Genomic DNA, 60,948 nt, shown 5'->3' with positions numbered 1-60,948 from the left:
AAAATTTCTTATCCCAGTAATACACCTTGTTCAGATACATGTTTCTGAAGAGAGTGAGAGTCTGTCTCTTTGCCCATTCAGTACCTGGCAACTCTGCTGATATTGTCTGATAGTGTGCTAAATAGGCCATGGTTTTATTGATGTGGACACTTGGCTTCTGGCAATTGGATCGAGGTCACAAAATTCATTTCATGTAGTTCTTGAAATCTGAATTAATGATGTATGTGTACAAGAGTAATTTGTAAGTTGTTACTCTGCTAAAACTGCACTAAGTGAGAATAGTATTAAGATGATTTAATGTTACTTCCTATGTGCTAAACATTCTCTTAACCCATGTGTATTAACTCTTGAAATCTCGAGGAGTGCTCTGTCACTGTCTCACTCTGGAAGCAGAACCTTGAAAAAGTGTTTATTTCCAAGACTGACATCTTGGTGTCAGCAAAATCCTAGAGTTACATGCTATGTCATTTCCAAAAATATAGTCTTTAAATAAAGTTATTCCATGAAATTGATGGAAGGCCACAAGTGAAAACTTTGACATTATTTGTGTAGGCAAGTAACTACAGAGACAAGAATTTTCATCTGGTTGTACTGTCATTTTGTCCTGGTCTGATTTCTCTAACAGCTGCAGACTATGAAGTTTGTTATTCTACATATTTATACTGAGACCTATTTTGTTTTATTAATCACTTATTAATATATCCCACTTTATTTTTTATTTTCTATCCTTATTTTGAATTCTATTTAACTGAATCTTATTTAGTTCTTTCCTATGAATGATCTCATGCTTCGCTGTTTTTTGTTATTCACTTTTATCTAAGTATAGACAGTTCATTTCCCTCTCTAACAACATGAATAAGGGGCTATGCTCATAACTTTGCTAGGTTGGGGCACCTCTTCTTCCATATTTATATGGACAGCCTTCTCTGTTTTTTTCAGCTGCAGTTATGGCTCACTCTGCAACTGTTTTGCTGTGAGATGGTAGACCAGCTAGGATAGACTGGAAGAGGTCTGGCAACATTAGAACTTCCTGGAACAGGAAGTAGTTTCAGTGTAATCTCCGATGAGATTCACAAAATTAAGCTAAAAACTTAGCTCAACTCATATGAACTCAGCTGTGAGTAGAATTTGATGAGTATCTAGAATGCCCTTTTTTGGTTTTCATTTTTGTTGTCATAGAAATGAAGCATTCTCTGAATGCATGGAATCATGCTCTGTGTTCCCTTTGAAGTAATTCACGTATTTCTTTCTTTCTTGACATTTGTGAGATGTTCCAAGCTTCCAACAAGTACAGAACTGAATAGTATAAAAACTGAATAGTAAAACTTTCCATTAAATAGGTGGTTTCAAGGAAAAATATTTAGACCCAAGTTATAAAAAGAAATACTAAAAAAAATGTAGGTTTGCACATACAGCTTATGTAGTTCATGCATAAGAGAATAGGCCAACCATGCTTTTCATTAAAAAAGACAAGATTTATTTTTCTTGGAAAATTTGGCACATAAAATGGAGATTTAATTAATCTTTCTTTAAATGTTCACAATGACATTATAGATTGTTCACCTAGATTCTTGAATGGTCAGTGGAGAGAGGTATGTTTTGCATACAATTCATCTGTCTTGTGTTACCTGTTTTAGGATGAAGTTTATGGAACTACAGAAGTGACGGTTTTCCTCCCACTGACTATAAAGGCAGTCTAAATGAATCTCTAAGATGCAGATATTACATGTTTCTTCTTAAAATGAGGTGATATTCCTCCTCAGCCACTGGTGTTTATGGACAAAATAGGAAAACAAATCAGAATCCCCATCAATCTTTAATATTGGTGCCCTAAAATAGACACTTCTGATTATTCCCCCATGTACAGTGTTTTGATATTTACGACTGTAAGCCTGTAGATTTTGAAATCTTGAATATAGCTTAAATTCTTAAAAAGTCATAGTCACATAAGCAAACCTAGAATAAAAAGTGTTTCCATTGATTGTCCCAGCCTTGACTCATTGGAAGCCATAAATCTTCAGTTGCCACTCAGGAAATAAGCACTGTGTCTATTCCTTGGTGAAAGTTGATCACCCCTAAGATGCATTCACAGAATCAGTTTTGTCAGAAAGCTCCTGGAACATGTTACCCGTAAGGCACTGCTTTCCTTCTGCAGGCTGCCATTGAGCTGGCCCTGCATTAAAAGGCCTATGAAGAGAGACACCAAAGTGTGCAGCGCGCTGCTTTGTGCTGTGGAAATTATAAAAACCCACTATATCAGAGCTCATTAGTCACTTTTTAAAAGGCTGCAGAAATAACAAGAGTATATAAATAGCATAAGCTCTGGTGGACTTTGTGACACAGCACCTCCTGTACTCCTCAGGAGCATTCTGTAAAGATCTTCTGTAATGATACCATTCCATTATTACTCTATATTATTATAAAATATGTGGGGAAAAAAAACATTTGCATGAAAAAAAAAAAAAACAACCTTCCATCTTCTTCTTCTTTTAATTTATTGTGCAGAACTTCCCATCTTTTACTGAGATTAGTCTCAGTGATTCTATGATGAAGAATAGTGTATAACTGCTCTGCAAAAATTAGACACAAGCATAACAATTTTTGTTACGCAGCACGTTTGTTAAGTGGTTTAAACATACATGCTTATAAAGCAAATGGCAGCAGTAGCACTATCTTTACAACTTCCTTGCCTTGGCAAGAACAAAAATAAATTCCAGATGTTAGAATCCTCGTGCAGAGGGGAACAGCTCTTCTTTAAAAAATAAAACAAAGCAAAAACACCCTGCAATGTGTTATTTCTGGCCCTAAAACATCCAGCATGCACATTTGTAAACTATACCAAAAAGAGATTTCCACAATATTGTTCAAAGAAATTATTTTGCTAATTTAAAGTTGCACTTTTATCTACTTTATATTACATCACCACCAGAGTTAAAACATCATATATTAACTTGGCAAAATCATGAAGAGGACAGCCTAACTTTGTGAACAACTGAACTTGATGATGAAATATCTAATAACTGATAGTCAAACCCCCTATTATTTGCTTTTACAAACATTTCAAATCCAATTTATGAATGGCTTAAAAGGATAAATATTTTTATTACGACACTAGTAAAAAAATAACATGCTGATTCTTATGCTTATTTACATGATTATTTCCAAGAGCTTTACATGCTTATTTTCAAGGGCTTATGGGTCTCCTATGCCAAGTAATATGGTTATAAGGAAGCAACAAAATTTTAATCAGGGAACTGAAAATCTCAGTAAGTTTCATATTTTGACATTTCAAAAAACGTATTTCTAAGAGTTTTAATAAACAGTGCACAAAATAACATAATCAATAACCATCCCTACTAAAGGTGGTACTGAACCCTTTATTTCAATACTTTCTAACTTTATTAATAATGATATTGTAGTCCAGACGTTTATCCATATGCCTGACTTAAGTATATACAAAAACACCAAAATCAAGGTCAGAACTTACTGAATGAGCCTTTTCCTCAGTTATTTTTGGACCGCAAACACATTATGCGAGAGCTTGAATTGTGTCTGTATATTTGCTGATGGCTTCCAAGCCAAATTTTTGTAAATCTAGAAAACAGACTTAGGATGACCTTGTACATTTAGCTGGGAGAAAGTCTGAAATGGTTCTTAGTTTATCTGAAAAGACTGTCTGTTCCTAATGCAGGGATTAAAGTAACATGCTTTATTGCACAATTTGCAATATTGTGTTTGAAATCTCTGCAGGATCACCCAGCCTGCTGAGCATAATTTCAGAATCCAGTAGTACCATTAAAAATACTGTTCTGTCAACTGTTCTACCAAAATCGACATTACAAAAAAAAAATGATGAAGATCATCCCCCAGGGCTCACCTAAAATACCTGACCTCTGTTCCACCATATGTTGATGCTATGCTGAGATGCCTGATGTTTGAAGAATATAAAAAACAAACAAGCAAACAAACAAACAAAAAAAACCATTTCCTTCTGGATTTAAGCCTTTGAAAAGAAATCTCAGACAGTGAAAAGAAAGACAGTGAAAACCCCTATGCTTTGCTTTTGCAAGTCATAATATTTCTCCACTTCATAATTCTAATAAAACAATGCAACCATGACCTAGAGAGTACTCTTGTGTTAAATGGATGTGTGAGTCTTTCTTATTGTGTTATCTCTTGACCTTTTTCCTTGTCTCTCCTATATGGTGTGTCACTAATTATCTGCATCTTTTCCAACCTGTCTCTTTCACAGACTATCAAGTTAGTGAAGTGTTTATTTCTGTTCACTATATGAGGCATTGATATATGGGATTGGTAGAGAGAAATATAAGAGTGCCTGGAGTTCAAATCCATTCTTGTCTTTGACCTTCACAATGTGAATAAGTAGATATAGTTAAAGTTGATGAACTATACTGAATGAATTATATTTAGATAAGTTACTAGATCTAGGAAACACTTCAGTTTACTTGGATTTTATGACTACGGTTCTGTGCTCTTTACACTTATAATTCTCAGCAGTTTTAAGAATTAACTGTATGTACTGCCATATTTTTGAATTATATAGCTCATTGAACTGGGGATAGAAATACCTGAAGACCTAAGAGGCAGGAGAGATTTTTTTTTTTTTTCCTGCAGAAGTAGTATCATGATGATAACCCACTGCATTCTTCCTTACACTTTTCCCCCCCCCTCTTTCCTGTTATCGCTGCAGGAGCGCAGGAGTGCAGCTAAGCTGGGAGAAAAACTCCATAACATCGGCTTACTCTGGCCATTATCTCTAGGACCAATTGTGCCAAATTTACAGAAGATAGCCGTGACTCAGATTCTCAGAGAGACTTCAGAGAGATCTGTTCTAAGTGATTTCCACTTGGAAGAATACTACCTAAGAGGACAAGATATTTAAACTTAGGTAAATCAACAGTTTATAAGGAAAATTAAACATTGCAAATCCTTCCTTAATACAAATGAGGAAAACCTGTCACCAGTTCTACATTTTGCTTGACTACCATCATTCTCTCCTGTGACTTAGGTAGAATTTGGGAAGAATCTATGTGTTTGAATTCCAAATTTGGATTCTTAGCATTACCAATTTTTCATAACTTTCCTGAAATCCTGAATTTAGTTGATAAAGTTTCAGCATCTAAATTTCCCTTTTGGTGCATGTGAGGCCCCAGTGCTGAAATGGCTGAACAGTCCATTTCCCTCAGTCCCACATGACAGTGTTTTGGGATAAGCAAAGGGAAGGACATTCACCTGTCCTTCATGATAAATTTGCTGCACAAAGTGTAGTCCCAGTCAATGCTTGTGTCTTGTCAGAGGTTTTCTGGCTGTGTTCTTCCTTCCTGTCTCTGTACCTCCCATTACCTGTTCAGCTCTCCAGAAAGATGTGTGTGCATTCCTTTAAAGATTGCTTTCTGCGCATCTCATGGTCAAGCAGGGAGGGGGTGTGGTGGTGGGGAGAGGGCTGCAGAGTATGCTGTGAGGGACAACTAATAGTGATGCTAGGGACATGATGAAAATCATCACAATTCCTATATACGAGGTTGTTTCAGTGTGCACCTGAATGTGCTCCAGTGCCTTGCTGACAAGTTATGTGAGGTGTATCCAGGGTCAGTCCAGACAATAGCTAGGGAGGGTGACCAGTGCAGAAGAGCAACGAAATTTATTTCCTTCCCTGCTTTTACCTACATAATGAAAAAACATCTTTATTAATAGCATCAGGAGTACTTTCAATGGGGATACTGAGTGACTAAATTTATATAAGATCTAAGGCCTTTTTTAAAATGTTAATATCTATGTACTTACTCAAGTACAGGTACATTAGAAAGAAGGCAATCCAATTCTGTAAGGCAGAATCATTTGTCTCAACCAAGACTGCAAAAGGAGACAAGATATTTGAGGTAACATATCAATGTAACAATGAGGAGAAACTCGGAGGAACAAAGGTTTTTATCTTTGTCTGCACTTTGATGCAGATAATGCTGTACTTCGTCATATTTTCAACCTAATCGTGAGCTGCTCTTCATAACACAGGTGTATTTCACATTCTTAAAAATAAAACTATTTGACTTTCTGTCTTCAAAGGAAAGAGCAGCATGCTTGGGTGGGTTAACCCTGGTTGGCATTGAAACTAACCAAGTCCCTCCCTTCATCCTCCCACCACCCATGGGAATCAAGAAGGCAAACACTAAAACAACAACTTACCTCCCTGCTTTTCCCAGGCTCTTCTTCACTTCTTCATTTCTGATTCTTCAACCTTTTCCCACCCAAGCAGTGTAGGATGATGGGGAATGGGGGCTGTGGTCTGTCTATGACAGCTCCTCCCTATCACTCCTCCTTCCTCACACTTTTCCCCTACTCCAGCAAAGAGTACTTCCCATGGGCTGCAGTCCTTCAGGATAAACCTGCTCCAGCGTGGGGTCCTCTGCAGGTGGTAGTGGACATCTACTCTGCCATGCAGCACTAGGCTGCCCCCAAGGCACCGCCATCTTGGCTGCGGGGCCCGGCCGTGCCCTGCGGTGGGGCCGTTGGGGGCAGCTGGGGCTGGCACAGGGCAACCCTGGCATCGCCTCACGCAGCGGCCACACAGCACCCCACTGCCAGCACCTGGGGACCTAGTACAGGGCTCTTTTCCAGGACATATTTGTGATCAAATCAATGTGTTAAATTTATATTCTTAAGCTCATGGTCATGTACTAAATGCGAGGGTTGGCATAAAGTTCAGTGAAAAAATGTGTTTGATGGGTAATTGAGTGATTAATCAGAAAATGTTCTATTAATAATTGTCCTTCATTGTTTTCAGTATTTGTATGTGTACAATTGTAGAAGAGAGAATTCCCAATGTTCTATTGGTTTGTAACACTGAATTTTTCAACATGTTCAATGTTTTTATACTTACACAAAAATAATATTTCATAATTTTTAAGCCATACTGTTACTATACCAACTTTTACCTAGAGTCTGCATTGCTAGATTTGTCTCATGAAAGGAGACATGTTTTAAATGGGTAGAGAAATAGTACTGATATAAAACACAAATAGACCTAAATTATCAGTGATTTGTTTTGTTTAGCTGGTATACCTGCCCAAGCAGACACAAAAAGGGACCGTCTCTGTTGTGGGGCAAGCAGCAGTAATCACCCACTGTGCTCCATGTGAAGGGATCAAGGTGGTTACTGGTGACCTAAGCATGAAATCCACAGTGGAGAATGTGTGATGCAGTTGACACCATGTCATCCCTCTGCCCATATTGCTCTGCCCTCTGCTGCAGTCTTGGTAACTTCATACTTAATTGTTTTACTCCTTCTTTACACCAAGTTGCCTGTGGCTGCTTCGAGTGTCCAAAAATTAACTTGGCCTATTTTTCCATAAGGGATGGCTCAGCAGAAAAGTAGCTGAGTCATAGAATATTCTTGTTCAAATCCTGAAAATATCCACACCTTAACTGATTAACCTTAACTTAACTTAAACTTAACTTTCTCACCTCTAGCCTCATCAATGCCATGTTCTTTCATTCCACACTGTCTGATCTCCAGAGCCATTTTAGTAAGGATTTTTAGTAAGTCCTTTAGGACTTTGTATAAATGATGATTCATTGTTGTTATGATATCATTAACTTTCTTCAGATCACTAAAGTAGGTGTCTTCCTCCCTTGCAAACTGCAGGTGCTCTTGAATATGAATATACCTTTATTTATTTTTTCCCTTTTCTTAATTACATGTAGATAAAAGGGATGTATTTCATTACTAATGTAAGATGTAGAAGCACCTATGTGGTTATATTTCTTGGAGGCTTCTCATCTGATATACTGTCTTAATTCACTATCACACTTTCATCCAGAAGTATCTCTGTTATGCAAAAGCACAACCATCTCTTCAGTTATGCAGTAAAATTACCTGTTATTCTATCATTTTGTTGTATAACTGAAGAGTTGATTGTGATTTTAGAATTCTGGATTGTTTTTTTCCCTTGTAAACTCTTTTTAGTTTTCAGAACTCATATTAATCATTTTATCCTTGCCTGTGATAAATAAGTGCATATTTAATCTTCATGTATAAATAATGTGAACTTCTGAATGTGCCAAACAAACTGTGATGAATGGTAGGGCCATTTTCAGTCTCTACATTAGATTTCCTTGTGATGCTAGTAGACAGAAGGAGAATTGAGTCTCAGTCCCTAGGGATGTATTACTATTGTGATAGAATTAATAGAGCTGATAAAATGAATAATTCATGTTGCAGTATCTCTTGACAAAGCTTCTCAAAAGAGCCCAGTACAGACCAGCTAGCTTCTGGTTAGGAACTGGTAATCACTAGCTTTTTTTCCCCCTAGTTAATGCTGCTATTAATCATATAGCAATGAATAATACGTGTCTTTCTCTGTCCTCTCCTGTAATAAAATATCACTAAAGAGGGATTATAGAGTAAAAACAATCTTTAAAATAATAAAATGCTTAAGAAAAACTTCATGAAAAATCACATTTAAATAAAACACAAATACATATCATGTTTCTAGTTTAAGATATGGATTTTACTTTTTCCATTAAGCTGAAATATAGATACATATACTCAGCATCTAAGTGATATACTCTAAGAACTGCTCATCTGAAGACCAAAGTACCTACACATTTTTTAACCATTCCACCTGTATTGACTCCCAGCACTGTAAATATAATCTGTTTATCTATGATTCAGATGTGTTTCAGCCACATGATTAATTACCAGTGCAACTGGTTTCCTCTGGAATGTGGTTTCCTGGATGCTTCTTTGTGGGTGATAAATCTTGCTTGTTTCTCAGAAAACTTGTAGGTGCAATAAAACCAAATAAAGAGACTGTGGAGAGTGAAAAATAGACAATCCGTTGCTTTTTTTTTTTCTTTTTTTTTTTTTTTTTTAAGGTTGACGCATCTCCCTATCTCAGTTCAAGAATGTTTATTGTTTAATATTATCTACTAACATAGTACTCTTCTAAAGAACTCCTAAATCAGTCAGAGAAAACACAAAATAAGGAAAAGTTGTTCTATAAGAAGCGGTCATACAAGAGTATGGATATCAAACTGTCATAAGCAGGGTAGAGCATAACTCAGAATTACAATCTACTGTTAAAAAAAAAAAAAAGTCTCTATGCATTCCAATAATTGTATTGCTGATTTTACTTTGACTTCCTGTGGTAGCGCACTGGTCATCAGTCAAGGCAAAGATGATTGCCAGATACCGTGATAGATTAAATGACACTGAATGAGATAATTTTTTTTTTAAAGTTGATAGATATATTAAATTATTCTGAGCTGCATGATATCAGGCAATGTCTGAATGGGAGGACTGTACAATTCTGGACCACTTCATGTAATTAGGAAAATTGACATTATACAAAGTACAGCAAATGAGAGACATGAAGATAGAGTTACATTTCCCTTAAACCATCTGGTTAATCTACATTCATTCTTAATGTTGACCATTCTCTTAGTTTATCCAAAAGATGGTTTAAAAGGTAATTTAGTACAGTCACTAGTAATTGAGAAGATTTCTAATACAACTGGACACTTGAATTAACTAGACCCAAGAAGTACAAAGTCAGTGAAATTCAAACCTGTATAAATTAAGACTGGAAAAAAACTATACATTATTAACAGTGAAGATAAAAAACAACTGGACGAATATGTAAAGACTTGGTTATCACTTCTAGTCTTTAAATAAGGCTTTTGTGCTTTTCTACAATGTACTAGAAAAATTGCAGCTGTGATAAATTTGTTCATATAGAATTTACTTTTTTTTTTTTTAAATACACAAATAATTTGAAATACTGGTTGTAAGAAATAAAGTTATGCATAAATGAGAATTGAAAGAAGTGATACAAAGTATCATGCAGATGACATATATGCAGAGAGATCTGGACAGATTGGAGAGCTGGGCAATCACCAACCACATGAAGTTTAACAAAAGCAAGTGCCGGGTCCTGCACCTGGGACAGGGCAACCCTGGCTATACGTACAGACTGGGCGATGAGACGCTGGAAAGCAGTCCCACACAGAGGGACCTGGGGGTCATGGTTGACAGCAAGTTGAATACGAGCCAGCAGTGTGCCCTGGCAGCTAGGAGGGCCAACCGTAACCTGGGATGCATCAAGCACGGCATCGCTAGTCAGTCGAGGGAAGTGATTGTCCTGCTCTACTCTGCGCTGGTGCGGCCTCACCTCGAGTACTGTGTGCAGTTCCGGGCACCACAGTACAAAAAGGACATTAAACTGTTGGAGAGTGTCCAGAGGAGGGCAACGAAGATGGTGAAGGGCTTAGAGGGGAAGACATATGAGGAGCGGCTGAGGTCACTGGGCTTGTTCAGCCTGGAGAAGAGGAGGCTGAGGGGGGACCTCATTGCAGCCTACAACTTCCTCGTGAGGGGGAATGGAGAGGCAGGTGACCTATTCTCCGTTATCACCAGTGACAGGACCTGCAGGAACGGTGTTAAGCTGAGGCAGGGGAAGTTTAGGCTGGACATCAGGAAGAGGTTCTTCACTGAGGGGGTGGTCGCACACTGGAACAGGCTCCCCAGTGAAGTAGTCACTGCACCAAGCCTGTCTGAATTTAAGAAGAGGTTGGACTGTGCACTTAGTCACATGGTCTGAACTTTTGGGCAGACCTGTGGTGTGCCAGGAGTTGGACTTGATGATCCTTACGGGTCCCTTCCAACTCGGGATATTCTATGATTCTGTGATTCTATGATTCTATGATTCTAAAGTATTCTATCAATATCTAAAATATATTTAGTACCCACATCCTGCTATGTATCCTTCTACTTCTCCTGCTATGCTTGACAGAGTTAGTTGCTAGATCTGCTTCATTACCCTCCTGCTGTACACATTTGTGGAGTCACAGCTGGGACCGAGTTCCTGCAGTCTGATAATGAGGAAGTTATTCCCTTTGCCCACTCTCACAGGCATGTTTGATCTAATTTTTCTAACATTCACTTGTATTCTTAGGGATGATAGAGGTGATGCAGTTAATTAAAATTAATTTAGCCTAAGTACAATCACCCAAGTAGCTCTACTGGTTTATATGTTATTTCTGTATCTCTCCTGATACACAATGACCAAAAAACAGGATATGAGATGACATGGTTTTTTTGTTTGTTTGTTTGTTTGTTTTTCCCTTCAAGATTAGGTAACCATTAAAGAAATATAGAATTGCTGATATAAACTGTTAAAAAATGGAGAAAAAGATGAAACTAGTTCAATGGCTGTAGCACCCCAGCAATGATATTGAACAATTTCTGCCCGTACGTATGTTTGAGGCGGTATGATAAGCATAGTTTATTCCAGTTTATATCCTTTAAATGCAATTTTGTAACTGTTTTGAAACAGGATGTTATAGGTTTTCAAAAAAATTAAGTTCTTCAAGGGGTCAACTAGAGGAATAGTTTCAAAATACATATTTTTGTAAATATAATGCTTGGCAAGGACATTTTCTTAGTTTGGAAGCTTCAGCGTTCTATGTTGTTGGTTGTTAGAAGGATGCTTCTGACTGAAGAGCTTTGATGTTGTATTATTGTTCCATTGATAACAGTGGTAATACATAAATGAACATTGGCAGAAGGCATATATGGTTTAAAACTGACATTAAGGTCTCAATCCTGAAATTCCTGAGATAAATGCTCAGTGATGTTTGTTGACCAGTGTTTGCTGTTTTCAAGTACATAAAAACTCATGAGCAGTATGGAAAAGTTTAGTACATTTTTTTAAGCAATGTGATGTAGACTAATTACAGTTCTGTGGGAGTGCCACAGTTGAATTTAATTTAAAAAAATTGCTTTCTATTTACTTACATTTTCATTACAAACTTGCTTTAAGTTCATTATTACGTAGTAAGATCTATGGACTTAGGGCAGTTGTTGAATATGGTGTATCAGTTACAAATTTTTACAGTGCTTATCATTAAGTGATATCATCTACTTTTCATCTTCATATAATAATCCAGTATAATAATATTATTTGATCAACTTTGTTCTGTAAAATTTACACTGTTGGAAAAAAAAAGAAACTCTACAGCTTACAATGTAAACAAGTAGTAAAACGATACTGCTTATTAAGAGAAAATGCCCATGAAATTTTAGGATTATATAATATTTATCATGGCACGATAAACTGCACGTGTGCCCAGCAGCAATGAGTCTACCTTGCACTTGTAATGGATACATTTGATCCTGTCAGCTTGAAAATTTTTCTTTTTTTTCTTTTAATCACTTTTATAGTATTTGAATATTGTTTGTCTCTTCTCATCATCCTCTTCTGAAGGAATCCCATTTTGCTCAAAAAATCTAAATAGGTTTCTGTAATTTGCATGAAAATTCCAAGTAACAAACTGTCTTCCCACCTTTTGTGATACTTGCCAAGGAGCTTGTAACTGGCAAAAGAGATTATTTATTTATTCATTCATTCATTCATTCTCCGGTGGTGTATTATCTGTATTTAAGCCAGTTCTTGCAGCTTGGTTGAAAGCATGTACTCCAACTCTGATTCGTGAATCCTTGTTTTAGCCATTATAGGACTCATCATCATTCCTTTTGTAGAAACTGCATTGCTAGTCTTTCTCAAATCACTTAGGGACCAGACTAATTATTATATGGCTTTTAAAGCAAAGGGTAAGTTCAGTTCATTCTCTCAGAGTAAATATTTGATTAAGCATTTTGTAAACTGAAATACAAAAGGCAATAAAATGTATTGTCAGTAATATCCTGAAGCTTATCTCTGTCACCAGATGTTGGTAGAGAATCTACAATTGTTGCTGCCCCCACGCCCACGTTGAGCATCTCATAGATATCCTCCTGAGGGAGCAAAATCCGAGACTCTGCCACTTCTCTGCCTGTAGACTCTGCTTTATACTTGAGATACCTGGTGAATATAGCAGCACAGCTTTTTTTTGTTTGTTTGTTTGTTTGTTTGTTTTTTGGGCTATTCCACCTTTTTATGAGAAAAAAAAATAATTAAAATATATTGTATGTCAGGTTTATTTGCAAGGAGAACATGAAAAGAAATACTGGCATTTAGGACAGACTTATAGAGTACTCATTGTCAGAGTTATATGAAAATACAAAAGTAGAAAAAAGAAAGACATTTCAAAACTCAGATTTGCTTTTTAGTCTTCAGAATTCTGGTTCATTTAACACCAATATTAGCATAAATGGGGAGTGAGAGATTTTCTCTCATTCTCTGGGGCTGGCTGAGTCTCTCCACTTCAGTTGTGTGCATTGCTGCTCAGTCTCTCCAGGGCAGATAACTAACTGCATTTAAAATATTTCCCAAGCAGTATATCTCAGGAAACAGTTATACTTGTCTTCATAAAACTACAAACACCTGTTGGTGACTCACATTCACAGGAACTAAACAAAACACACAGATGTAACAAATAATGATGTTGGGAATGACATTATTTCCCTACCACAGTCTTCATAGGGACACACAATCATATTTGCTGGATTGCAGTCACTGTGCCTTAATGATTCATAATGGTTCTTGTGCAGTGTTGAGCCAAAACCTGACTTTCTGTAAGGACAGAAATTGTATTTACTTCTATTATAATGCATGGGATTAGAATTCCCAGCCTAGTGCCCTATAGTGTTGGATGTCTCCAGAAGTCTGGTTGTCTTGCTCTTTGGATGTTGATTCAGTAAAGCACACCTTTCACCATGCTTTCTCTTCATGACATAGCTGTGTCAGTTGCCATCTCTCCTCAAATGACACAAGTGAATCTCCTCATAGGGGATGTGAGATAGGAAATTATCCATCACCTTTCATGGCAGAACTGTGGGGCTCAGCAGGAAGTGAAGAACTAGAAGAGGAAGCAGTGAGAACTGTATTTGGGTGGGTGAGAAACAACACTGAGGAGTACAAAATGCATCAGCAGCTGTGAGACTCCCTGCAGGAGACCACCACTTTCTGTAACATGCAGATGCTGTGAGAGGTGCTGTCAGTCAAGTGATCTGAATATCTTACCCATGTTAGGTCTTGACCATTGCCAAAGATGTATTTTCTTAGCATAATCTATGTGACAGGGCAGCACCCAAAATGATGTAGTCATACCTGGCAGAGTATTCTAATGGGGACACAGCAGCGTCTGTGGGCATGGAAGAATTCAGCTTTTTTTTTTCTTTTTTTTTTTTTTTTCCTTTTTTTTTTTCCCTTAAGGCACCAGAGCAAGAGTGAATCAAATCTTTTCAGTTTATATTTAAGCTTTAAATTCCTATTTAAGTTGTAAGATACCCTAAACAAGATTAAAAGTCTCTTTGGGCGAGGTACAGAAATGCCCATCATCTGCTTTTTGGCACTGATAAATCAGCCTTTTCAATTATTTTTTTTTCCTCATGGTTTGTGCTGTGCCCTGGGGAACATGGAGGTATGACATATTTCCCTTGAGGAATCACACTAAAACATTTAAAAAGCTTTAGTTCCTCCCCACAGAAACTTATGCTATTGTACAAACATTTCCCATTACAGTGTTGCTTCAGGGTTTTGGATTTTTATTTTTATTTTATTATTCTTATTTTTATTAGGAAGACATTCTATGGCTATTACTCATTCTGTTTCTGATTTAGATGCAACCTAAAAGCCATGCATTTTTTAAAGTTCTTTTAGCTTTTGTTGATATGCAGGTCAAGGGCTATGAAAATAATGGCTATTTGTAATTTGTACTGATGATTGGCTGTGATCACAAAGACATTTGGCTGAAGAACAGCTGACTACTTTCAGAGGTAATTGTGGAGGTTTTACTTGGGTGGGTGGCCGAGCTCCACCACAACCGCTCTCTCACTCCCTCTCCTCAAAGAGAAATAGGGAGAAAATGCAATGAAAAGGGCTCAAGGGTTGAGATAAGGACGAGGAGATCACACAGTAAATATCGTGACGGGCAAAACAGACAGCATAGGGAGACAGTAAGATTTATTGCCTATTACTAACAAGCTAGAGAAGTGAGAAACAAAGGAAGGAAACCAAAAGCACCCTCCCACCCATACACCCTCTTCCACCTCCTCCCCACGAGAGGCGCAGGGGAATGGGGGAATGGGGGTTATGGTCAGTCTGTAGCGCTTCTTCTCTGCCGCTTCTTCTCGATCACTCTTGTCCCCTGTGCTGTGGGGTCCCTCCCACGGGATGCAGTCCTTGCTGAACTGATCCAGCATGGGCTACCCACAGGCAGCATCTCTTCAAGAACTGCTCCAGATATGGGACAGTACCACGGAGTCCATCCCTCAGGAGCGAACTGCTCCAACCTGGATCCCCCACGGGCAGCAGCTCCTGCCAGGTCACCTGCTCCTGCGTGGTCTCCTCTCCACGGGCTACAGGTCCGGCCTGGAGTCTGCTCTGGCAGGGGTCTTCCACAGGCCGCAGTCTCCATCGGTGCAGGTCCACCTGCTCCACCGTGGTCTCCTCCACGGGCTGCAGCGTGGAACCCTGCTCCACTGTGGTACTCCATGGGCTGCAGGGGGACAGCCTGCTTCACCATGGTCCTCACCACAGGCTGCAGGGGACTTCTGCTCCGGCGCCTGGAGCACCTCTCCCCGTCCTTCTTCACTGACCTTGGCGCCTGCAAGGCTGTTCCTCACTCCTCTCACTCTCCCAGTTGCTGTGTGGTGCAGCATTTTTTTTTTCCCCTGACTTAAATATGCTCTCACAGAGGTGCAAAAAACCATCACTTATTGGCTCAGCTCTGGTCAGCAGTGGGGCCCTTACCAAATATGGGGCAGCTTCTAGATCCTTCTCACAGAAGCCACGCCTGTGGCCCCCTACTACTAAAACCTTGCCACATAAGCCCATTACAGTAATCAAAAAAGAAACATCTGGACATTAGTTTAAGTTAGGCAACTGTTTCTGGATATCTAAATTTTAAGTTTTGCTTTTGCTTATCTCTTCATTATATGCAACTGTTAGAATCCTATGGTAGCACACAGCTAAGACAGTGGAAACAAGTATGTCTCGGTATGCCATTTCATATTTTCCTTCAAAAAGCTTTGAGTCACATTTTCTGAAAATCCCAGTTTTGGGAGCATGTGCACTCATCCCAAAACTGTCCTTGTGTGTCTGCAAGCGCAGTTGATGGTAAATAAAGTGATATTACTCTAAATTATTACTTTAAAATCATGTCTTTTTAAATGTCTACACAAGTAATTGTATCATACAATTGCTTAAAAGTCTAGTAAGTAAGTAACTAGCATTCCCACCATTAAACTTTACATTTTGAATCCTGTTATTTCTTTAATCTTGTTGTGACTCTTCTGAAGTGTCTTGTTTAAAAATTAAAAAAAAAAAAAATCTGTTTTCTTAACACTATAATTTCTTCAGCCTGATTCAAGCTCTGCAATCTTTACTCAGACTCCAGTAGCCCCTAAATTACATAATTTTTCCATGAAAGAAATGTTGCTTCCATGATATCTGTATGAGGAAAATGAAACTTTTTTTTTTTTCCTACAGTCCTTTCTGGTTAGAGGAATACATAAACATCTTTCAGTTCGATAATGGTTCAGCTTCAGTTAGCATCCTGTATACCATGATTCATGGAAAACAGTCATGGGATAACAGTTGAGGGTCCAAGTTATATAGCCAAATTACTTGTTTTATAAGGTGACAGTTCTCTTCTTCGCTAAATTACATGATATAGCAGGATGTCTTTGAATATTGTATTCATCATAGGAAATCTGTGTACTTACAGCCCGGAAAGCCAACTATATCCTGGGTTGCATTAAAATAAGCATGACCAGCAGGTTGAAGGAGGTGTTCCTCAGAGTAGGAGGGAGGTGATTCTCCAAGTAGAGAATCCCTCTACTCTGCTCTCATGAAACCTGGAGTACTGCATCCAGCTCTGTGGCCCCCAGCCCAAGAAGGACATGGATGTATTAGAAATGTATTAGAACAAGTCCAGAGGAGGACCATGAGAAGAGAAGGCTCTGGGTGGACCTTATAGCAGAATTCCAGTACCTAAAGGACAGAAAAGAAAGCTGAGGAGGGACCCTTTGCCAGAGAATGTAGTGACAGGACAAGGAATAATGGTTTTAAAGTAAAAGAGGGTACATTTAGATTAGATATTTGGAAGATATCCTTTACTCAGAGGGTGGTGAGGTACTGGAACAGGTTGCCCAGAGAACTTGTGGATGCGTCATCCCTGGAAACGTTCAAGACCAGATTGGGTGGGGCAACCTGAACTAGTGGAAGGTGTCCCTGCTCATGTCGGGAGTGGGGAGTGGAATTAGAAGATCTTTAAGGTCCTTTCCAATCCAAAGCATTCTATGATGCTGTGAAAAATTACTCTTGAACAGCAGATAGTCAAATTGCCCAAGCTATGCTTTGGTATAATATCAAGCAATTTAATTTTGAACTAACTCCAAACACAATTCCAATGAAAGTTTCTGAGGCAGTATTTTTGCCTTAAAAAAAAAAAAAAAAAAGCCTTTTTTGTAAGGCATGGCTCATCTCCACTGTTTTTTTCAAGACATTTTTTGAAAAATTAATGGACAAGGTCTTGGAGGAATCTGGGATTGTAATGATTTCTGTACATAGGTAATGGTAGTTTACAGAGAACACTGAAATCCCTTCAGGAGCCTGGTCTGATTCAACAAAGATAGAAACAAATAGGAATTACGGAATATTTACTACTAAAGGGAGACCATCATCTGTGGAGCCCTGTCAAAACTACTTTGGCACATTTGACATTCAACCCATGTTGTTTTGCTATTGTTCTTTTTTATTTTTTTTCTATATATGCATTATTTTGTGTTAGCAACCCAACAACTAAGCCTAGTTTCCATATCTGAATGTACCTATCTTGAAAAAAATAAGATTTATTGAAGACTGATTTATTTTAGAAGAACAAAAAAATGTGGGTTGTGAAGGGCAGGCCTTAAAGGAGAAGAAAACTCACTTGCTATTTTTGCCTTGAATAAAGATGGAGCCCTCTTGTTTGACCTTCTTACTCCGTAGCTGGAGCATCACTGAAGTTTATTCCAGAAACTACAATTTTTTCAGGAGGAACTACCAAAAGCCTCACAGTGTAAGCAAGCTCACAGATGATAATGGTGTACTTTTTTAAGATACACATTTAATCCTGGCCAAATATTCCTTTGAGAAAATAAACTATTGAATTTAGAAGAAAGAATGAGTTTGGCTTAGGTTGTTTTGTTAGCCAGGTTGTTTACTTTCTGGATCATCAGTTGCCCTTTGTGACTTAAGATTCACTTAAATGATCAGTGTTTGTATGTATCTGTCATCCAACATATGTCTCAGATGCCAAGGTCCCCCCTGAGTACAGTTTTTGTTTTTATGTGCATTCATTCACAATTGCAGAAATAAGCTTGTTCTGAAGTATCAGGCAAATTAATGTTATCTCGATCTTTGCATACTAAAACCCATTACACTTGGTCTCCATGAAACATTCAAGTAAGCCAGAAGACACAAGTGTGAAGATGAGTGTCATATAAGATTATTTTTCTGCTTAATATTTTAGAAGAAAACATCTTTAAGGAATAAGAAATTAAAAGTTTTTCTTGATCTTAAAATCATTTATGTTTTTGACTAAAAGAAATAGCCACCCATGAATGGAAAGGCCAACAGTGTGAACATGGGAGATCAGCCTTATGAGTATAGGCTTTATACAGTAAAGAATCTTAGTTCTTTGCTTCTGTAAGTCCCAAAGGGTAATTTGTACCATCTTGAAATCTCATTAAGAGATTTAACTTTGAGTTTCTTCAACATTTACCAGCCCACAGAAAGAAATTAATTATTTGAGAGATTTTTTTTCACATCCAAGTTAAAAGAAAATAACATATTTTTTCACACTAAATAAAAGAAATAAAGAACTACAACTAATTTGCTAGTCACAATTGATTTATGAGGTTCTAATTTCACCTAAGCACAAGACACGAAAAGGTGGGAAACCTGTATAGTTTTCCAACTGTTATTCATCCATTTAAACTAATTGATCATGAATTTGTTGGTAGTTGAGCTTTGAAGTGAGACAAAACCAGAGCACAGGTTCATGTTATTTTAATGAACAGTGATGTATGAAATGAATCATAACCTTGTCAACAAGATATTTGTGAATTATATCCCAGTCATGGCTGAAAGAGGGTATGGCACATTTTCTGAGTGTAGTTTGTAAATGCCACTAAAGGTTTGTGAATTTGATATTTTTATGTGAAAAGTGTAAAATCCAGAGTCTACAAGTGCTCATTAATAAGGCACAGCAGATGTAATTTCAACAGAGTATTCATGCACTTTTGAGTTTTTGTGAACGTAGGGCAAGCCTTGACTTGTTTGTCTTCAATAGTCATTGCAGTCAGTTCTTTCACTGATATGTGTTTAAGCTAATAGGATTTTCCTGAACATATGGAAACAGGATATCTAAATTAAAAATGTACAATACATTACATTGTTGGTGTGTTATTTGGAGATTAAAAATATATGTTAGTTCAGAATCTTGATAATTTCAGCAATGCTCAATATCAAAATAAAACTATTACTTTATCATTATTACAAATGTTACCTTATACAAGTTAAGATTTAGAAGAAAAGACCAGAGAGATTTGACTGACTTATTTTTGTAAGAGGTTTATTTCATTTTTCTCTCTGCTCAGTGGGGTGGTACCCTCAGTTTTTAAACCAGCAAATCCCACTCTTCAAAAATGATATTTCTGAAGATACTTCTGTTCATATTCATTTTGTAGTCTTTCATAAAACAACATAGATTTAGAAAAGCTTTTGAAAGTAGAAATGAAAAGAGCACTCCTCTTGTCTATTCACAAGAATAAGATGCATGCTCATCTATTGACATGCAGGAAAAACAAACACCCTCTTTCCCCTACAAACTGTTCTACATGCAGTTCTGTTTTATGCTTTAAAAACTAAATTATGGTAGATATTGAGTATGCTAAATTTTGAATAAAATATTAGGAACAAGATGCATATTGGAACACATTTTGTTACAAGTGGAATTTTATGACTGTTCAGAATTGATATAAATTAATTTCTTAGGCTTTCACACTCTCTTAAAATGATTATTCTGAGTCATTCACTGTTACATTAGCTATGACCTGCTTTCTATTAAGATGAGTACTTCAGATATAAATATCTGGCACCTATTTCACAAGTCTTATTCACATAGAATAATAGATGTTATCTAGATGCTTTCAGTAAAGCTTTTCCTCTTTGCTTCACTCTGCTTAGGTGATTAAAAGACTTATTTGTTTGTTTGTTTGTTTGTTCAGGGAGACAAGCGAGTAGCAGGAGAGGCTTTGTTTTGGAATTTATAATGTCCTTCTGAGATAATTAATCTCTAAAATTCTTCACTGTTTGTCTTGGCCTGATCACTACATATCTGCTGTACTGCAATGGAAGAAAAGCAAAATAAAAGAATCAGGAGAATTCTGCATGTAGGATGAACAAGGAAGTAAATAATAAAACGTTATCCACTGCTACTATCTGGATGGGAAACACATTTGGGGAGCTTGCAGTCACTCTTGTTAGTAATGGAATACAGAAATCTTGACTTTTGGAACAGAGACTATGTGTTTTATCCACATGTGCTTTGAGATGCAGACGTGCTAGGGTCAAGAAAGGGAAGGGTATAATCACTAACATGTTGGGCTAGTACCTTGTTTTGCCAATTGCTGCTCAAATACATAGTGTGTTCATTGTCTCAAAAACCTGCTGATCTGCTCTAATCTAGACAAATGTTTGCAGTAAAATAAGTTGAGAACAGGGTTCGATAGAACTTAGATGTGTGAAATTTGCAAATAAAGAGCTCAGGAGGTCTAATACAAAACAAACAGTCATTCTTTCAATTGAAAGTAAGACATTGCTTTAATTTCTGAATTTTCAGTTTTTTCTTTCCTCTTCCCATTGCTGAAATAAGACTCCTCATGGTCTGGCTTCTCTGCTACTTGGAGACTGTTCTAGCTATGTTTGTTCACATTCTGGCGCCACTTTCATTGAACTCTTCTGCTGAAAGTGCATTTCTACTCCTTGAGTATGCCTTATATCAACTAGAGATTCTCCTAATACTTTCATACACTGTCTCCTCTCACACTCATTTCCTGGACACTTTTGCTGTGCTTGGAGTATAGCCACAAATCAAGCCTAAGAAAGCAAGGCAGTAAGCATGAATAATAGAGGAAGTTGCAGCATGACCTAAAGCATATTGAATAATGTCCTTGGACCAGAAGTTTCTATGGGATTATGATTGCTGTAACAGTAGACTGCTTTTCTGGAAAAGCAGGACCTTTTCTTCAACAAGATCCAACGAGGAGTAAATAACAATTGCATTTTTTTCTGGATTTTTATCAGGTGAGTGTTAAATTTGTTTCATTAGCTTCAGGTTCTCAAAGCCTCAATCAATTATTATTTAAAAGCATTGAGGTGAATATAGAGGAACAAAAAATACAATAAGTCAATAATAAAAAAACAAATATAAACTGGTCCAATTCAACTTAGCTGAGTGTTTTGGTATATAGAGTCTGTTGGTTGCAGTGTTGTTTAGAGAAGTGTTTTTTTTTTGTTTTTTTTTTTTAGTTCATGGTAAAATGAGTTCTGTTAATGCTGTGACTTCTCCTGTAGGAAAGGAGATTTAAGAAACATACAAAGAGTGACTCATTTGATCTGTTTACCAAAGCTGCAAACACACAAATCTCTAGGTATGTGTTTTCCTGAGAGTTTTTGATTTGATAATTTCAAACAGAGATGGGAGAATTTATGCCCTGCAAGAAAGCTTTATTTCTGTATTATTTTAAATCCAAAGAAAAGCTGTCAGAATAAAAAGAAGAAATGTACTCTTTGAAAAAAATATCTATTTGGTGTATTTGGAATTGGATTTTTTTTTTTTTTGTAATACCCTTTGATATTATAGCAGAATAACCTCTCGATAATTTTTTTTTGTTATCTTAATTGATGACAGCTGTGACTTTTTGTTTATTTGAAATCAGGAATGGATCTGTGAAGCTACTGATCTTGGAACCTAATTTAGCTAGCAGTGCTTGTGTTAGTGAGATACTAAGCAAAGATCATAAGAAAACTTGTCCCTTTAAACAGTGGCACAAGAGGTTATAAAGGAATTACAAGCAACTATGAAGCTTTTTGACAGTGCTTCTTCTTTTCATGGTATTCTAGTACTAGATAGTACGTTGTCTTTTGTAATTTTTATATCCATGCTCACTGGATTTTGTCTCCTGATGACATAAGGCCTACTTTTATGCATTTTCTAGTGAAGACAACTAAAACACAAAGCAGAAATTTTTCTTACAGTTATTTCTGATCTCACAGTATCTGCATAGTGCTTTTTATTTCCTCCTTCCCTCTCTTTTGGACATACATGATTTTTGGAGTTAAAGAAAAATTCTTATAAGTGAAACCTCATTAACAATGGGTAATAGGTTTCCTTATTGACACCATGATAATAGGTAGACTGCATTAACTTAGATCAGAGCATGGACATGTGACAAATTTCTTGTCCTGTTTCAGGCAGGTAGAGATCAGAAGAGCACCCAAGAAAGGCCTTCAGAACATGGTGCGACTACGTCTTGACTCAGGGAGATGGATTTTAGCAGACTTACTACTACCCATTCTCACGTTCACACAGTATTACCTTGAAAAAGAAAGAACAGAAAATAAATGAGTGCTGGCTCACATGAAGTTAGCACTGATTGTATTGATCTAATACTAAAGATCTGAACTAGTTTTTACAGCCATAGCATAAACCCTAGATTTATGAAATATGTTTTGTCATAAAATGTTTCTTCCTGGGAGTTTAAGTAGGCCTGCTTAACTTTGTAGCCTTTCATGATAGAAAAGGACGTATGCATCTGAGCAAGAGAAAAATAAGTCCTACAGAGAGAGACATTTTAATAGGAGAGAAAATGCTTCAACAAAGAACTTCTGGAATAGCTGAAATGAAAATATCTTTTCCATCTAGGGGACAGAGTCTTTTAAGAAAGGATGATTGATTCACTAAAAAAACCAGAGAGTTTTCATACAACAACAGAAAAGAGAAGTTATGGGCCCGATCCCTGTCAATGCAGAGGCTAAACAGCTATTGATTTAAGGTTTAGAGTAAGACCCAGATGAGAGGAAGAATGTATTTTTGGTGAAAGTATGGTTTCTTATACTAGTAAAATCAGGGAAGGAAAGGAGGGAAAAGAGCTCTCCTTCATCATCTGATAGATTGCAATTGGTTACAATGATAAGAACAGATTGGTAATATTTGAACTCTGCTATATTGATGAACCTCTCAACAGCTACAGTAGGACCTGTTTAATAGCAGAAATGGACCTTGAATCAGCTGCAAGTTCAATTCTCATCAACTTTTTATAGAAAAAAATAGATATTTTTTAAAAAATCAAACAAAACGAGATTCAGGTAAACAAACATAATCTTCTAATAGTAAATTTGCTCTCAGTACTTGGGATTTCAAACAACCCACACTACAAAAATTTTTTTTGGTGTCTTCCACAGGTGCATTTATTTTGTGATGACAGAAATGCCTTGTCAGAAGCATGGAATCTAGAATTTATAAAATAAATAAATAAATAAATAAATAAATAAAATCCAGAAACATTTTGTCTTTAGATATTTTAAATACTTAGAATGGTGTCTGAGCGAAAAAAGATATAGAAATGAAAAAGTTCAACTATATAAATGTTGATTTAGCTTTATTTATAGCTATATTACAGCATAAGGACTATTGCTGGTCTTTGAGTAGCATTGTCACTAAATCGCTTAGCACATAACAAGCGAAGTGCAGTGTAATTTTATAACATACCTAAGTCTGCACAGTAACTGATGCAAACTATGTAGGACTCAACATTTGCCCAAATGCAAGGATCTTTTGAAATAATGTTAGAGAGCTCATTCTGCACAGCAGGGACTTTGCTTTTAATTATTATAAGACATTTTCAAGAACCCATCTGAAAATATTAAGGCAAGATTTTTGGACCTTATAGACAACTTTACTGAAAACAACTTGCAAATGAAGAGTTGGAACTGTCCAAAGTTTCCTTTTAACCTTTGTCTTGTTTCCATTTCTTTGTTTTTTTTTTTTTTTTTCTCTGATTCTTATTCTTTCTGCAACTCCATCATTCAAAGTATCTTCTCTTCCCTTACCATTTTTCTCATTCCACAATAAGATTGCTTCATCCTTCGTCTTTGTCATTTCCAGTTATTTCACTGTGCCTAGCTAATGTGACTGGGTATTTGCAGTATTTTACAGTACTACCCAGTGTACTGTACGGCTGACTCAATACTACTCAGTGCTGAACTACCTTCACTGTGAAAAAATTTCTATGTTTAATCAGAATTTTCCACATTGCAAGTTGTGTCCCTTGCCTTTCATCCTTCCACTATTTGCTTCTAAGAAGATTCTGGTGGCATCTTCTCCATATCCTCCCACTGCGTAGCTGAAGAGATATTTGATCAGAATTAACCAATGCCAGTAGGAATGGATATTTTCAAAGAATGGCTTGTAAGCAATTTGCAGAAGTGCTTTAGGGAATATACTTAGCAATAAAATGTATATAGAAGTAATTTTACCATTTCCTAAATGTATTTTTCCCCTAATGTTTGGAGAAATATATTTGAATGTTTTGTTTAAATGATTTGCTCTATGCATTTTGTAAGTGTTTCTGTAGGATTACTGCTTTTTCAGCAGGAAGGGATCATATGTTAACAACTTGCAGCTGCTGAATGTTAGTGCTCATCCTAAACACAATTTTAGAATTTTCCCATTGAAACAAAAACAAAGTTTAAGAATTGAAATGTGAGTAACAAGTAGTCCTCTGGATATGTGTATCATAATTTAAACAGCTTGCAATACTTAGCTTTGAAACAGAATGAATTGCCAATTTATTTTAGGTCATTTGTGATCTTATTCCTGTTACAGTACATATTTTCCCAGTTTCATCACAGTGAACACTACAGAAGAGCCTCGAGGAATTTTGCTCCCTAGGTCAGTTGTGAGATGGGTGGCTATGTGAAATGTAAGGCCTCACTATAAGGAATATATTTCTACTTAAAAGAAATGAAAGGATTGATCTATGAACAGCCAACATCATGTTACTTCAGTTAATTCATTAACTGCTGTGACTGAAGCTTACATGTTTCTCTCTCTCTCTCTTTTTCCAGAAGCACAGAAATGAATCTTGAAGCTTTCTTAATGGCCATTCACAGCTTTAGGTTAGGCTTGTGGGTGGATAGTAGAATATGTTCACATTTAGAAACTGAGTTAGGATGAGCGTTACCACAGTAGCACACAAAAATATTAAAATGCATTTTCAGTTATGAGGAAATGATAGTCATATTTCTTTTATCTATCACCACATGGAGAAATTATGTGTACAAAATGAATATAACAGTCTAGAAGATCAAACTAGGTTTGCTTTAATTTTGCTAAAGTTAAATGATAATTTCAGTTACAGATGAGCATATTTCTAAGAAGAAAATTTATTTGTAGATAGTAATCTTTTTTAGGTCCATAACATCATTATTGCTTGATATTTTCTATTTTCTATACTGTAATCACTAATTTCAGCACTGCTAATTTGTACAGAAATTGATTTTCAAAATTTTTTTTGCAAATACAAAGATTAGAATCACACTGTGCTCATATTGTGCAGTCATTTAAAAGTTGATAGGCTCTGTGATGTCACATTACAGTGAGACAGGTCTTTTTTTTTTTTTTTTTTTTCACAGTGTATTTTTGCATTTTAATGTCTATTTCCTTGGCTGTATCTCTCTCAAATCCTTATATGGCCTTTATCACCCGAATATGTGTGAATATATATAATACAAATATAAAAATATTCAGAAGTTCAAGAGTATCCTCACACTTTTGCAGTTACTTCAATGAGAACATAGATGAGGACACCTGGGAACAAATAATCTGGTTGCTATAAAGGTTGCTATAGCACAAAATAGTATTTTCCTACAGTAGAAAATGCAATACACTCTGAGGAAATTCTGGTGTGGGTAGGTAGACTATGTCAAGCAATAATTCATTTTGCTTTAGTATTTATTTTGTCATGGTCCAAAATTTAAACAGTATATAATCCGGGGGGTGATGGCATTTTCCTAGGGTGCAATAAGTATCATTGATGAAAGAAATGACCAGAAATGTCTCCTTTTATTTCATTTATTTATTTATTTATTTTTATTTTTTTTTAGCTAGCAAATACCTAAAAATTGGTTGCATTAACTGTAGTAGCTTTATTATCTTCCTTTTCTTGAAGTTCAGTTTAACAATTATTTGTGTTAGTCACTACATGACTTAAGACTGACAGGGGAAAGTGTAATACTTCTGAATGACTGTCAGATGACTGATGTCTATGTCTTCTGCTGTTTGCTTGAAAGTGCTAATGATGATTGAGCATTGTTGCCATGCTGAGTTTTGTACGTGAACTCCTGAATGCTCAGCAGCTAGGTGGTTTGGCATTTTTAGTATAAATATGTAATTATCAAATTAATGAAAAGTTGATTGAGAAAAATACTAGGCAACCTGGCTTTATGAGTTTCATTGATAACAGCAATAATACAATTTACCACTTCCATTTCTGCAAATTGTTTGGTTTGCTACAAGATATTTTGATTAAGAAGCCAGATGATAGAAAATCAATAGAACAGTTCATATTGATTAAACACTGCTTTCTTACTGATGTCTTTGAGGTCTTTAAGGATAAGTTCTTGACCTTTTGCTATTTAATATTGTTATCAATGACTCGGAGGAAAACAAAACTGTTATTGATTGAATTTATAGTTTATGTATGCCCACATGCCTAAAAAAATGTCAAAGAATAGTATTCAGAAGGGAAATGTGGGTTGTTTGGTAAGTATAGTATAAATACACAATTTGCAATTCCATGTAGCCAAGTCACTTTTCAGTCTAGCTAAGTGTGAACAGAAGCCACACTTCCATGGTGACAAATTCTGCTTTGAAAAGCAGCTGCTCTTAAAAAGGTGCAAGAAGTCACACTAAACGTGAACACAATACAATTCCACAGCAAATAAATAAATAAATAAAATTTTAAAAAAGCAAATGTGAGATATAGACATGAGAATCTTGGGGAGAAATGAATTATGAATTATGCTCTTTCTGCATTTCTCCTGGTGTGGCTGAGGCTTTCAGTTCTGAAATACACAATTCAGAAAAGACATTGATAAATTGGAGAGGATTAAAGGAAAGCCAGGAGAATTAGTAAAGGACTGTGAGGAACTCAGGGAGCTCAAGCTATAAATTTAACAAAGGAAAGGTTAAGAACTGTTTCTATACCTACCACTCATATCTCCTCCCAGCTGGTTGCCCATCACAGCATACCTTTCTGCTCACAAGCTATCCTTGCTCTGTGGAAGGATGTCCTGCCAATTCTTTGTTCTTTTTAAAATGCTTGGTACAAGAATTTGTGTCCCTTTTCAGACATGGCACATCAGAGCTGAGCTGCCCTTGGCTCCAGGTTCATCACTCACTACTAGTGGTATACCTTTCCCAGGAACCCATGGGTAATTTACATGCATTTGCAGTAACCGAAATATGTTGCCAACAGGCTTGCAGAGTTTTGGGGCAGAATTGTTTTACTTTAGGTACCATACAGAATGGCAGTTCTTGGCGAAATAAAAAATCAGTAATTTTTTTTTGTTTCCTTGCCTTTCTCGGAGTTCAATGGAAATTGGCCGGTGTACCTAGACTGTCTCTTGCACATAGGCCATCTCTTCCAAAGTGTGCTGTCTTGTTGTCCATGTCTTTTGTTTTTGTGTGGTGTCCTTCTGCTTACTCCATTCTATTTTAATACAGCAGAGCTTTCTACCTGTTCTTGCACAAGCCTGCTGCTATTTCTACAGTGACTGGTAGTGCAGCAGGGAGAGGAATATAATCCCTGGACATACCTTTAAAATTTTGATGGACACAGCCCTTAATTCCCTCTAGAAAAAGTAAACAAAGATAATGGAAGTACAGCAGGATTGCAGAGCAATGCAAGGGTTTACTCATGCTGTGTAGCCATGCCCTGGAGGCGGATGCACGTGGTTCTACACAAAATCTCACATACACATTTGTCTCTCCGAGGGTTGGGATTCCTCACTTTTGTATCAATGCCCACCGTTTTTCCCTGGGCTACTCTGGAATCCAGTGGAGCTGTGGGTTTCCTGTGGGACCCTTTGGAGATCTCCCACAGGAGATCCCTGCGCTAGCCAAATCAATGCTCTCATGTGCTGCAGCTGCTGCTCATCCTTCCTAGGGCCTCCCTGCTCATTTCTTTGTGGTGGTTCTGTGTATTGTTCCAGCTGATCAGGATAAATCTGGATAATTGTCAGGTCGTGTTTTTAGGCAGATGCTTGCCTGCTCATAGGCAGATATTTGGTGACTTTTCCTTGATGTCATGTATACACTGAAACAATTTTATCAGTCAGTCGTGTTATTGTCAAGCAAACCGTCTTTCTGATGGCATATGTGGGGATGGGACATCTCCACAATGAGAAACCTGCATTATAGAGGGTTACTTCCTGAAAGAGATTGATGTATAAGATCAACCAACATTTTAAACTAGTTGATCTATCGTTAATTTGATAGTTTGCATAGATAAACTACTCTTAGTTTTTGCTCCAGTAACTAATTTTAAGTATGTTTCCACTTTAAAATAACACCTTCCAAATTTGCTCGTTTGTTTTGCTGCATCATTTCCCTTGGAATTTCTCCTCATCATAGAAGTATAAAGGTAGTGGAGAAAAGCAGAAAAGCTCAAAATTGTTATGAAATCTACACATGTATGCAGATTCCACAGCAACAAACAGAATTCATGAGCTCCACATTGACTCTCCCCATTGTTAAGAGTGATTTGGTTGGAAATTATAGGAAATCATATTGGACTGCATCTGGCTGGGATGGAGTTAACTTCCCTCACAGCAGCCCATATAACATTGTGCTCTGCACATGTAGATAGAACAGGGTTGATATCACACCAAAGTTTTGTCTATTGCTGAGCAGTGCTGGCACGGCACCAAGCCTTGCTCCAACCTCCCCCAGAGCCAGTAGGCTGAGGGTAGGCAAGAGGTGGGGAGGGGACATCACCAGGGCAGCTGGCCTAAACTGACCAAAGGGATATTCCACAGCATGTGGTGTCACACACTCAGCAATAAAAGGTAGGGAAGGCAAAGGAGAAGATGAGGCTCTCATGAAAAAGTCTAACCTCCTGAACAACCGCATACTGAGGCCCTGATTCCCAGGATGTGTCCAAACATTGCTTTCTGATGGGAAGTAGAGAATAATTGCTTTTTCTCTCTTTGCTTCCACATGGTCTTTGCCTTTTTTTTTTTCCTCTTTCTTTTATCTTTAATTACATTATCCTTATGATACCCATGAGCCTTTTTTTTTTTTTCGTCATATTTTCTCCCCCTCTCTTCCTTTGGGGAGGGGGAGTGAGAGGGCAGTGTGGTGGAATTTAGTTGGCTCTCAGTGAGAAACCATAAAACATAAGGAATAAAAACTTATTGAGAGGATTCTTGAATCTAGCAAGTAATTGCATAATGAATTAAAATATCTGGAAGTTCTAGATAAGCGTGTTCAGATTAGAAATAATTGTCATCTTAAAATATGAGAACAACTTGTATTCCAGTTCAGCCACAGAAGTTAATTCAAGGAAGTTGTATGCTTATATAACAGAAGAGGTCAGAGCATGTAATCATAATGGTCTCCCTTCTGCCTGAAAAGTCCATGAATCTATTAAATAAAAAAAAAGAAATATTGTAATTTTCTGTCTTATCTCCTGTTTCATCAATAATGCCAAGTACAATTTACCCACAACTGATGCTTTACTAACCCTCATGTCAGCAGAAATGAACTATTACCAGTTACCTACCCACTGCTTTCCCTCTCTCTCAAATTTGCATTCATAATCCCTGTGATCTGTAAATGCAACCATACAGTTCTGCAAAGATAATGAGATTAAATCACGTATATGTAATCAATATCAATTTAATTACAAAAATAAAAAAAAATCAACAAAAAGCTATTTTGTATTTAAACAGTGTTAAGTATGTTAGAATAATTTTTATTGGTTTCCAGCCTATTTCTTATATTTGTATGTTGCAAAGGTGTTTATTCAGAAAATAAAGTAGAACAAAATGCAACAGTTTAATATATTTACTTAAATGAACAAGGATATCTTAGCGACCATATGAGCTCAGCTCCAAGTCATTCATTATGGTGATAATAATGAAGAGCCCTTTTACTCCACAGCCCTTCTGCAGGTTTGTATTGTTCTGTGTTCTATTGTTCTGAGTAATATATTATGTGAGATCTTTCCCTTTATGTGTTTAACAAGTGGGAATTAAAAGCCCTGTTGTTTTTTTTTTCTTTTCTGTATCCTGTTCTAGTTAGTCAAACACTTTAAAGAATTTTATAGATTTTTATGTTTGCTCATGTTTATTGCAGAGCAAAATCATCCTCACTACTTTCAATGTGCATATCATATCCCCATTTCAACTTAGGACAGGAAAGAGAACAAAGGAAACCATTCTCTATAACTATCTTATTCTGGACATCTGTTGTCCTCAAAGGGCCTTGGCTGACTGAAAGCCCATAATGACCTTCAGCCATGTACTCTATGGACTCACTAGCCTTACTATTTGAAAAACTGCCCTAAGTCTAACTTTGCAGATCCTACATAATTTTATGGTTCTATTTGTCATGAATATGGAGAATAAATTATTCTTGCCGTCTTTGCAACAGCCCTTTATATATATGAAGGTTATCTCCCTCTTCACTTCCTCTTTAATTAGACTAACCAATCTGCATTCATTTTTTCTTTATCAGTCATATTTTACAAGTCTCTGATGTTTCTGATTACATTTACTCGGTCTTTCTCTAGTAGACCCACATCTTCTTTGAAGTGCATACCTAAACTGGACATGTTAGAGAGCAGAACAGAATGCTTATACTCTTGTCTATACATCCCATCGGCAAATCACCTCTGTTTAAATTCTCATGCAAACCATATTAAGGCCAAAAAAAAAGCTTCTGTTTCTTTCATGAATGATAAAATCTGCTATGGGACACTATCAAATCATTCTTTTGTGAATAAAATTCACAGATTTCCAACTGAAAACAGCAAGAGAAACTCAGATTTATTGTACTTTATGGTTAAATAGGTTTCAGTGTCTCAAGGCATATATTGTCTTGCACAATGCTCTAGAGAAACAGTTACAGCAATATTGTGATTTTAGTACTTTGTATAGTTGCAGGAGTTCAAGTTAGAGCTATTAAGAATGTAAATTGCTCCATTCCTCATTGAATTCTCTCTTTTTTCTCTTCTGCTATTCTATATTCTCATGATCTCAAATAAAAATAAGATAGACATATAGAACTGAGCATTTCTTTCATATCACATAAAAAGAATATTTTATTTTGTTGCTTTTCTTGCCTTATTCCCAGTATTTTATACATATGTAATTACATGAGTCATTAAGAGTATATTATAATATGAATTAATAGGTTAGATTAAACATTATATTTTATTTCTGTATTAAAATGAAAACAATATATAATTTAGTACTCATCTAAACATCTCAGATTCTCAAAGCTTTTTCTCCCTTTTTAATAATGAAAGAATCTGACACTCTGAAAGCAATGAAGTTTGTCATCCTGTGATTTTGAGATCATGACACAATAATATTGAAAAATACTATAAATCAGAAAACATATAAAAATTTAAAGTGAAATTTCACTGATGACATTTCAAGTAAAAGTCTTCTTTATACAGAAATTGCTCCAGATCTGTAGCACGTCTCCAGTGGTGTTTTTCAAGGTAGCATTCTTCTCTGCCTCAGTTTTCAAATTTCCATCTCTTTGTCATTGTTCTCTTACTTTCAGAGACAACACTGGCCTCCAAAAACAAACAAAACCCATAAATCCTCTATTCTAAAACATCCAGTCCTTTCTTTGGAGGAGATTTATGAGTGTTCAGGGCAACCAGGCTCATGCCTCTGAACCTTTGAAGTTGGTACTTGCCCAGTTCATTGAATTTCTTGTGCTGGGTGGCAGGATCTCCCCTCTCAAGTCAGGAACAGTAACAGGAGGTAGAGTCGTCCTTTGCCCAAACATTTTTCTGTTTTATATTATGCTGTAGCTTTTCTTTTGCCAAAAAAATAGCCACTCAGCTTCTTCTTTGATATGGGATACAAGAGCCGAAGAGATTCTGCAGTGGCCCTCTAGGAGTAAATGGTGCTCCAGGAAGCAAGTCCAAAATGGGTCTACTAAAGAAAGCAAGAGAACTGACAAATTTCCCTCCTGCCTTACAAAGCATTTGGTTCTACTTTTCTTGAGCTGCTGCATGATTGACAATAGCTCCTTCACTGTTTTAAAACTTCTCTGTTTCATCTGTCAACAAGTGATCACAGCCATCCAGCAGGTGTCCTTTCACTGAGCAGTTTCAATGGAAATAAAGGGATAGAAATCAGGAAAGTGTTTAGAGCTATTAAAAGAGTTCCTTTGGTAAATTGCTCAAATAAATGATCGGCATTGGTTGAATATTTTAGTTAGAAAGAAGTAAAAGCATAGTTCAAAATAGATTTTATAGCTTGATACAATTATTTAATTTTACTGATAAACTTAATGAGCATATAAATGAATCACGTAGCAAACCCAAACCACTAAAAAGAAAAAAGAAGATCAATTTACTTTGCTAAAATAAATCCAAGGGGATATTTTCATTACTTGCATTTTAAAGTTTCCATGAAGAATAAACTAACTCAGTGCAATGCTTAGACTCTCATTGCTGCCAATAGAACCGACTCATTAGCCCTTTATTTTGTAAATATTTTCCAGAAAACATTTGGAAGTTAGCAACTTAAACATGCATATGTAATTACAAAACTTCCTACCACTTTTAATTTTGTTTTACATAATAAAATAATCCGACATTTTCTAATTTTCAGCCCACTTGCAGGGAACACATTGATTTAGGTCTGTGTTCTGGTTGCTCTTGCTTTTCAAGTCTCAGTGGGAATCATTTTAGTCAATTGTTAAGAATGATTAAATTGCAGAATCTTAGCAGACTGAAATCCGTTAAATTAGAAAGAAGAACAGAATTGTCATTGTTAAACAGATAATCTGTGAGCTGTGTGGCATTATTTTATTTTGTTGCTCACAGTATGACTTTGTACAATACAAAAAGGGTTTTCTCTAAAGGATAAATTTAAAAGACTTATGTATCTCTGACCAAAAAAAAATAAAAAATAAAAAAAATTCTCTCCAGGTACATTCCTGAGAAAGATTAATAAAGCTAGAGAAAAGATGCTCTTCATAAGAGATCACACTCTAGGCATCCCATGTATGCATCTCAGCATAGAACATCACAGGAATGGCAAGGAAATAAAATCCTATCTCTGGAAATCAATGTATAGGCAGTAATTGTCAGGAGTCTTAGGAAGTATAAATAAATAAGCTAAGCTTTGCTAGAATTGGTGGCACTGTGCCAGTTTAGGGCAGCTGTGGATCTGATCCTGTAGCATTATAGTACAGCTCTGCCTCCTGTGTTTAAGATGTTTCTACAGAATCATCCACAGAATATAGCTCTCATTAGTAGTCTCTGCAGCTCTTTGACAATTGTTTAGGATATTTTAATACATTGATTTTTGAAAGTGTATATTTAGCATTATCTTTCTGTGTTTCAAAGCTTATTTGACATGTCAGGTAACAAAACTTCAAGAACAGTAAATCAGGAAATGCATTTTGTATAAGAACTGATGCTTCTAACATCATAATATTTTACTGAAAATATCATAAAAATGTACTTTTATACTTTAATTTTTAAGTTCTACTGTGATTTGTTAGCCTTTTACATTAATCGTTTCCTCAGATGCTGTGTTCTTTTCCATGTATATGCACTTGAAGAAAAAAAGAATCCTGGAAAGTCTTCCATTTTAGGTTTAGCACAAGAAGCAGCAAGTATTTTTTTTTCTCTTTTTCCAGTTTTTTGCTTTACTTTATCAGAAGCCATGTCAAGGGATAAGCATCCTGGCTGTTTGGAATTTAAAATAAATAAATAAATAAAAATATCTGTGTGCAAATAAATATTATTTATCTAATATGGGATTTAAGAAATATCCTGCTCTTCTCCATATGCTGCCTGATTTTGAAGATACACAATGTGATTGTATGGAGACCTTGGCTCTTTTTGTTCAGAGCTCCAGAAATACCTAAATTGGGCTATTAGTATGTTCTAAGCTACGCCAGGGCTTAGACAGGCTTGTCAGGGCTAAGACACTTGCTTGTAAATCTCTGAATCAGAATCCATAAACCAAGTACTCTTCAGTCACCATCTACTACGAGAACTGATCCGGTCAGCAGTCTCAGGGCATGGTCTTACAACACATCACTAGAAGGATACATTTCCACATAAACTGAGTCATGGGCTGCTTTCTTTTCAAACAAGGTGGTAATACTGTCTCTCTGCACAGTAACTAGTAATGGCTTGCCTAGAAAGTAGGTACGCAGAACCCAGAACAAGAGTGAGAGCAGAAAAAGGACAATTGCTTACTGAAAATCATATTTGCCAGTTTTCAAAATCTGTGTGATAACTGTAAGAGTCCATCTATTTCTAATAGCCACTTTATTACACAATGACAAGTCAGCATTGTTAAAAATGTGCAATATTAATACTATATTATGATGAAGATGATGATGATGATTACAATTGAAGGACTACATAGGGCACAGTAATTTTCCTTTTTCCTTTTAGTGTTGCTCAGCACTGACTGAGGATGATGTGTTTCAGTCTGTTCTCCCAGAAAGAACCTTAATCCCTGTTTACATTGTGTAGGGGTATATGTGTGTGTGTGTTGTGGTTGGACTTCTGGAAATATTTGTAACAGAGGGGGACAAAGAAAGAATGGAAAAGGAACTTTATTGCAAAATGCAGCACTGAGCTATGGGAGTTCTGAGTGATGTTGAAGCGTTTCTTTTGATGAAAAGTTAATGTAAAATAAAGAAAAAACGACAGGAATAATACTGGGAATCATATCCCTTCTTGTACGCTTTTTTTTTTTTTTTAACTGTCTTGAAGAACTTTAAATACCTTTCTACACTGAGCTGCTACTTGTCAAGAAAGAATACTGTGTTTTATTTTTCCTCCTTTGGTTTTGCAGCTGCTGAGTTTTTGGTTTCAGAATAGTTCCTATTAATGGTTGATTTTGAAAATAAGTAGCTGAAGCTGTACAAACAAGAACATTTTTAACAAATCTCTGGTATTTAGCTGCATAGGGGTATGCCCAGACAAAAAGACAAAAAAAAAAAAAAATCAGTAGCTCTATTTGTTTCAGTTTAAACAGATGTGACTCATTTTGCACTAACTTTACTACATTTCAGTTATGGTGGCAGAAATGTCTAACTAAAAGAAGTAATAAGTTGCTGGGGATGTTAATTTCTTAAATGATTACAGCTATATATAGAAAAGAGACATTGATAATGTCCTCATTGTTCAATGAGGAAGTTAGGGAAAGCAATCACAAGATAAATCAAGTGATACTCTCTTCAAATATATACAATCCACAACTAACAACAGTCACAGCTTTTCTCACAGCTTCATAATTTATCATGTTGTCTATGTCAGTTGCATCTGTACTGCTTAAAGATGGGATAGTACAGAGATGATGTAAAACACACTCCTAGCCATTATATTGAATGTGTTTTAAAAACTGACAATAGATTTTTGGGGTAGTATTTTGTCATATTTCCATTTATATTTGATATATATGTATATATACAGATAATTTTTGTTTTAATATTCCTTGTACTTCTCAATTTCATTGTATTTATTTTTCCTCTTTTACCTTATTACTAATTATTAATTTATTATTTTATTTCTATTGTTTATTAATATTGTATTTATTGCATTTTATTGTATTTATGTATTTATTATTTTCAGCCTGACTGTTCTACTGATGTCTTTATCCACATCAACCCATCAGCTGATGGACAAGCATGAGAGAAGCTGAAATTACATCAGAGTATGTGCATTCTGCTTGCCCCCATGCACAAATAATCTTCAGGACCACCTCAGACTGATTCAAGGCAGCTTGGGCAGTTTTACTTGGTAGGATACACAGCTTTGCAGACTACCACAACTCGATGTATTTGCTACATGGTCAACTCATCAGGTCTTGAAAGACCTTAAGGCATTTTTCCCTATATAGTGTTGTTGCAGCTTCCAACATGAGTGTGGTGACCTGACACTTAAAACAAACTTGTATAATTCAGTCCATTAAGGAAACCGTTGGAGTTGTCAATCCACTTAAATGGAAACCACATCAAAATAGCCAATAAAACATTACTAGTGGAACAAGTAACAGTAATTTTCTCATTTTTTGTCATTTTCAGTCACTTTATTTTGTTGATCACCAGTAGGCTTTATGTGGGAAGCAGAGCACTGCATTAGGAAAATAATTATGCAACATGTTAGGAGCATAAGTAACATTGATTATAATTGCTCAAACAAAAACACGTTCAAGCATGTGCTTTGCCTGAAGACCTAAATTTTTGGAGTTTTACTGGGCAGACACTTTTTTTTTTTTTTTTTGGGCTCATCTCCTCCTTTGAACTTAAATTAAATCTTTATATGGATTCATGTAGGACTTATTGAAGACTCTGGTATGCCAAAGGTCTTCCAGAGGGGTGTTAGCAGTTGATAGACAAGTGTTGTACAGCAGGGTGAAATTTAAACATATTCAGCAAAGCTTAGGAGAGGGGAGTGTTTAAATAAAAGCACTTGATTGCAGAGCCACTGTTAGTCTATCAGTGAAGCCACAGGAGAACAATCTCTCTCTGCATAGTAGGAAGAGAATGGAAAGATCACCATATAAATACCATACTGTTATCTGATGCTATTATCCAAACCCTTCTGTCCTGGTGTGCTCTCCCTAGGTGTCAGGTCAGCTTACATGCTTTGAATGTATTTATGGCTTTTACAGCTGTTATCAGTGTTCCATTTGGAATTGTACTCATGCATCTGACCATAAAAATTCATTCCTGAAATCCATGAAGTGTTGATAAGAACCTAAGTTCATAAAAGTGAATGAACACTTTTTCTGAAATGACTTCTCCGTGCTTGTCAGTATTTGTGAAACAAATCTGCTACAATTTGCTCCTTAATACAGTTTAGGGACTATTTAATTCTAGCTTGTGATTTTTCCTTAAATATTTTTACACTAAGGATGATAAGTAGTCACATGGAAGGATTTAGGCAAAGAATTCATCTCAAATGAATTTACCGTGACACATAAGTACAGTACAGATTTCACTAGGATGGCCACCGTTTTCTCCAATATTTGAGCAGAGCTTGTTTAAAAATTACTTGTCAAATTATTGATCATTCAAGAAAAGATGCAGTAACACTAAGTGGGTTCAGAAGATAGATTAGGTGTTGTATCTAAGGCTATCTAACACAAGCTGTTTTATATTTTAAGCCTTGCTTAAGTCATAGTCCTGCCCCAGGTAAATTTTTTGTCTAACAAAATTAGGATATTTGAATGTCACTGTGGTTGAACATTCAGATACAGTGTTCATCTTGGGCTAGGTTACTGGATGTACAATTTTTTATAATGTAATGTAAGTCCATCTAATTTCACTAATAACTGAACTTCATTCCTGTTTGCTGACAATGTCTTGGCTTATTGTATATGTTTTTGTCTGGGCACCAAAGAGTTCAGCCATGTATTTATTAACTATTTTAGTGGGAAAAAAAAAAAAGAAAAAAAAAGAAAAAAAAAAGGAGTGAACGGATAATTACCATGAATTATTATTATTATTATTATTATTATTTTCTTTACAGTTCCTTTTCCCATGTCAAAACAACTGAATTTGGCAGAGCTGGAATCAGGAATGTTGCTTATATTCAAAGTCTTCTTAAATACTATAGTTTACATTTCAAGCATCTATCAGAACTCTTTGCAAACATAGACATATATATGTGCATATGTGTATAACTATAAAGTGCCAGACAATGTTATAAACCCAGGAATTTCAAAAGGTCAGAAATACTTCAGTGCAATCACACAAAATTAGTGTACCCCTGGATGACAGAAAAATCCTAACAGCACCGTTCAAATGTTATGTCAAGTCACACGAGGCATATACAAGACTGTAACACCTCCTAGTTAATGTGTCAAGACTTGTGTCAACACAAACCATTTATTTCTATAAGCAGTGAAGTTTTTACAAAGGAAAAGGATATCACTATGCTGCAGCAGGCTTGACTTTTTTCTAGTGCTCTTCCAGTGATCTCTGTAAATTACTGCAGAACCAAATTGTACTCAGCATTGCAAATATCCTTTGTTCAGCTCTATTCATCAGCATTTTTGACACCAAAACACATTTATTTTGATACAGTAGATACTTCTGCTGAATGGGTTGAATGGGAAAATGGAGATTTTGGCATGAAGGAAATTGTGAGAAACAGTTCGTGATTTTCAAGTGCATATTGTGATTGGGATATTTAGCAATGGGGAGAGAAGAGAACCCTAACATCACTGACATTGGCAAAGCTGAAATAGAAACTCAAATATTTGAGTCAAGCTAGATTTTTTTTCTTTTCAGTCAAGTGTTGCAAAACACTGGCATATTCACTACTACCTTAAAAATGAGCGGTTGAAGAATTTTGTAAAATGAAGCATAAATGATTAGTGATTATATCAGTTTTTATAGCATGAAAATTCTGCTTCTGTGTAGTAAACTTGTGCAAAGTATGTCATGATTTTGCAACTTTATTGACATCTATGCATTTGTTAATTAGCCCTAGTAACATTTTAACAAGTGAAAACAGAAGTGTATGCTTGCACTCTAGACTTTGGAAATCTTTAAATCATTAGAAATATTCACTCTGCATAACATGTTTTTTCTTCACTACCTCTGAAAAAATGATTATGATAACAATTTGTTCCTTTTCTCTGACTGCATTCATCTAACTGGTTTTCCTAGGATAAAACTGCCATGCATTACTGTACTGAGAAAGCACAGACCTATCCTTCTTTGCTCCTAGACGCTGCTTGTCCTGCCCTATGTACAGTCATGGCAGGACAGCTTCAGTTTTTTTGTGTGTTTGTTTTGTTTTTGTTTTTGATTGGACAGTGCCACATTGTAGTAGCCTCCATTTCCCTAAAGGGTTGGTGGCAGTTGGTCCTACAGCTATCCTCATATTAATTTCTATACCTATCCTCATATCTATTTCATATCCTCTATCCTCATATCTATTTCATACCTATCCTCATATCAATTTCTTTCTCATTCAACTTACTTTTAGGAACTAACGGTAAGCATGAAACTGATTCTCCAAGATTTCTTGCCTCTTCAATCAATACCAGACTATGCCACATCTCCGTAACACAGGTCATTTACTTGTCAGGCAGAAATACAGGGGTGTTTCACCTGCCACTCCTTAAAATCCATTAACTATCAAAGGTGGCTTAACATTGGCTTTTTGAATATGGTCTTTTCAAAGTTAGCAACATAGTTTGTCTCTGTAGTCAGCAGAGGATCAGGCTTTTCTTGATCCAATTAATCCAAACTGTCTTGGACACTTGTCTTAGACAAAGACAACTCTCTCCTTTTCCTCTCCATCAATTATATGGGTACTTAGTTGAGTGGTTTAAACCAGTTGTATATCTTTTAATTATCTTGGGTTCAGTGACAGCAATTCTGTCTTAAATAAGAACTAAATCAGTGTAAGCTTTAAAGAAGTCATCCTGGCATGCTCTGCTTCATCACTAATTTTCTTAGCAACACAATTTATAGATTTATTTTAAAATTCTGATTCTCAAAAATAATCAATGTGCCAGAACTATGAGTAATGTGTATATCTGTGGTGCTATAATTTACATTTCTTTTCACATAACAATGCTCACTTAGGAAATGACCAGGTTACTAGTCACAAAGAGATTTACATAATCAGTTTCTTACCACTGTAATCAGTCAACACATTGAAAATTGTCAGAATGTTTAAATGAACTGATTATTTAATGTGGGAGTGCTTTGAGCGGGAAGAGAGAAGAGCATTATGACGACTCAATCTCACTTTTTTAGTCTTTAGCTGTAAGTGATCTCAGTGAAGTACCTTCTTGCAATTCAATGAGACAAAGGTAATCACATAAAGGGGGTTATTTTTGTTATTTTCTATTTCCTTGCCTCAGTGAAAATGTCACCTTGTCTTTAATTACGTTTTCATTCCTTTTTAAGTTTTCTTCTTAAAAATTCATGATGGAAGAAATTAGATACTCTCTTTAGTCATGGAGATGACAGGTGGGATTTTTTGTTGTTTGTTTTGTTTTGATTTTAATTTCAGAAAAGGTTTTGTAAGTGTAAGATTAGCATGTGTCCTTCAACCACAAAAAACAAGTTTTGACAAGTCCTGTTGCCATGCTTGTGCCAGACCAATGGGATATGATGGAAGCAATGCTTGCCTTAGTAGCTGAAACTGTAGCAGAAGTGTTTGGCAGAAATAATGCACAATAAAATACATCATTTCTAGCATTAGCCCTCATCTTATTCTTAATTTAGCAATCAGGAAAACAACCTCATGCACAGATTGCTTTTTGCTCTACTTTAGTCTATTGTTCATCATACAAACTAATGGTATACCCCACTCCCAGGAAGCCCTCTCCTGAAGGGGAGAGAGAGGAAGCAGCAAATGAGCTGGTAACAACAGCAGCTGGCTGGGTGAATGGAAGTTTCCTGTCTTCTGTCAAAGGCATTGGCAGGCATTCATTCTGATACAGATTTTAAAAATGCTGTAAATAACACTCAATAGCTTCCTACAGATGTCTGGAAACAACCTTTCACACATGCACACAGACACAGACACACACACACACACACGTAGAGTGAAATAGCTACTTGGTGAACAATTCACTGTAACTTAGTTTGAACAGCTCTTTTAGCGCTTGTAGGCATGCACTAAATATCATGTGAAAACTGCAACTGGGGCTGTTCACAAAGTGTAACACCACTGTTTTTGCTGGTAAACTAACATTGCATACTGAAAAAGAAAAATGCAGACAATATCTTACAACTGTGTTCATGGAACCGACAATATAATTTACTGATTTTAGTTTAACAGGAGTGTTTTGAGGAGCTCTTCTAACTGAAGCACAACTACTTATCCCAGTGGTTTAAAGCCAGTACTCAGTATTGAAGGGTTACTGTTGGTTGTGTGATAGCAGAATATTCCTTTCTTACCTATAAATGGGTCTGTACTTGACGAGCAAGTGTCAGGAAACCTCAGAAGTTGTCCCGTATGCTTACAGACATGCTGGTCAAAAAAAGCTCCTTATTCACTAATATTGTTGTGCAAAATAGCCAGAACGTGTTAGGTGTTGGAATGTGAAAAGAATCAGACTTTGCTTGGAATAAAAAACGCTTATGATTAGAGCTACTTCTGTCGTTGGCTTTGAGTTGTTTTACCTTTGCCAATGATCACTGATGAGATAAACAAAATGCTTTGAAAGATGCAGTTGAATTCTGATAGGAAAACAATGGTGCTTTTACAGCTAAATTATAAGTGCAGCATTACCATCAAGAGAAGAGGAAAAGACACTTCTGCGTCTGCCACATTCTCCTCCCAGCAGCATAGTAACTCAAGAATACGGCACACTAATCATGAATGGTTAAGTCTGGCTTAAATTTATTTTGCCAAATTCTGAGCTAAGATTCTGAGCTGATAACCAGACATACATGGAATAAACTTTTTGTTCTAGGTAGCAGTGGTGAAAAGTATATTCAGGCCAGCTGCATTTACATGGATTTACATTTATCCATAGTTTTGAATATGTTTTGGATGCTTCCAGTAGTATTTTTATATGTTTCCATTATATATATGACAACAGATTATGATTGTAATTGTATTCATGAAAAGACATGCTGTGGTGTGCATGAGTCACATGCCCAATTTACAGTTTGTGCATTGATTTGGGGAAGAAAATCAAAGTTATATAAAAATAATAAAAAGGACTTAGAGAACAAGATCTTTATCCTAGGGAACAAGGACTCTGTCAAAAGGCCCCTCTTGTTTTGCCTTATGTTCATATAGATGATTTTGACCTTTCTGGCAGTGAATATTTGACTTCACATCAGGGACTCTTTTGAACTACCGAGACACAGAAATAACTTCATAACTAGGCACGAGGGCTTGCACCCTCTGGCAACAGGTGTACTAAACAAGCAAGAACATAACTGTTGTCATCTCACTGCTCATTTTCTTCCTAAACTGTATGAGCACTCCTTTACCCATTTTAGTTTAAATCAGTAACTACAAGAGATCTTCTGTTTATGCTAAGCTAGTACAGATGAGCAGCTGAGGAGACCTGGAGTTAATAATTTCTACAAAAAACAAGGTACATGTACAAAACTGCACACATGCGTCTATGGAATCGACTGTTTCTCAAAGAGTTGTTGAACTTCCTTCCTTCCTTCCTTCCTTCCTTCCTTCCTTCCTTCCTTCCTTCCTTCCTTCCTTCCTTCCTTCCTTCCTTCCTTCCTTCCTTCCTTCCTTCCTTCCTTCCTTCCTTCCTTCCTTCCTTCCTTCCTTCCTTCCTTCCTTCCTTCCTTCCTTCCTTCCTTCCTTCCCTCCTTCCTTCCCTCCTTCCTCCCTCCCTCCCTCCCTCCTTTCCTTCGCTTTCCTTCGCTTTCCTTCTCTCCTCTCCTCTCCTCTCCTCTCCTCTCCTCTCCTCTCCTCTCCTCTCCTCTCCTCTCCTCTCCTCTCCTCTCCTCTCCTCTCCTCTCCTCTCCTCTCCTCTCCTCTCCTCTCCTCTCCTCTCCTCTCCTCTCCTCTCCTCTCCTCTCCTCTCCTCTCCTCTCTCCTTCTTTCCAGACAGTAAGAACTGCCTGTGAAACAGATTAGAGAGAAAAATACTTTTATAAAAACAGGAGAAGGAATGTTTTGGGGGGAGTTCAATAGACATTTATGTTAGAAAAAGATCTTTGGATTATGGACTCCAACTACACTTACTGTCATTGACATTCATTGTAAGTGCCATATTCAAAACGAAGTTCACAGGTTCATCAGTGGATGTTGTGGTATGCTAATGTACTAGAAGATGACCACGTAGCTCATCTAAGGTCTAAGATAAAGCCAGATAATAAATGGTATAAGAAAGACTAAGGTCCTTTTTCACCCTGTGTGATTAAGCTTTAAGATTCCAATGAATCTAGGTTGAAAACAGGTGCGTATCGTGGAGGTAGTCCACAGTTTGTTGATTTTTGCCTCATCATCTAGCAGTACTCCTGCTGTGAAATGCTTGAGACACTAACAAAGAAAAATCAGAATCCATACCCATCTGAATCAATGCCCATCACATTTGTCAAACTGGCGCAGCTGCCCTAGACTGGGGAACACATTTGTAAAGGAAATGTCAATAAAATAATATTGCTTCTCCAAATGAACAGGCAATACTGAGGCAGCTGTACTAATGTCTCAGAGTGGTCAGTACTCTATGAAATGGTAGGCACTGCGATACTCAGAGAAAAAGATGTTGAGCTGCTGGGCAGCCAGCAGGTAAGGAAACGGGAAATTTTCATCAGTAATACATTAATATGCATGCTATTTTAAAAGAAATATATTGTAATGTGTTGCGAAACTGAACATGGGCAAACCCAGAGACCATATTATGAAGCAGTACCATAACATCAGAATGTTCATTATCCTTTTGTTGCTACATTAAGTATCAGTGACTTAGAAAGAAAATCTTATAGTAGAATTTGCCTCTGACAGGATGGAAATTGCCACAGGCATTCAACATCTGTGTGACATGGACCTCTTAAGAATTGACTTGTGTTTTTATGTGGGGAATTGCAGCAGGACTGTGTAGCAAATCAGGATTTGAGCTGTATTGTCCCACAGCAGAGAATAAAAGAGCTGATTTATAGCTCTCAGATTATGTATTTTTGATGTGTCTTCTAAGCAGCCAATATAGACTTTCTGTGCATCTTCCAAAAATTAATGGATATTGCATATAAATATTTTCAGCCAAAATAATGCACTGTTATCTTGCTGAAGTGTACTTCGTCCTCTTTATTTTAAAAACTGAAAAAAAAAGAGAATTAAAACTATCAGATTTTATAAATAATTCTCTGTTTCCCTGGATATAACTATTTCATTTTGAGAACCTTCAATTTGAGATAAATGCACTGATTACAATTTAAATGTCAATTACAACGAGTCTTGTAGACGTAATTAAACAGACATTTACACTACATTTGACACAGGCATTAACAGAAGAATTGAACAGTATCACAAATCAAATCAGTGACCTTCCTCCAATGTATAATAAAGAAATCAAAAGTGCTTTCAGCCTCAAATGGCCAAAAGAAAATCAACAAGCAATTACTGCAAACATCCCAGTGGTTGCATGACTCAGTGATTCATTCAGATTCAGGCCAAGGAGCTGCACAACATCTGCTCCAAAATATCATGTAGATCAAATTTAAATTACAGTTTTGCTACTATAGGAAGCAGCTTTCGGTGATGCTGTGCAGATGACAGTGTGAAATGGTACTGATAGCCAAGAAAAAGAGATTAAGACATGGAAAATTTAAGATAAGGAAATGCAACTTTTTAGTTACATAGATTTGCAAGACCGTATTGTAAAATGAAACACTCAAAAAAAGGCAAGACATGAAAAGAATATGATAATTATTTTTGAAGGTGACAGGAAATGAAATTAAATGACTGTATCATGATTGGAGTGGTGAATAGAACTGAGAATGTTCAAAGCAGTAGATCTAGTGGTAAATTTAGCATCCTACCTAAAATGAACTTGATGAAATTATGCTTTGAAAAAGATGAAGCTGTAGATGTATCTTAACTGAACTGAATGGTAAATGCTGTAGAGCAGAGATTAATTATATATATATATATATTAATTAAATGTATGTATGTATATATATATATATATTTTTTTTTTCTGCAAGTTTTAACTTCAGGGACAAGCATAGTATTTCTATACCAGGTTCCAGACTCTTTATTCATGGCTGATTTTGCTTTTGGAATTGCACTCTACTTTTGTTGCAGTTTGTGATTTTCTTAGTAAATTTAACCACCATTTTCCACTCAGTTTCCCCATATAATGAACTTTCAATTTCTCTTCTTGGCTTTGGTCCAAATTGACATTAGTTCACTTATACATTTTTTACATAGTCTCATATATAGTTCATTATACATCTATTTTACAGGCTTTTAATTGTCATTATTAGTGAAGTCTCATACATGTGTGGGATTTTCATTCCTCTTTGGCTTATTTGGCTTATTTGACAATTTGGCATCTGGAAGTCAAATAGTTGACACTAACCTTTGATGTTTTTAGGCTTTTAACTGCCATTAAATTCTAATAATAATAATTGTGTAGTCACTTTCGTAAAAACAAACAAACAACAACAACAAAAAAACAGCAGTAGCTTCTGACACTGAAATAGAAAAAAAGTAAACTTGATATGATGAATACTTTTCTTATTCTAAAGAGAAAAATCATGTAGTATATACTGCATTTTTTTTTCAAAAAGGTATTTTTTATATTTTAACATATGTTTTAGAGTTGGTAGGGATTTATTCTCTTTTCTGTAACCTTCAAAAGACCATCCTCTGTTCCCTGAGGTTTTATTCAGCTCTATGAACAAAGGTCTAAATGACACTGTCAATAATACTCTACAATGTCTGATAAAGAGAAATTAAGCACAAAGACTAGAACACTTCTAAGAGGAAGCTTTTCTTCTACTTGCTGCAACAATTTATCTTCACTTTTTTTTTTCTTATTTTAATTGACAGAAATTTTGTAACATCATGCTTTTTTATTTTATTATTTTATTTTTTTATTTTATTATTGATATTTAAATAATCTCCTTGCTGTTCTGTATATGTAAAGTTAAAAAGACTAGAACAAAGGCATCTTCATGTCTCTCTAATTCCCTATCTCAGTTTGTATTTGACATTTGTTTCCTTCTTTGCTTATAGGACAGTTAAGCATGAGGTGAAGCCCCAGCCCTAATTCAGTTACATATAAATTATTACATTTACTAGCCCTTACTGTAAAAGAAATTACGTTCTATCAGGTTAACTTTAAATGGCACAAAGGAAAGCCATATTCTCTCTTGCCTACAGCATAAAAAAACTGAAAGTTGCTATAAAGCTACAAAATACAGCATACTAAAATAACAAGGTGCTCATGCAATATATTCAATATCTGTGAAATATCTCTTTTCATCCTGGCCCCATGGTCTCTTCTGAAACTCTTTTTCTATCACACCTGTTCAGCTTAATTGGTGAGGAGATCTGAAACAAAGACATGACAATTGGGAGAAAGAAGGTTGCAAGATAAGAGAAACTTTTAAAGCAATTCTTCTTGCCCTCTGGTCTCTGGAGCCACATAGTCACCTAGCCAAGGGTGATGTCTTCCCATCTCATGAATTCAAGTGCAATGCCTACACTGTGAGGCAAACATAGCTCATGGAAAGTGATGTAGTCTTTTCCCTCACTTGTTTGACTGGGATGTCATTGAAGCCTAAAACTGCTTCTCAATCCATCTGCACATCTTTGCATGTTAACTAATATGTAGAGGATGTTGTATCCTGGAAATCTGCCCAGATACACCTGAGCAGGGCTTTTTCAACTCCTAGTTTAATCATCAGTTATCTCTTGAGTAATGCCTGATGCAATAAAAAAGTTTTTTGAATTGCCTCATCTAGATTTATTGACCTTCCATAAAAAAAATAGACTTTACTTGAGAAACACCGTCTGAAGCAGTCATGTCTCCTCTCCAATGTGCATTTTTTTTTTTCTAGTACACAACTTAAATTTTGGGGGAAAACCTATAAGGAAGTCATCAATATTGCTCAGTTTGTCTTTCAGGTTAGATACAATGTTTATTTTCTCACAGGGGTAGAAAAAAGGAGAGCAGAAATCTCTTTTGTATGACGTGTACAAAACAATAAAATCCATATATTGATTTTTGGTGATTTTTTTACAGGTATAAATGAAGATACTATATGCTGACCATGGGTAGAAGGAATTTGCTGTAACATTTGTGTGAGTCTGTGGAAAAAAAAAAAAAAAAGTTGGACTCCAAATTGCTTTTCTAATATTTTACATTTTAAAAAAAAAATATATATATATATATATATTTTAAAGGGATACAGTTTTTACCTCAGTTCTTTTCTTTATTTCAGGCTCCCTCCAACAAGATAGGACTCAAGCCTACAGATATTTTACCTTAGAGAATCTAGTGAATGGGCTAGAATCTGCAACTTGCACTCGGTTTGTTATCTCAGTGGCTTTGACTCTCTATTTCTGTATATTTAATCAGGCTGATTAACTTTAGCAAGCATATTTTCAAGTATTCCTTGATTGTCTAGGAAGCAATACAAATAGTCTATGCTATTTTATTCTGTCATTGTGATAAGGACTTCTTCATCTTAAAAACATTTTTTTGCCATTATCAACCATTGAGAACTCTGCTGACCCAATGGAATACATTAGAAATTTAAAATTTGCAAGTTACTTTCCTTGTGAAGCATTGCAATGAAAATACTACTTGACAAATTCCAAAAATTAAGGGCATTTTATTGTTTTTAAGCTGAATTTAGCTGTGTTCAAATTGATGCTATACTTAAAATAACCCACAAAGAGCAAGGTAAGAGATTTTCTCAGATTTAAATTTTGTCTGGAGTGAGTTTAAAAGGTTGTATCTTATATGGTCAGCCTGTAAGTAAAATATAGTCAGGAATACCAGGAAACAAAGCAAAGACATGCTTATATTCTGATGGGAACTTCAGAAATAAAGATAAGCTATTACAATATTGATTAATTTGGAAAAAAAAAAAAAAGATCCAGTCCTACTGTGGTCATGATTTCATTTAATTACTCTAAGAAAATACCAAAATAAATAACATCTAATATAAAATTAGTGCATTCTGTGGTAGGGTAAGAGTATACTCATCTCCAAACCACAAAACACTTTCATATGGCATGCAGAATTTATCCTTTTGCCATGATAAAAATCAGTCAGTGTTCAGAGACTCTTGTTACTACTTACTCCAGATGTTTTGCAAGTGGGAGTCCAGGTAGCAATACACTGCTTCACACAGCTACAGTTCTGCACAATTCTTAACTCAGTGACTATTACTTTGGAATCTCTGTATTAGGTCCTGCATAATGTGTGATTACATGTCCCATGGATTTGCTTTTGAAAGTTTAGAAAGTACTGCATATTGCAATTGCTCTGTTGAAATCCTTTGTTTTGTGTAAAACAGACATGACAACAGCCCCTGGAAGTCACCAGCAGATTTATAAAGTTTGCAGATAATTTTGTAGGGCATAGAACTTGAGCTGGTGTATGCTGGTTGTCAGATTGCTGTCTCCTTATGTGCTAAAAGTTAGAACTGAGACCTTGTGATCTGAAGTGAAGAATATATTCAAGGTGAATGTTGTAAGCAGAGATGCATCCTGCAGGCTGAAGAGCAGTGCCAGGAGAAAGCAGAGTCCTTGACAGTGCCATGCAACCAAGTGAAGTATATTAAGTTCCTCAGTAGCTGTCAGGTAACTCCTTCCTGTTTGGAGGAGCCAAACTATTTCTTACAAGCAGGTCAATCAGAGATGCTCTTAATTCTGACAGCAGGGAGCTCTCTCCCTCTGTCTTTAATATGGTGTAGTTTGGAAGCAGAATGAAATCATATAGAGATGTATGAGATAACCTGAAAAGGGTATTTGAGAGGTTGTATTTCCAGATGCTTTTGTTGTTACTGAATATATCTTTGTATATATATATATATATATATACAGATTTATAAACATTATACATATGCTTTCATGAGTATTATATATATGCTGTTTAATGTCTTTATCAGTGACATAGACAGTGGGATCAAGTACACCCCCTCAGCAAGTCCATAGATGACACCAACCTGAGTGGTGCCATTGAGACAGCAAAAAGGAGGGATGCCATTCAAAGTGAGCTGGACAAGCTTGAGAAGTGCGCTGTTGTGGTTTAACCCGGCTGGCAGCTAAACACCACACAGCCGTTCGCTCACCTTCCCCCCTCCCTCTCTGGGATGGGGGAGAGAAACGGGAAAGTGAAGCCGGTGAGTTGAGATAAAGACAGTTTATTAAGACAGGAATATAATAATAACAATAATAATAATAATAGTGATAATGATAATAGTATTAATAATAATAATGTGTAGGAAAACAAGTGATGCACAATGCAATTGCTCACCACCCGCTGACCGATGCCCAGCCTATCCCCAAGCAGCCGGCCCCCACCCCGGCCAGCCACCCCTATATATTGTTTAGCATGACGTCAGATGGTATGGAATACCCCTTTGGCCAGTTTGGGTCAGCTGTCCTGGGTCTGTCCCCTCCCAGCTCCTGCTGCACCCCTAGCCTGCTCGCTGGCAGGACAGAGCGAGAAGCTGAAAAGTCCTTGGCCTGGTGTAAACACTGCTCTGCAACAATTAAAACATCAGCATGTTATCAGCGCTCTTCTCATCCTAATCCAAAACATAGCACCCTACCAGCTACTATGAGGGAAAATTAACTCTGTCCTAACTGGAACCAGGACATGGGCCCACATGAACCAAATGAGGTTCAACAAGACCAAGTGCAAGGTGCTGCACCTGTGTCAGGGCAATATCAGACGTGAGTACAGACTGGGAGAAGAACTCATCGAGAGCAGCCCTGCAGAGAAGGACTCGGGGGTTCTGGTAGACGAAAAGCTTGACATGAGCCAGGAGTGTGCACTTAAAGCCTAGAAGGCCAACTACTTGATGGGTTGCATCAACAGAGGTATGACTAGCAGTTTGAGGGTGATGACTGTCCCCCCTGCATCCAGATCTGAGGCTCCCAGCACAAGAAAGACATGGACCTATTAGAGTGGGTCCAGAGGAGGGCTGTGAAGATGATGAGGGGCTGGAGCACCTCTATTATGATGACAGTCTGTGAGAGCTGGGGATGTTCAGCCTGGAGAAGGGAAGGCTCTGTGGAGACCTCATTGAGGTTTTTCAGTACAGAAAATAATTTTTTACATGGTCAGATAGTGATAGTACAAGCAGAAATTGTTTTAAACTAAACTAGGGGAGAGTTATATTAGACATTAGGAGGAAATTCTTCACTCAGAGGGTTGTGAGGCACTGGAACAAGTTGCTGAGAGAAGTTTTGGATACCCCATTCCTGGCAGTGTTCAAGGCCAAACTGGATGGGGCTTTGAGCAACCTGACCAAGGGGAAAGTGTCCCGGCCCATGGCAGGGGGGTTGGAACTGAATGATCTTGAAGGCCCCTTCCAACTCAAGCCATTCTATGATTCTATGATTCTATGGTTCTATGATTCTATAATATCCATATGTATATTATGTATGCAGACATCTTTGTATCAGTTAGGAAATTGGAGATCACTTATGCCAGTGGATTGTCAACTTTCTTCCTTATCTTTCCTTTCTCATTGATGCTTTATGCTCTTTATCTCCTTCACAGGGGAAGACGAGAATGTTTTCATATGCTCTTGCCATAGTGCATCTTATTTGTGGGAGCAGGGCTTGTTCTAGTTTTGCTAGGCATGTTTCCCACTTATTCTACAGGATCATTCTGGTTCCATCAGATATCTCTCCTGCTCATTATGCAAAATTATTTTGGTTTCACCAGACATTCTTTCTTGCTGTAAATCCTTATTTCTTTGCAGATATTACTACTTACACATATTTTCCTGCACCTTGGTTGTGCAATTATCTCTGTTTACCACTTTGTGACTATTCATTGCCTATATATTTATGTTTAGCTGTGTTACAAAATTCTGTTAGCATTCTTACAGTGCTATAAAATTATTGTATACAGTTGCAGATCACCCTGCTTTAGTGTTCTCATGTCTGGGTTCAAGACAAACATGTTTATTATACCTTAATTGGTTTCCTACTTTATAGCTGCAACAGGCTTCTGCTTTGGCTACTTTTTCCTAAGAGAAACTCTGCATTATGTAAAATTCGAGGTTCTGTCTTAGAGATGCAGTAAGCCCTGCAGGATTTGGATGGACAAGATGTTTGCTTGTGACTGGTTTTAAAGGTCAATGAACCAGGCTTTGTTTATTTTGTCTTAATTTAACCTTTACTTAGCAGTATTGTGAGACCAAATATAATGGTATTATATCAGCAGACAGGGATCATAAGTGAAACCAGTCACACATGAGTGATATTTACTTCTGTAGCTTCAGGGGGTTGGTGTGAATACAGAACAAGATATAGACAATGTAAATTCTGATAAGCAAATTCAGTTCAAGGACTTGCAAATAAATATCTATAGTAAAAGTTATAGTGCATCAGTAGAAACAAGAAAAAAAATGGCTTGTTTACAACCTATTCAGTTAAAAAAAATGTAGTCCATTTTGGATGTGGATACCCAGAATACATGCTGAATTCAGGGAGATACTGGGTATTATTCCTTGGTGTACGGAGGTCAGAACTAAAATATGCTTAAATACTTTTACATTTAACATAGCACAGCCAAAAGTAAGCGTACATGCCCAGAGGTAAATTCCCAGTGATAGTCTAGGTACTTGCACTTTATATAGAGTTAGAAAAGGAGGTCATATCTCAAGAATGTGATATACCATGTCAATATAGAGGGCAAGAGCCAGCAAACTATCAAAGAAGAGAAAGGCAATACTGCCTGGTCTCAGGCACCTAACTAGAGCTGTAGCTGGTCTCATATATCAAAGTGGTGTTCAGAACTGGACCCTGTTTCTGAACCTTGCTTATGCCTAGAAGTCTAGGGGACTAGAGCACCCACCCAAAACCAGAGAGAAGAAAACAAGGTTTCCTGGCTCTGCTTTGCTCCGCAGTGCTCAAGGACAATGGTTTAATGAACAGACAATGACTGTGGTGGTGGAAATTTGGAGAAAAGGATGACTGCTGTGGCCAAAGGCAGCCAGGTATACTGGAATCTAGACCAAAGATCTAGATAATGAATGAATGAGCTGAAGAGTGATTTGTGTCTTCAGTTTTGTTCTTAAACTATTTAAGGTTTAGAGACAAGATGTATGATAGTTTCTGTTCTTTCCTTGGGTTGTTTGTTCCTAGAATTATTTCTGGTATTTATCTAATGGGTATGGTACATATAATGATTCTGTGAAAACAGGACAGATTCAGGGAAACCAGGGTTGTTGAAGTTCAGCGGAGGCTTTTGCCTGCTTAGGAACATAGCAAGAATGAATAAACTAATGACCTGCAGTTTCTAATACCAAATTTTTTAGAGTTAAACAAAACAAATAAATATAAGTAATTCACCACATGACTGGTACTTTTATGTAAGAGTATTTTCACCTCAGATGAGGTATCAACATACAGCCATTTATATAACCCTACTTTGAATGCTGAATAAGGATTATAGCCACGTTAGAGCGCTTCTGGATTTAAGACAGCAGGCCCCGACGTGAGGTGGCATATTTGAGATTAAGAACAATGACCATGACTGATGCTTCGGGGCTTCCAGAGTGAAGCTCTGTCCCCTTTAGTTGCTGACAAACAGAGAATACAGAACACATATTGCCTCTGCTCTCTCAGTGACTGACCCAGTAACAGTATCATACTTCTTTCAGCTTTTTCCTGTTCATACACCAGTATTCACTTTACCTTGATGGAAATTCACACAGTTTTGATGTGAAAGAATTACAAGTTTTTATGTTATCAACTCTTGCTGTGAAACTCAGAGTTTTGGTGTAGTAAGAGAAGTAGAAGTCCTACTCCTACTAAAATAAGTGCTCTTTTTTTTTTTTTTTTTTTCCCTCATACACTAATAAACTTCAGCTGTGAATGGATTTTAGTGGAGGAGTGACTGAAAAGAGTAATTCAGAGTTCATTATTGCAAGAAAAGCCATGTGGAGACAGCTTGTGAGCTAAAGCAAGTATTATGTCACATACTTAGCCTAGAGTGTTTTCCAAAAAGGGAATAAAATTTTTATATTCCAAAGAAAAAATCAGTATCTTTTCCCTGATGTGTCTTTTTCTTCATTCAGATTCTGCACTGAGGAAACTTGCTTGTGGTTTTCAAAGCCTCACAGTTTAGCTAAAGCCTCAGGAGAGAAAGTTCAGCAACTCTGTTCAGCTCAGATAAGCACTGTAGAGTCTAACTTCTTAAGTAAACCTGATTAAGATGTTTCAGACATTTGGAAATGCACTGCGTGCCTTCACCACCTCTTGTTCCTTTGTTCTCTGTGACATCTAAGCAAGCTTCTGGCACAGTGCAGCACTCCCTCTTTCCTTTCCCCTGACCATTCACCACACAGTTTCAGCAATCCTCAGTCTTTCCTTGCCTGTGACAGACTGTTCGCCAATGAACTGCTCTTTGTAGAAAAGTTTTCAGATCTCATGGGCTAGAACAACTTCTCCACTGGTCTACATGTTTACTTTCACATTTGCTTAGTGACTGAAGATTCTCCAAACTTGAATGCGTCAAACTCTCGCTTAACTCTGTATATAACCATGCGATTCCATTATTTTCCTCCTTTGAGATTACAGCTCTGGCAGCATCTCTCAAAATCAGCAAATAAGCTGAAATTAGTGCTTCCAAAATATGTCACAATGACATTTTTTACTTTGGATACTGTTTATGGCTATTGATGTATTTGTCAGTTGAGAAGTCCTGTTTGAGTGTGTTGTGGTTTAACCCAACCAGCAGCTAAACACCACACAGCCGTTTGCTCACCCTCCCCCCTCCCTCTCTGGGATGGGGGAGAGAAATGGGAAAGTGAAGCCGGTGAGTTAAGATAAAGGCAGTTTATTAAGACAGGAAAATAATAATAATAATAATAACAACAACAACAACAACAACAATAATAATAATAATAATAGTACTACGAATAATAACGTGTACGAAACAAGTGATGCACAATGCAATCGCTCACCACTCGCTGACCGATGCCCAGCCTATCCCCGAGCAGCCGGCCCCCCACCCCGGCCAGCCACCCCTATATATTGTTTAGCATGACGTCAGATGGTATGGAATACCCCTTTGGCCAGTTTGGGTCAGCTGTCCTGGGTCTGTCCCCTCCCAGCTCCTGCTGCACCCCCAGCCTGCTCGCTGGCCCGACAGGGTGAGAAGCTGAAAAGTCCTTGGCTTGGTGTAAGCACTGCTCTGCAACAATTAAAACATCGGCATGTTATCAGCGCTCTTCTCATCCTAATCCAAAACATAGCACCCTACCCGCTACTAGAAGGAAAATTAACTCTGTCCTAACTGAAACCAGGACAGTGTTTCACATTTTTTATCTGTTTTATCTAACATAAGAAGTTTTCTACGAATAAAAAGTTTGTCCATATGTCTCTTTATGCTATTTTATAACTTAAAAAAAAAAAAAATTAGCTGAATAAAGCTGAGTCCTAGAACCAACTGGACTACTAGCTTCTTTCCAACTTACTCATCTGTTTCTTCCCTTCCTGAACTCATGGAGGGGTGGCCTGCAAGAAGAGGTACAATCACCTTGATACTTTAGCAAGATTCTCAACCTTCCAAAATTCTGCTATGGGAGAACTCATGTGCCAGTTCACGATACGGGGGGACTGTGTGTCTGGGTACATGACAACAGCATGTGTATACACATCACAGCTAGGGTGCAACACTGCAGCTTTGTCATTCCTTCTACAGGAGCTGCTTTCAATGCAGAACCCTCACATGAAACAATATAACATGCTTAGTTGCTCTCTCTCTTTTTTACTTACTTTCTTTTAAGAAAGAAGGAAAGAAGGAAAGAAGGAAAGAAGAAAGGAAGAAAGGAAGGAAGGAAGGAAGGAAGGAAGGAAGGAAGGAAGGAAAGGAAGGAAGGAGGGAGGGAGGGTGGGAGGGAGGAGGAAGGAAGGAAGGAAGGAAGGAAGGAAGGAAGGAAGGAAGGAAGGAAGGAAGGAAGGAAGGAAGGAAGGAAGGAAGGAAGGAAGGAAGGAAGGAAGGAAGGAAGGAAGGAAAGAGAGAGAGAAAGACAGAGAGAAAGAAAGAAAGAAAAGAAATAGAAAAATGCCTATGAATTTAAGGCTAGTTATGTATTGCAGTTGTAAATGAACCAAATAATAACAGTATCAGAATCTGGGGTGCATATTTGAAGACTGGATTGAATGGAAAATTTAGTCCTTTGCTGTGGTTCATGGACCAAAAAAAGTCGATAACTAATAGAACCTGCCAATAATGACTTTGAAAACCAGTCTGTGCATTACAAAGATGTATCAGTGTATGAAAAAAAAAAAAAAAAAAGCTTGTCAAATCTGTTGTTATATGTGGATTTGACATCAGCCTTGCATAAAAGCTTTTTCTGATTGATAGTGCTACTTAGAAATACGGAAAAATGAATGAAATGTTCAGTACTTCTTTATTAATTGTCACACACTTACCAGACTGCTTATATCTTTAACTTCATAGTTCTTTTATTTGTAGATTTAAAAAAAAATAATAAGAGCGTAGGATGAAGGTATTAAAACTACAATACTTTCAATGGACTCAGTTTTTCCATTCTTATTCATAACAATTAGTAACTCATCCTATGGTTAATCCATTTACTTTAAATAGTGGTTATCAAGATGTTAAATACAGGATGTATAATCAGGAAAAAGAAGATAGAGATTTAAGAGGACTTTTTCATAGCAAAAAATGATCAGTTTTATTTCCACAGCTAGCAAAATGCAAATGTAAGCATTTATTTAGTCATGTTATGATTTCTAAATATCTGCAAAACATCTTGAATAATCTTTATTTGGACATTTAGATATGTGTAAATCAGAACTCTCAGAAAACTGTAAATCAGAACTATCTGTAAATCAGAACACAAAAAAAAAAAACATGAAAAACTTGATTTGAAAACTAAAACTATTCTTTGAAATAAGATTAGTAAGGAAGATGTATTTTGGTTTAACTCTTAACTTCATTTTTGCTTTATAAGGACACCTGTTTAACTTCAAATTTCCTTTGGTCTACATGGTGAGATGAAAAATGATCATCTTGTGTCACTTAGCAGCTCTGCACTGGCATAATGGTATTCTGAATCTCAAGAAGAATACCAGTGCTGCTATTAAAGCCTTCTAAGCATACATCTATGTAAACCCATGTCTTTTTATGCCCCTGTGTAATCCAAATTTAACACTTCACTGATGGTAAATGCCCACAATTTTTTGGCTGATTTCGCAGACTGACTTCTATTTCTGTTGGAGTGGTAATCATGTTGACTACATCAGTTTTTGTATCAAAGTCCCTTAGCCAAATTACACCTAATGATTTTACTTTTATTCTATAAATTTGACCCTGGTCAAACTGTTCTGTCATGTTACAATTAAATGAAATAAGATGCTGGGAATGGAGATTTGTAGCTTAGTATAGGTATCAGTAATACTGCTCATCTTGAAAATGAGCATCTATTTTTTCAACCTTTTAAAAACAGGACTAAATGAATTACAATGTGAAAACATTGAAAGGAAGCCATTTGGAATGAGCTGATTTTTCCCAGCTTTGGTAGCTTGACTATGCAATTTGTTTTTTGGTAAAGACATTCTTCCCCATGTTTCAATTTCTCTAGGCTAAATGAGGAGGTTACTAACCTTGACTGTAGAAACATTGAGATGTACAGATTCAAAATGTCCTTTCTTTTTAAGAGTGTAATGTTTAACTAGAAGATCTAGGTGATCTCTATTTCACTGAGGAACTAAGAAACTAATTAAATTAAATAATAATTCCTCGAAGGAAAGGGAGCAAAACAACTGAAAGCAAAGAAGGGAAGATTTATATTGCTCGCTTCTGAATACGTCACATAAACATTCAGATTAAACAACTAGTTTTCTTGCATTTGTTTTTCTGGTCAGTTCAGATTTTGTTTCAGGAAACCTAATATAAATTAAAAACCTTTCATAGCATTTATGTGTGACTTGCATGAATTTAACAGGAAGGTGTGTTTCTGGTTACTGATTTTCGTTGTTTAAAAAAAAAAAAAAAAGCCCTAAACAAACAGCTCCTTTTCACCTTTATTACACAGGCAAGAGACCTTAGGAAAAAAAATGTGGGAGTCTGTGAAATCAAGTATCTAGTGATCCACAGAATGTAAACAGAGTCTACTTTATTTTGTGTTCTTTATGTAACATAAGGTATTTAAATGAAGATATGAACAGGAACCTAAAGCACTTATAAGAGAGATGAGTCCTGAAAACATTTTTAATATGGTCTTTTGAATTCTCAGTTCTCTCCTGAAAAACAGTGTAAAGTCCCTAAACAAACAAACAAAAAAGATACTTTGCCGTTTGTGCTGTATTTCTGTTATGGAGTACTCTTAGGTCTAGCACAGTCTGAGAGGATGAAAAAAAGTAGAGGTATTGCTATAACTTCAAGTAAGGATGGCTTCACATCTTCACTTTAAAGCCTCTATATTGCTAAATAACAGCAATTAACGTAGCAGTGATCTGCAAGTCACGCTGGAAGGTTTTTGCCTAGTAGAGATCTTGTTAATGCTACTGTGAGGAGAGAAAATGCATATATCAGGAGTTATGAAACCAATCCTACTTAAAATCTGGCTTAATCATTTAAACATAATATCTAGCAGAAGCCAGACTATAATTGGTGGTAAATAATTTGGTGTGCACGAAATGAAATCACAAGTAATAGTTTTTTCTTTAAATCATTCTTTGCATTTTCTATGCTATACATCCTAAAAGCCTACTGTTTGCATCTTGTTAAACCAGGAGATGTGGGAATTAGGTCTGTAAGGGATAAACAATTGAAATACATTTATAGAATATATGAATTGTCTCAGAAAATCTATACTTTCCTTCAGTGAAGGAAAGCATCTTATTGTAGCAGATCATTTCTGAAAACAAAATTATCATATTATGACATGTATAGCACCTAGATCTAAATTTAAAATCTCTTTGGAGTTTATTATTGCAGTAGTGCCTAAAGATTCAAACCAAAACTGTGGGTTTGTTACACTGAAGAATAAATAGATAACAGAACAGTGGCTTCTCTCCCAATGAACTATCTGATAATTTTCTTCCTGATAGGTGAGAATCTCTCAAAGGAACGGGAGTAAAATGACTGCAAGGAAAGGAGGGAAGATTCATATTGCTCGCTTCTGAATGCTTCATTTAGATATTCAAATTAAACAACTGGTTTTCCTACATTTATTTTTCTTGTCAGTAGAGACCGTGTTTTGGGGAACCTAATTTAAAGTTGGAGACTAACCTATTAGTTACTACCTGATTAATGTGGGCTCTAGACCTGAAGAATTGATTCTTGGGACGGGCTTGGAGAAGAAGGTATACTCTCCTGCCTGATGAATTAAATTAATATGATATAATAAGTACCATGCTTAGAAATTTATTGCATGATTTCTGTAGTTTATTTTGAGAAAGATATACTGTATCCATTGCTATGATGGCAATGGATAATGGATACTGAGAGTAAGTTAAAGACTTGTGCAGACTTTCATAGAATCATAGAATCATAGAATATCCTGAGTTGGAAGGGACCCATAAGGATCATCAAGTCCAACTCCTGGCACCCAAAAGTTTAGACCATGTGACTAAGTGCACAGTCCAATCACTTCTTAAACTCTGACAGGCTTGGTGCAGTGACTAGTTCCCTGGGGAGCCTGTTCCAGTGTGCAACCACCCTCTCAGTGAAGAACCTATTCCTGATGCCTAGCCTAAACCTCCCCTGCCTCAGCTTGACACCATCTCCACAGGTAGTATTTTGTCCCTCACTTCCTCTCATATGAAATCAACAGGTTACATTAGCCAGATCTGAACTTAGAAAAATGTATATATGATTTTTTAACAGAAAATGCATCGATTCCCTTTTAGCAAAGGAAGGAAGGAAGGAAGGAAGGAAGGAAGGAAGGAAGGAAGGAAGGAAGGAAGGAAGGAAGGAAGGAAGGAAGGAAGGAAGAAAGAAAGAAAGAGAAAGAAAGAAAGAAAGACAGAAAGAAAGACAGAAAGAAAGAAAGAAAAAGAAAGAAAGAAAGAAAGAAAGAAAGAAAGAAAGAAAGAAAGAAAGAAAGAAAGAAAGAAAGAGAAAGAAAGAAAAAGTCTGTCCCTTGTTTTTGTGTCCTACACATTAGAAATATCCTAGGTGACCTGAAAGAAAGTCATCTCTTCTTAGTGTTTGGAATCCTTGAACTAAAGTAGTGAGAGGAATATGAAACAAAAACACATTTACACATTTTCTAAGTTTTCAAGCAGAGAAGCAAAAATGCATTTCCAGCTAAAATGAATTAGGTGGTCAGGTGGAAAAGGTTTTGTATAGAAATAGACAGAAATGCCAAAAACCTGTTAGTTTATCTGCTTACTATCTCTTCCCTCATGAGATGATAATGATAGGTGATAGAAAAATAAAAACAACAGGAAGTGAGGCCCCATGGATAATGATTTTACGTTTTGTCTGATGGCAAGGTAGCAGTTTAGGGGAGAATAATTTATATTAAAATAATGCTGATTATTTTCTCCATTAAAAAAAAAAAAGAGAGAGAGAGAGAGAGAGAGAGGAAACTGGAGGAACTGGTAGAGTAGCAAAAACAAAAAAAAGGGGGGGGGGGTAGGGGATGAGCAAAAAAAGGACAAGCAGAAGCAGTCATCAGACTTCCTTACAAAGTGACAGCTTGTTGCTTTGTATCAATGATATCATTTTGGATACAGCTGTACTTCAGAGTGGCTGGGATTCATCAAGACCAGCAACAAAGCGAGGCATCTTCAATGCTGATAATTGTGGTCTACGTCCTGTCCCTCAAAGGCGTAGAGTGCCAGATCCAGAATAGCTGCGTAGCTTTTGTCAGTATTTATAATAATCTATTTGCAAGCCTGTTAAATCCAAAGATAGAAGCAGAGTAGAATATCCCATTATATGACCTAACGTACAACATGTATCATGAAAAGGGCATATGTTGAAAGTCAGATTTGTGTCTGTGAGCGAATTTGTTGTTAGTTCCTTCAACAAGTAAAATCAACCAAATTACAGTTCGTGTAATATATAACTGCAATATTTTACAAATATGTTTCCTAAGAGGTCTGTCAGATCTCAGACTTGCTGATCTATTTCTCTATATTCTTTTAAATAAAATCACTGCTTGACAAAATGGTAATAAATATTAAGCTCCAAGAATACATGGCACATGTAAGATCTAAGCTTAAGGGTGCTTTACAGTCATGGTTTGAATCAGGATACAGACTAGAAATCACTTTTACTACATTAAAATAAAGCCTTTGATGATCATGTACACAGACATATTATCTGTAATTATAACCTGTGTACTTTGCCTCAGTGGATCTGAAAGTATTGCTCACTGTCCTATGTAAGTCAGTAAATGTTTAACAGATTAGTATCTGCACTCATAACTCAAAAGTCGTTGATGAATAGCTTCTATCAGGAACAGCAGAGACTTGAAGAGATACAGAATATATCTGTTTCTCTTCAATATCTCTACGACATCAGTGAAAGAAATAGTAGCATACTATGGGATTAGCTGTTGAGTTGCCTCATTGAAAAGTAAATCTCATTCACTTACTCATCTGTCATTAAAAAAAGTATAGTCCATTTGCTGACAGGAGTCCCCAGCAGGCATCAAAAAACTGCTTATTGTTGTGGTTTAACCCGGTCGGCAGCTAACACCACAGTCGTTCGCTCACCCTCCTCCCTCCCTCTCTGGGATGGGGGAGAGAAATGGGAAAGTGAAGCCTGTGACTTGAGATAAAGACAGTTTATTAAGACAGGAGAATAATAATAACAATAACAATAATAATAATAATAAAAATGGTAATAGTACTACTACTAATAATGTGTACGAAACAAGTGATGCACAATGCAATTGCTCACCACCCGCTGACCGATGCCCAGCCTATCCCTGAGCAGCCGGCCCCCCCACCCCGGCCAGCCACCCCTATATATTGTTTAGCATGACATCAGATGGTATGGAATACCC

The 60,948-nt window shown here is 36.6% G+C and overlaps 1 long non-coding RNA gene across 2 annotated transcripts; it reads left to right on the top strand.

Annotated features, from left to right (window-relative positions):
- Positions 1 to 21,410: 21,410 nt before the first annotated feature.
- LOC310892730 lies at positions 21,411 to 24,554 on the top strand. 2 transcript variants are annotated; one of them, XR_014578342.1, is made up of 4 exons: positions 21,411 to 21,473; positions 21,585 to 21,661; positions 22,485 to 23,378; positions 23,475 to 24,554. It is a non-coding gene; the product is annotated as an uncharacterized lncRNA (long non-coding RNA). The 2 variants fall into 2 exon arrangements; XR_014578343.1 differs by lacking the exons at positions 21,411 to 21,473; positions 21,585 to 21,661 and adding an exon at positions 21,988 to 22,124.
- The last annotated feature ends 36,394 nt before the right edge of the window (positions 24,555 to 60,948 follow it).

This window comes from Anser anser (assembly GCF_964211835.1).
Source record: "Anser anser genome assembly, chromosome: 1".
NCBI lineage: Eukaryota > Metazoa > Chordata > Aves > Anseriformes > Anatidae > Anser > Anser anser.
This window is presented reverse-complemented; position numbering and strand designations above follow the sequence as displayed.